This window comes from Arachis stenosperma, chromosome 1 (genome assembly GCF_014773155.1).
Source record: "Arachis stenosperma cultivar V10309 chromosome 1, arast.V10309.gnm1.PFL2, whole genome shotgun sequence".
Classification (NCBI taxonomy): domain Eukaryota; kingdom Viridiplantae; phylum Streptophyta; class Magnoliopsida; order Fabales; family Fabaceae; genus Arachis; species Arachis stenosperma.
Genome location: NC_080377.1, coordinates 73,291,420 through 73,363,508, shown reverse-complemented (window position 1 = coordinate 73,363,508; position 72,089 = coordinate 73,291,420). Strand labels below are relative to the sequence as shown.

At 38.2% G+C, this 72,089-nt stretch overlaps 2 protein-coding genes across 2 annotated transcripts; one reads left to right on the top strand and one right to left on the bottom strand.

The window, feature by feature from the left end:
- The first annotated feature begins 42,115 nt into the window (after positions 1-42,115).
- Positions 42,116-45,354, top strand: LOC130941390 (uncharacterized). The gene is made up of 5 exons (XM_057869876.1): positions 42,116-42,255; positions 42,600-43,615; positions 43,715-43,872; positions 44,109-44,240; positions 44,420-45,354. The coding sequence occupies exons 2-5, from the start codon at positions 43,519-43,521 to the stop codon at positions 45,173-45,175; spliced, it is 1,143 nt and encodes a 380-aa protein (XP_057725859.1). The 5' UTR covers positions 42,116-42,255; positions 42,600-43,518; the 3' UTR covers positions 45,176-45,354.
- A 393-nt stretch (positions 45,355-45,747) lies between these two features.
- LOC130981069 (putative alpha-L-fucosidase 1) lies at positions 45,748-47,119 on the bottom strand. Its single transcript, XM_057904706.1, has 3 exons — positions 47,090-47,119; positions 46,213-46,523; positions 45,748-46,125 (listed from the first exon to the last, which is right to left on the bottom strand). Exons 1-3 carry the CDS (start codon positions 47,117-47,119, stop codon positions 45,789-45,791), a joined length of 678 nt encoding a protein of 225 aa, XP_057760689.1. The 3' UTR covers positions 45,748-45,788.
- Between the last annotated feature and the right edge of the window lie 24,970 nt (positions 47,120-72,089).

The window sequence follows — 72,089 nt, the reverse complement described above, 5'->3', positions numbered from 1 at the left end:
AATCCATTTTCTACAAACTTTATATCAATTTAAAGCTCTCAAAGCCATCTTTAATTTAAAACAAATGAAGGCTTCTTATTTCAAAACAACAAAAGCACTTTTTCACTCTTTCATATACTAGGGGATTTCACTTGGAAAAGAGAATGTTCCATAGTAATGGACTCGGGTGCATAACCATAACTATGGGTTCCAATGTACGAGATCATGTAGTACTTACCAATGAGGCCCTATTGATTATCATTCAATTTCAAGCTTTGATGCTCGAGTTATGGTATGTCAAAGTTCACCAAAAACTAGTTTTTACCAAGCTTTAAATATTGCAGAATTTAGTTTTTGGCACCAAACTTTGAACAGTCATAACTTTCTCTACAAAAATTTATTTTCTACAAACTTTATATTAATTTAAATCTCTCAAAGCCATCTTTAATTTAAAATAAAGTTCATTCAATTTTAAACTTTGAGGCTCAAGTTATGATCTATTAAAATTCACCAAAAACTAGTTTTTACCAAAAACAACAAGGTCCTCAACTTTCCAAAATTCACAACCAAAACCAATTCAAAACCAAACCAAACTTCAATTCACATTAATTTCTATCCTTTCTGTCACAATTCACCACTCTTACCAAATCTTTCACTCACATTATACACTTCTCAACCCCAATCATCAAATATATCGTTTTAGAATCATTTCTCAACCAACACAATCATACATCATCATTCTATAGTTATCAATCATAGTAATCAACCTTAATCATTCACAATATCAATATTCAATACTATTCATTAACCTCAACAACGTTATTCATCGAAATCATCAAGTCATCAATTCATCATACATCATCAATCAACCAAGTTCAACAACCAATTCAATCTAACCTATCATATGGGTCACTAGCCTAAGTATCCAAAAATATTATATATTTGATAAAACACTATTTTATAGTTTATCTTGTGCTCAATTGAGTGGTTTTTATCAAATCTTTGCACACTTATTCATACTAATTGCATGGTTTTACATTTTTCTTCCTAATTCTATGCTATGATTGAAAATATGCTTCTTTGGCCTTAAATTGCTATGTTTAATCCCTTCTTATTACCATTCGATGCCTTGATATGTATGTTAAGTGATTTCAGGGTTTACAGGACAGGAATGGCTTAGAGGATGGAGAGGAAGCATACAAAAGTGGAAGGAATACAAGAAATTGAAGGAATTACTAAAGCTGTCCAACCTGACCTCTTCGTACTTAACTGACCATAACTTGAGATATAGAGGTCCAAATGAGGCGGTTTTAGTTGCAGTGGAAAGCTAACATCTAGGGCTTCGAAATGATATATAATTTGCTATAGTTGCCACGCTGTTAGGTGATGTGCACGCGTACGCATGACCTGGAGAAAATTCAATCCACGCGTACGCGTGGACGACGCGTACGCGTGACAGTGCCGCGTGCTGGACGTATCAGAAATCGCTGGGGGCGATTTCTAGGCTATTTTTGACCCAGTTTTCGGCCCAGAAAACACAGATTAGAGGCTACAGAGTGGGAGAATTCACATCATACATTCATTATTCACAATTTTAGGTTTTAAATGTAGTTTTCTAGAGAGAGGGGCTCTCTCCTCTCTCTTAGGTTTTAGGATTTAGGATTTCTTCTTCTTCTCAATTCCAGGTTCAATGTTCCCTTAATTTAGTTTCTCTTCTACTTTTATTTATTCTAGCATTCCAGTTTATCTATTTCCCTTATTGATTACTTTATGTTGCTATTTGGTTTATGAATTCCATGTCAGAATTGATTTTCTTATTTAATGCAAATTGAGGTATTTCATATTTATAATTTTAATCTAGCTTTTTACATTCTTAGCTTTGGTTGAGTAATTGGTGACACTTAAGTTATCAAACTCTTTTGTTGATTGATAATTGGAATTTGCTGGTTGATTTGGATCCCTCTAAAGCTAGTCTTTCCTCAGGAGTTGACTAGGATTTGAGGAATCAAATTAATTAGTCCACTTGACTTTTCTTTATTTAGTAAGGGTTAACTAAATGGGAGCTATAAACAATTCTCATCACAATTGATAAGAATAACTAGGATAGGATTTCCAGTTCTCATACCTTGCCAAGAGTTTTTCTAGTTATTAATTTACTTTCTTGCCATTTAATTTCCCTGTTCAACCTTTCAAAAATCCCAAAAAGATAATCTTTCATAACCAATAATAAATACACCTCCTTGCAATTCCTTGAGAGATGACCCGAGGTTCAAATACTTCAGTTATAAATTTTATTGGGTTTTGTAACTTGTGACAACCAAACTTTTGTGCGAAAGGATTCTTTGTTGGTTTAGAAACTATACTTTCAGCGAGGATTTATTTGTGAACATCTTTACCGACAGAAAACCCGTTCGTCAAAAATGGCACCGTTGCCAGGGAATTGCAAACGTGTGTCTTATTATTGGTTATTGTAAATATTTGCTTTTTGCTTATTTATTTGTTTTTTGTTTTTGTTTTTAATTTTTATTAGCTACGATGAATTCTCACCCCTGTCACTTTGAGTTTGGTTCCAATGTTGTTGTAAGGAATGGAAGCTATAATGAGAACAGGTATCAAGGTTGGAAGAATCATAGATGGGAGGAGCCACAAGGATTTGATCAACCCTCTTGGCAACAACCCCCTCTAATGCGCTATAACCAACAACCATTATATGATGCATACCAAGACAATAGTTATGGTGGACCTTTTCGTGACAACCAACCTCCACCAAATTACTATGGTCAAGAGCCATTCCAGGGTGCATATCAAGATGATGAATATGGTGGACCCCCTTGTAGTTACCAACAAGCCCCACCATATGCTTATGAATCCCCTCCTCAACATAACTTTGAACCACCATACCAACAAGCCCCTTTACACCATTCACCTCCATATGACCCTAACCCATATCCACCATACCAACCACCCTATGAGCCGTATAAACCATACATAGAGCCACCCCAATCCCAACACAATTACTCTCAAAAACCAACATCTCAATATACACCATCTCCATATCCTTATCAAGAAGAACCACCTCCGTATTATGAGCCATTTCTCCCAACAAATGAACCCTCCTATCCACCCCCAACCTCCATTGGATAACAACACACTTATCTCTAATCTTATTGGTCTCACCTCTAAAATCCAAAATCTTATATCCCGTAGAGACCAACCCTCCACCTCCAATATTCAACCCTCAAACTCTAGTGCGCTTCCTTTTCAACCACATAATAATCTTCCCATTCCATCACCACCCTCCATGGAAGAGCACCCACATCCATCAATCCAAGAGTAAGATGATCCCAGCTATGCTATTGACAAGGAACAAGAGAAAAGGGATCGTCTTCGCGAATTCATACTTCATAAGAAGCTAGAGGAGGCCCTACAGGTGGAGGTAGTGGAGACCCTTGAAGTCGAAGGAGTGGTTGAAGAATTAGTGAAGGAAGACATCAAGGAGGAGTATGATTTTGTCTTAGAGCAAGAGGAGGTCCAAAATGTGGAGGTAGGAGAGACCCTTGCAGATGAAGGAGTAGTTGAAGGGAGTTATCATGGAAAGGAAATCATCAAGGAGGAGTACGATTTTATACTAAAACAACTGGACAAAGCAGCAATTATTGAAGAAGAAGAAGTGGGTGCAGACGTAGGAGATGCTGAACCTCCATGGGAAAGTCCAATCATAGAGCCTCCTTCCAAGGTGTTTGATGTTGATGTTGAGGAGGGTGTACAACCTCCAAGGCATATCATGGTTGAAGACTTTGAGGAGGTTGATCAAGAGATGGAGATTAATGAAGAAGAGGCACAACCTCCCATGCCCTTGGTAAGTAATAAAAAAGAGTTTGAATTGAAAGAAAGCTACAAAGAGGAAGAGGTTGAAACTGAAGAAGTATGCAAAGAGGTGGAAGTTGTCAAAGAAGAGCACAACGGAATTGAGCTTGAAATCACCTTGCAAAAGCTGTTGGAGACCTCTCCCCAAAGCCATTACCATCCAATACAACATTCAAGTGGGTAAAATTCTTATCTTTGACCTTCACTTTCCCACTTGAATATGGTTTACTTGAGACAGATGGTCAGCTTAGAGCTCTTTGTGGGTTTAAGAGTAAGAGGGAGATGGTTAGTGGTTGGTAACACAATCCTAGGTTCGTTGTGGTTGGGAGCCCAAAATCTAAATGGAAGGGTTGGTATAGAGCTCGAATGAATGGGTCTAGGAAGCTGTTTGGATGTCTTAGTGAGAATTTCAATTGTGTGCCACCTGGTTGGAACAATGATGATCAAGGCAAAGACGGGTATAAGAGCAAGGTTTGGGACCCCGGAATTCACTCCAACAATCAACACCCCCGGAGCCTTGTCACTTGCTCTAACTTGTTCGAAGGCTTTATGTGCCTAGTTTGGGATCCTGGAGGCTATTGGAATTGCAAACATTGGTGGAGATTCTGGGATGAGTTCAAGCACAAGCCGCCATGACAAGGAGCTCACCAAATGTCCAACTTAAGGACTTTAACTAAAAGTGCTAGGTGGGAGACAATCCACCATGGTATAATCGTTCCTTTTTTATTCTTAGTCTTATTTTATTTTATTTTTTATTAGTGACATTCATAATTTTTGCATCAGCATCTGCATGCTGCATTCTGCATACTTCATAAAAAAATAAAAAAAAAATAAAAAAGGGGGCAAACCACGCGTGCGCACAGCCCACGCGTGGGCGTCGATAGCATTTCGCTCCCCCATCCAACGAACAGAAAGTTGTGATAGAATCATGTGGCTGGTGTGCTCTGCGCACAATTTGATCCACGCGTATGATGAGCGGATAATTTATACGCTTTTTGGCATTGTTTTTAGGTAGTTTTTAGTATATTCTAGCTACTTTTTAGTATGTTTTTATTAGTTTTCATGCAAAATTCATATTTCTGGACTTTACTATGAGTTTGTGTGTTTTTCTATGATTTCAGGTATTTTCTGGCTGAAATTGAGGGATCTGAGCAAAAATCTGATTCAGGCTGAAAAAGGACTACTGATGCTGTTGGATTCTGACCTCCCTGCACTCGAAATAAATTTTCTGGAGCTATAGGAGTCCAATTAGTGCGTTCTTAATTGCGATGAAATGTAGACATCCAGGGCTTTCCAGCAATATATAATAGTCCATACTTTGCTCGAAGATAAGCGATGTAAACTGGCGTTTAACGCCAGTTCCATGTTCCATTTTGGCGTTAAACGCCAGAAACAGGGTACAAGTTGGAGTTAAACGCCCAAAACAGGTTACAACCTGGCGTTTAACTCCAGAAACAGCCCAGGCACGTGAAAAGCTCAAGTCTCAGCCCCAGCACATACCAAGTGGGCCCTGGAAGTGGATTTCTGCACCATCTATCTTAGTTTACTCATTTTCTATAAACCTAGGTTACAAGTTTAGTATTTAAACAACTTTTAGAGATTTATTCTATATCTCATGACATTTTAGATCTGAACTTTGTACTCCTTGACGGCATGAGTCTCTAAACTCCATTGTTGGGGGTGAGGAGCTCTGCTGTGTCTCGGTGAATTAATGCAACTATTTCTGTTTTTCATTCAAACACGCTTGTTTCTATCTAAGATATTCATTCGCACTTCAATATGATGAATGTGATGATCCGTGACACTCATCACCATTCTCAACCTATGAACACGTGCCTGACAATCACCTCCGTTCTACATCAGATTGAATGAGTATCTCTTGGATTACTTAATCAGAGTCTTCGTGGTATAAGCTAGAATCCATTGGCGGCCATTCTTGAGAATCCGGAAAGTCTAAACCTTGTCTGTGGTATTCCGAGTAGGATTCAGGGATTGAATGACTGTGACGAGCTTCAAACTCGCGAGTGAGGGGCGTAGTGACAGACGCAAAAGGATCAATGTATCCTATTCCGACATGATCAAGAACCGACAGATGATTAGCCGTGCGGTGACAGCGCACCTGGACCATTTTCACTGAGAAGACAGATGGTAGCCATTGACAACGGTGATCCACCAACACACAGCTTGCCATAGGAGGAACCTTGCGTGCGTGAAGAAGAAGACAGAGGGAAAGCAGAGATTCAGAAGATAAAGCATCTCCAAAGCTCCAACACATTCTCCATTATTGCATAATAATTACTCTTTTCATGCTCTTTCACTTTTTACCATTGAAACTAAAGAACCCTATTGGTATCCTGACTAAGAATAATAAGATAACCATAGCTTGCTTCAAGCCGGTAAATCTCTGTGGGATCGACCCTTACTCACGTAAGGTATTACTTGGACGACCCAGTGCATTTACTGGTTAGTTGTGCGAAATTACATAGTGTGAGTGTAATTTTCGTGCACCAAGTTTTTGGCGCCGTTGTCGGGGATTGTTTGAGTTTGAACAACTGACGGTGAATCTTGTTGCTTATATTAGGAAAATTTTGTCTTTTAGGTCAAAGTCTTTTATTTTCTTATCAAAAATTTTTCAAAAATTTTATTTTTTCTTTATTAATTTTTAGTTTTTCTGTGAGTTTAGTGTCATGTTCTAAGTTTGGTGTCAATTGCATGCTTTTTGTCTTTCAATTTTCGAATTGCATGTTCTTTGTTCATCCTTGATCCTCAAGTTGTTCTTGTCTATTTTCCTTGTTTGATCTTTGGTTCGTCTTGTTTTGTGTCTTTTCTTGTTTTTCTTGTGCATGTTCAAATCTTTAGTTTTCAAAAAAATTTATTTATTAAATACCTTATTAAAACACGTTAAATTTATAGCTCAATTGGCTAGAGTGTTGTGCTTACGTTCTTTGTAATTGGCTATCTTCCTTTCAAAACTTTTTCAAAAATAATTTCTCTTTGATTAAATCCTATATCAATTTTTAAGTTTGGTGTTCTCTTGTTAATTTCCTTTAGTTTTCAAAAATTTTATTGTGGTTTTCTACAAATTTTAAGTTTGGTGTTCTATCTTCATGTTCTTGTTGTTCTTGTGAGTCTTTAAAGTGTTCTTGAGTCTTCTTTGTGTTTTGATCTTAAAACTTTTAAGTTTGGTGTTCCTTGGTGTTTTTCCTCCAAAATTTTCGAAAATAAGGAGCATTGGATCTAAAAATTTTAAGTCTTGTGTCTTTTGTGTGTTCTTCTCTTTCATAATAAAAATTCAAAAAATCAAAAAAATATCTTTTCCTTTAATTTCTCATAATTTTTGAATTTCTTGGGTTGACTTGGTCAAAATTTTTCAAATCATATCTTTTTAAGATTTTTTTTAAAATCGTATCTTTTTCAAAAATACCCTAACCACTTTTTCTCTCCTCACTTTTTCGAAAATCTTCATAAAATATTTTCAAATCTTTTTTTTATTTTTTATTTTGGTTTTCATTTTAGTTTATTTTATTATTTAAAAAAAATTTAAATATAATAAAATAAATAAAATAAATCCTCATCATCTCCCTTACTCCATCATGGATCTAAGTGGAATGAACAGTCCAGAAGGACTCTGGGGTCATATGCTAACCCCACTACTGCTTCATATGGGAGTAGTATTTGTATACCCTCCATCGGAGTTAGTAGTTTTGAGTTGAATCCTTAGCTCATTATCATGGTGCAGCAAAGTTGCCAGTATTCCGGTCTTCCACAGGAAGAACCTACAGAGTTTCTGGCACAGTTTTTACAAATTGCTGACACGGTACATGATAAGGAAGTAGATCAGGATGTCTACAGATTATTACTGTTTCCATTTGCTGTAAAAGACCAAGCTAAGAGGTGGTTAAATAACTAACCTAAGGCTAGCATAAGGACATGGAAACAGCTGTCAGAAAAATTTATGAATCAATATTTTCCTCCAAAACGGATGACACAGCTAAGGCTGAGCATCCAAGGCTTTCAACAAGGAGATAATGAATCTCTTTATGATGCCTGGGAGAGATACAAAGAGATGCTAAGAAAATGCCCCTCTGAAATGTTTTCAGAATGGGTTCAGTTAGACATCTTCTATTATGGACTTATAGAGAAAGCTCAAATGTCTTTAGACCACTCAGCTGGTGGATCTATACATATGAGAAAGACAATTGAAGAAGCTTAAGAGCTCATTGACGTAGTTGCTAGAAATCAGCATCTGTACCTAAGCAGTGAACCTTCCATGAAAGAAAAGGCTAAAATAGTAGCTGTTGAACTCAGTCCTGCAGAACAAGTTGCTGAATTCAATTAGCAATTAGATTTTCTAACAAAATAGCTAGCCGAATTCAAGGAGATACTACAAGACACAAGAATGGCTAATATGAATATGGAAGTACAGTTGAAGCAAATAGAACAGCAGTTATCAAACCAAATAACAGAAGAGTGCCAAGCAATTAAATTAAGAAGTGGGAAAACATTAAATACCTCACTTCAAGGCAGCAGGAATCCAAGAATTGAAAAAATTGCTACTCAAAATCCCTCTGAAGACAATAAGATCCCAGAGAGGAATAATTCTGGCGCCCAAACGCCAGAAAAGGGTGGAGAGCTGGCGTTAAATGCCCAACCCATGCTCAGTTCTAGCGTTCAAACGCCACAAACAGGCAAGGAGTTGGCGTTAAACGCCCAATGGAAGCTCAGTTCTGGCGTTCAAACGCCAGAAACAGGTAAGGAGTTAGCGTCCAGCGCCAATCCAGCTTCCAACTCTGGCATTCAAACGCCAGTGAGGGATCAGACACATACAAGTGCTGATAGCAATCCCTCTAAAAAGCTTTCTCAAACCACATCTGTAGGCAATAAACCTGCAACAACTAAGGTTGAGGAATACAAAGCCAAAATGCCTTATCCTCAGAAACTCCGCCAAGCGGAACAGGATAAGAAATTTGCCCGCTTTGCAGACTATCTCAGGACCCTTGAAATAAATATTCCGTTTGCAGAGGCACTTGAGCAAATACCCTCTTATGCTAAGTTCATGAAAGAGATCTTAAGTCATAAGAAGGATTGGAGAGAAACTGAAAAACTTTACCTCACTGAAGAATGCAGTGCAGTCATTCTGAAAAGCTTACCAAAGAATCTTAAAGATCCCGGAAGTTTCATGATACCATGCACATTAGAGGGTTAATGATTGGATTTTTGATGGTTTAGAATTCACAAATGAATTCTCGTTGCAAGTATAGTTTCTAAACCAATCACTAATTCTTTCATACAAAAAGTTGTTTGTTACTAAAACAAACCCCTAAAATTTATAAACTGAAGTATTCAAACCTCGGGTCGTTCTCCCTAGGAATTACAATAAAGTGTCTTGTTATTGGTTAGAAATGTGTTTTGGGGTTTTGGATAAGAAGCATGAAAGTAAATGGCAATGAAAATAAACTAACAACTATAAAAGGCTCTTGGAAAGGTATGAAAATTAGAAGTCCTATCCTAGTTATCCTTCTCAATTGTGATGAGAATTGTTCATTGCTACCACTTAGTTAACCCTTACTAAATAAAGGAAAGTCAAGTGGATGAATTGACTTGAGCCACAAGTCCTAGCCAACTCCCAAGGAAAGACTAGCTTTAGTGCACTCCAAACCAATTAGCAATCTCTCCAATTACCAATCAACAAAGGAATTAGATAACTCAAGTATCACTAATTACTCTACCTAGGCCAAGAGGAACAAAATCTACACTATATCTAGAAGAGGCATTTCAACAAACACATAAAAGGCAATAAAAGTAAACAACATAAATTGCAAGAATTAAAGAGAGATCTAACTACAAAGACAAGAGATCAACAATAGAAAAGCAAAGAAGAACAATTATTATGAATTACCTCTTATTGAATTGAAAGAAAATGGAAGGAACAATAGTAGATCTACAACAAAGTATAAGAACAATATAAAGGAAATTACAACAAAGGAGTAGAAGAATGATGAATGTAACAACAAAGAATTGAGAAGTAGAAGTAGAAGAGAACATGAATTAAAACCTAGATCTAAGAACTAAACCTAATCCTAATCCTAATTCTAGAGAGAAGTGAGAGCTTCTCTCTCTAGAAACTACTTCTAAAACTAAACTATGACTAATGGTAACTAACCTATGTTTCCCTCTTCACTCCTTGGGTTAAATAGCATCAGAAATGAGTTGGATTGGGCCCACAAGGCTTTAGAATTCGCTGGCCACGTTTTGCTTTAAGTGAACCAGGTGGCAGCAACGGCGTGTGCGCGTACTATGCGCGTGCGCGCCACCATACGTGTAGCAACTATGACAAATATTATATCGTTTCGAAGCCCCGGATGTTAGCTTTCTAACCCAACTGGAACCGCATCATTTGGACCTCTGTAGCTCAAGTTATGGTCATTTAAGTGCAAAGAGGTTGGCTTGACAGCTTTCTGCTTCTTTCATTTCTTCATGAGTTCTCCAACTTTTCATGCTTTCTTTCTTCATTCCCTTGATCCAATCTTTGCCTCCTAAATGTTAAATCACTTAACAAACATATCAAGGCATCTAATGGAATCAAGGTGAATTAAATTTAGCTATTTTAAGTCCTAAAAAGCATGTTTTCACTCTTAAGCACAATTAAAGGAGAAGTTACAAAACCATGCTATTTCAATGGATAAATGTGGGTAAAAGGTTATAAAATCTCCTAAATCTAGCACAAGATAAACCCTACAAATGGGGTTTATCAAGGGTACCCTGAAAAAGTTTACCTCACTGAAGAATGCAGTGCAGTCATTCTGAAAAGCTTACTAGAGAAGCTTAAAGATCCCGGAAGCTTCATGATACCATGCACATTAGAGGGTACCTGTACCAAGAAAGCTCTATGTGATCTTGGAGCAAGTATCAACATAATACCTGCATCCACTATCAGAAAGCTTGGTTTGACTGAAGAAGTCAAACCAACCCAGATATGTCTCCAACTTGCTGATGGCTCCATTAAATACCCATCAGGCGTGATTGAAGACATGATTGTCACTACAAGAAAATAAGCTTTCTGCCACGCTTTAAAAGCGTGCCAAAAAGTGCGAAAAAGCGTGCCGATAGCTTTTCACCACACTTTTTGAGCTATCGGTACGCTTTTGAAAGGGTCACATCTGCCAGCGTGCCGGTTGCTCTATCGCCACGCTTTTGTAGATCTATCGGCACGCTTTTTTTGTTGGCACGCTTTTATTTCTTGTCACGCTTAAAAGCGTGGCCATAGGTCTTAACTTATAGGTACGCTTAAAAAGCGTACCGAAAAGTACACATATCGCAATGCTTTTGGAAGCGTGCCCAGTGAGGTGGTTTTGGCTACACTTCAAAAACGTACCGATATGGGAAGATATGGCTACGCTATTTAAGCGTGCCAATAGGGGAAGATATGGCTACACTTTTTAAGCGTGCCGGTAGAAGAAGATATGGCTACGAGAAGATATAGCCACACTTAAAAAGCGTGCCAATAGCCGAAAATATTACTATAAATTGGATCAAAATACTTATGGCTATACTTGCCTATAAATCTTCCTAATTAAATATTGCAAAATTAATATATAATTTTAAATCATAGTTTGAATTATTAATTTAAACAAAGAAAAATTTTTTATATAATTTTAAATTAACCAATCCAACATACATAAACTTTCATCATATTTGTTAACAAAAAAATAAAATTTATTATTTAAAAAATACAACATACACATCATCAAAGTTGCAATAAAAGAAAAAGTCAAAATTTGTGATTTGAAGAACAAGAAAACTATTCTTGTGTGAAGACCAAAGCAGCTTTGGCTCATTTACACCTTTCACAAGTTCTGATGAGTGACTCCACACCTTCCTCATCAATGACCAAAACCACTGTTTCAGTTGCCTCCTTAGCTAAAGCTTGATCCTCCTATAATATAAAATAAATAAAATTAGATTATGCATTCAAAGAACAACTTCTGCTCCACTAATAAAAGAAATTCTCTTTACAAGTCATTATCAATTAATGGCATATACCAGAATTACTTAAGAGTTAGCATTATAACATAAAGCTTAATCTCAAGTGTCATTTCTTTACCACCTATGTTGCTCAACTAGTATATGCCATGGGAACTACCAAAATTCTAGTATTTTTCGACAATTTATTTCTGTTGAAACTTTGTCAGAGAAATACTGACAGAACGTGTGGTTAGAAGAATATTTTTACATTCCTAGGAATTTTACACCAAAAATCTTACATCAGAATGATCTTACAATATAAGATTCCCAAGAATATGAAAACTTTTCATGAACTACACACCTCTTGACAGTTGACAGTAATGTTTTTATTGTAAATGGGTAGGGGATAAATTCAATCTATTATAGTCTGTAAACTCATATTATTCATGTTTCACAAACGTTTAGAAAAAAGAAAAAATACTCAATGAAGATGGTTCAAACGAATTATAATTACAGGGTTAATTTCTGACCTCAAGAGCTTTTTCTTCATCGTACATAAATTTTGGAAGTTTCTTCATGATTTCTGTACTGTCAGCTGCAGCCAGTGCCCTGCTTATCTGGACAGTTCATAACACACAAGCCAAAGATAAATATTTATATGCCTCTAAACTCATTACACAGTCATTTTTAAGTTAAAAACATCATATAAAATACTGCTCAACAGCAATTCATAAAAGGTTCATGTAAAAACATATATATGACCATAGCAGTTTTATGACACCGAAGGGAGTCAACATATAGAGTCAATTCAGTACAAATGTGCTGATAGAAAACGAAGAAATCACACTGAATTTAATGCATGTATAGTTAAGTTGCTGGGATCACATCTGATTCGAGTAATACATAAATTGGATTAAAGTAAAAGGGACTGCAGTGTGTTCTTTTTCCTGACTAAATTTAGCAGAATGTATATATATATATGGATAATGGGGATACTGTTCTTTTTTTCCGGTAGTTATAGTGAGAAACTTATAAATGATAAAAAGCTGAGAAAAAAGAACTAAAATTCAAGTAAGAAAAGAAAAGTACCAGAGATGCAATGATGGTTGCTCCTCCTTCAAGGAAGAGAGTGAGGTGGCTAATAAGGTTTAAACTTCCAGTTAGCCATTTGCCAAAAGGAACATATTGTTGAGCACCACCCTTATCAGTGAATGACATGAGATAGCATATAGCATTTTGGAATGCAATTGTGTTCAAAGTTTTTCCATCTCCAACTGCCCCAAATTCCAAGATAAAAACACTGTGAGGCCTAGCATTGTTCCATGCTTTCTGCTCACATGGCCTAAGACTATATTCTTCCCCCTTGCTTTCCAGTACAGTGCTCAATGCTACAAGCAAAAGCACAGCCACCTAAAAAGAAGAGAGCCATAAAACAAAAAGGAGAGTAGAGTTTTAAAGTGCACTCTTAACTTCACTAGAATGCTGGAACTAGAAGGAGGCAATATGTCCCCTAAAACAGAGAAAACACTACCAAATTGACACATTCACAAACAGTATTGAATCATTGCACAACTTTTAAAAAGAGAGAGAGTATCTTCAATAGCAAAACAAAATATTCCTTTTCAGCTTCCGCTTGGAATAGGAATGCAATTATTATTATTAAACATGCTAACCCCCTTCATAATTCTCAAAAGCCAGGTAACTAGAAAAGTGCTTCTGAAACGTTATAATAGCTTATTCCATAAAGATATAATTATTGCAAGGAGGGAAAAAGAAAAATAGTGACTATCCTTCAATCTTCCCATCCATTAGCTTCTTGGGTTCAAACCAACTTTTTTTTCTCAGTTACTAAACATGTTTATGGTTATGGTTCGACTCCAAGGCATAGAATACTCAACAATACTTTACACTCAGACCAGTGTGCACACAGGGTTATTTTTTGGGGTTAGCTGTGTTAAGTGTCCAACACAAATAACTCAATCTAATTAATTCAGCAAATGTACACAGGAAATAGAAATAGAGACAAAATGCTCAACAATCTATTCCATTTAATACAAATAGTAAAGCTACCAAAGAGAATCACTTTTGGTTGATTCCATTAAAGCAATGTCCAAGAATCTTACCCCAGGGCTCTATTGCACTGAATTTATGTCCATATCATGGGACTTTTCCTTCTTCAGCAGCAACTTGCACAGAGGACCATCCACCTATGTCATATACAAACAGTAAATTAGGGTCAAATTTACATTGAAGCACACATAATAGCAATAAGAAATAACACAAATAGTGAACACAGACTCAAACTCAAAATAGTTAACATCAAATTCCATTGAAGAACACATAATAGCAGCATTGCATTGAGATGCTCCTCAAAATAGTGAACATCAATCTGCACTGCATTGCTCACACACATTTAATCAAACACATGGTGGGCAGTAACAGTGGCAGTGACAGAGTCTAAATAAAGAAACGAAAGAAACCTCAAGGGTTGAGGGCCGAGTGAGGGATAGGCAGCGATAGACAGCGCCGATTGAGGGAGGACACGCCGAAGGACTAACGCCGACGGAGCAGCGCCGACGGGGCAGCGCCGATGGAAGGTTGCGAGATGAAGTAGGCCAAAGCTACGCACAGCAAAATGGCGCCACCAAAGCCAACGGTGCGAGGGATGAGCGACTGGTTGGGGAACAAATAGAAGATTAATAGCAAATTAAACACAGCAAAACCAATTTAATAACAGAACCTGAACAAATAGAAGATTAACAGAGAGAAGAGAGGTCTAGAAGATTTAAAAAATAGAGTAGTTAAAAGAAGAATTTCACAAACCCAGGAATCAGGAAGAACGACAGCGGCGTTCACGGGACGGGGAGGACAGCAACGTTCACGGGACGGGGAGGACAGCGATGGTCACAGGATGGGAGAGTAGGACACAGACGCAGACATTCACAGGATAGAGACGACACGACGAGGAACACACTCCAGAAGTGCGAGTCTGCGATGGCGTGTGCGAAGGGGATTCTGTGCGATGGCGGTTCTGGGAGTGAAGAGAGTGATGGAAGAGAATTAAGAAAGGCAGATAAGAGAGCGAGAGAAGAGACTTAGGGTGTTAGGGTTCCAGTAAGGGGAGGGTGATTTTACATTTAGGGTTCGACAGAGAGAGGGTTAGAGGAAAGGCATGGGTGCGAAGGTCTGGGTTAGAGGAAAGGCATGGGTGATGAACCATAAAGATGGAGATGTTGTTTGAGGATGATGACGGCGTGGGTAATTTTTAGGAATTTTTTTGTGAGTGAATCACTTTTAGGGTTAAAATTAGTGTGTGATGTTGTTTGGGTTAAAATTGAAAGCTAAGAAAAAAATGTTAAGTGTGGAAAAAAATTGGGTGGGAAACTAAATTTTTGGGGAGGGAACTCTATCGGTACGTTTTTTGTGGGGTGCCAAAATATATAAAATATGGGCACGCTTTACAAGCGTGCTGGTTGCCCTCTATGGCCACGCTTTTTAAGCGTGACAAAAAAAAAAGGTGGCCAAGTTTTTAATTAGTGGGCACCCTCGTAAAAGCGTTCCCCTTGCCCTCTATTGCCACGCTTTTCAAGCGTGGCAGTAAAAAAGCGTGACCAATTTTAATGTAAGTGGGCACCCTCGTAAAAGCGTGCCGATTTCCCTCTATGGCCACGCTTTTCAAGCGTGGCGAAAAAAAGCGTGGCCAAATCACAATTCAGTAGCCACCCTCGCAAAAGCGTGGCCATAGGCCACTTTTGGGTACGCTTTAAAAGCGTGGCAAGAAAAAAGTGTACCGACAGGCCTTTTTTCTTGTAGTGTGTCAAGGTTAGGCCATTTGCCTTTCTCACTGACTTTGTGGTGCTAGAAATGGAGGAGCACAAGAGTGTAACTCTCATTCTAGGAAGACCTTTCCTAGTAACTGGACGAATCCTTATTGACGTCTAAAAAGGGGAATTAACCCTGAGAGTCAATGAAGATGAGTTTAAGTTGAATGTTGTCAAAGCTATGCAGCATCCAGACACCCCAAAAGACTGCACGAGCATTGATATTATTGACTCTCTGGTGGAAGAGGTCAATATGACTGAGAGTCTCGAATCAGAGCTAGAGGATATCTTTAAAAATGTTCAGCCTAATCTGGAGGAACTAGAGAGAATAACAGAACGTCTGAAAATCCCTCAGGAAGAGGAGAAACCTCCTAAACCCGACCTCAAACCATTACCACCATCCCTGAAATATGCATTTTTGGGAGAAGGTGATACTTTTCCTGTAATCATAAGCTCTACCTTAGAGCCACAGGAAGAGGAAGCATTAATTCAAATGCTGAGGACACACAAGACAGCTCTTGGGTGGTCCATCAGTGATCTTAGGGGCATTAGCCCAGCCAGATGCATGCACAAGATCCTATTGGAGGATGACGCTAAGCCAGTGGTTCAACCACAGAGGCGGCTGAATCCAGCCATGAAGGAAGTGGTGCAGAAGGAGGTCACTAAATTACTAGAGGCTGGGATTATTTATCCTATTTCTGATAGCCCCTGGGTGAGCCCTGTCCAAGTCGTCCCTAAGAAGGGTGGCATGACAGTGGTTCATAATGAAAAAAAATGAACTGGTTCCTACAAGAACAGTTACAGGGTGGCGTATGTGTATTGATTACAGAAGGCTCAATACAGCTACCAGAAAGGATCATTTTCCTTTACCATTCATAGACCAGATGCTAGAAAGACTAGCAGGTCATGAATACTACTGCTTCCTGGATGGATATTTAGGTTATAATCAAATTGCAGTAGATTCCCAGGATCAAGAAAAAACAGCATTCACATGTCCATCTAGAGTATTTGCATACAAAAGGATGCCATTTGGTCTGTGCAATGCACCTGCAACCTTTCAAAGGTGCATGCTCTCTATTTTCTCTGATATGGTGGAAAAATTTCTGGAAGTCTTCATGGATGACTTTTCAGTATTTGGAGACTCATTCAGCTCCTGTCTTGACCATCTAGCACTTGTTCTAAAGAGGTGCCAAGAGACTAACCTGGTTTTAAACTGGGAGAAATGTCACTTTATGGTGACTAAAGGAATTGTCCTTGGGCACAAAATTTCGAACAAGGGAATAGAGGTGGATCAAGCTAAGGTGGAGGTAATTGAAAAATTACCACCACCTGCCAATGTTAAGACAATCAGAAGCTTTCTGGGGCATACAGGATTCTATAGAAGGTTTATAAAGAATTTTTCAAAAATTACAAAACCTCTGAGTAATTTGCTAGCTGCTGACACGCCATTTATCTTTGATAAGGAGTGTCTGCATGTGTTTGAGACTCTGAAAGCTAAGCTGGTCACAGCACCAGTCATCTCTGCACCAGACAGGACATTACCATTTGAATTAATGTGTGATGTCAGTGATCATGCCATTGGTGCAGTGTTGGGACAGAGGCATAACAAGCTTCTGCACGTCATTTATTATGCCAGTCGTGTTCTAAATGATGCGCAGAAGAACTACACAACCACAAAAAAGGAATTGCTTGCAGTGGTTTATGCCATTGATAAGTTCAGATCTTATTTAGTAGGATCAAAAGTGATTGTGTATACTGATCATGCTGCTCTTAAATATCTACTCACAAAGCAAGATTCAAAACCCAAGCTCATAAGATGGGTGTTGCTTCTGCAAGAGTTTGATATAGAAATAAGAGACAAAAAAGGGACAGAAAATCAAGTAACTGATCACCTGTCCCGGATAGAACCAGTAGCAGGAGCGTCCCTCCCTCCTACTGAGATCTCTGAAACCTTTCCAGATGAGCAATTGTTTGCTATTCAGGAAGCTCCGTGGTTTGCAGACATTGCAGACTAGATTAAAAGCTTAGTAATAGTCTAGCTAAAGACAGTAAAGAAGTGCTTGCTGGGAGGCAACCCAGTCATGAGTTTATTTTATTTGTAATTTTAATTCTAAATTAGATAATACATTTCAATGAATGATACAGAGAAATAAAGGTTCAGGACATAAAGCAGAGGAATCACAGAGAAAAGGACATCACTAGCGCAAAAGCGCCAGTAAGGAAGGTTTCTGGCGTTTAACGCCAGAAAGAAGCAGCAAGTGGGCGTTAAAAACCCAAAACAAGCAAGGACTGGGCGTTAAACGCCCAAAGGAAGCATCTCCTGGGCATTTAACGCCAGGATTGTGGGGAGGAGGTAATTTCATTTTCACTTCAAATTTTTTTCATTTTTCATGTTTCAGTTTATGATTTCTTACATAAACATGTTACAAATTCTCATCTTTCAACTTCAAAATGCAACAAAAATTCTTAATCCTAAAAATATTTCTTCATTCTTCTTCAATCTCTTTTCAAATCTTTTTCAAAACTATCTATCTTTTTGAATTCTTTTCACATCTTTTTAATTTCTTCTCAAATCTTTTTCAAATCCATCATATTATCTTTTTAAATTCAAAGTTATCTTTTTCAAAATCTCATCATATCTTTTGAATTTTCGAAATTGCCCCACCCTCTATTCTTCTCCTTATACTCCCTTCTTTCTTCTTTTGCTCGAGGATGAGCAAACCTTTTAAGTTTGGTGTGGAAAAAGCGTTGGAAAAAGCGTTGCTTTTTGTTTTTCCATAACCATTTATGGTACCTAAGGCCGGAGAAACCTCTAGAAAGAGGAAAGGGAAGGCAAAAGCTTCCACATCCGAGTCATGGGAGATGGAAAGATTCATCTCAAAGGTCCATCAAGACCACTTCTATGAAGTTATGGCCAAGAAAAAGGTGATCCCTATGCAATTCAGCTGGAATTGTCATAGAGAAAGACATCCTCATTAAAGAGGACAAGTCCATCACTAAGAAAAGGATGGAGCAAACAAGAGAGCCCACTCATGGACCTCAACAAGAGCATGAGGAATTCCCTCATCAAGAAATCCCTGAGATGCCTCAAGGGATACATTTTCCTCCACACAACTATTGGGAGCAACTAAGGATAGGAGTACCAAAATCACTAGGGATGGAGCAACAAAGGCAAGGAAGAGACATAGAGGAGCTCAAAAGCACCATTGGTTCTTCAAGAAGAAGACGCCACCCTCACTAAAGTGGATGATGCGTGAGCATCTTATCTATCTTTTCCTAGTGAATTTGCATCTAAATTGTTGAGTTTAATTTAGAATTAATTATATTTTAGCCACTATGGATGCTATTTTGAGTTTTGTGCAATTTTATTTATTTTAGGTAGCATTCGGAGGGATTTGATGAAGTTTCTGCAGAGAAAAAGAAGAAACCAAAGAGATGACCAGCGAAGACCGATGTGGACGTATGGCTCACGCGACCGCGCGGAATGGAGAAATCGCAATGACGCGATCGCGTGCTTGATGCGAACGCGTGGACTGGAATCTGCACAAATGACGCAAGCGCGTGGATGACGCGGACGCGTCATATGCGCGATCTGCAATAATTCAAAAAATGGTGGTTACGATTTCTGGGCTGTTTTTGACCCAGTTTTCAGCCCAGAAAATACATATTAGAAGCTGCAGAATGGACAAATCAAGTGGTCCCCACCCATAAACTGAAGATCTGTTAATTAATTCAATTTTAAATTCAAATCTTATCTTTTAGGAAAAGATATTATTTTTAGTTTTAGATAATTAGATTTTAGATTTATTAGGATTAGTTAAAAATAGAAACTCTGTACATTTAGACAGGGACCAGATTGCTACCAGAACCCTTATTTTTCTTCTCTGAACCATGAGCAACTAATCCTTCATTGTTAAGGTTAGGAGCTCTATCTATTTGTAATGGATTAATTCGTTTGATCTTTCTAATTTACTCATGTTTTGATTTATATTTCAATAATTATTTTCGCTCTTAATTTAATGAATATTGGGTGGAACGGAAGTATGACCCATGTTCTAATTGAGTTCTTGTAAAACTTGGAAAAGCTCTTTACTTGAACAATAGTTTGGAAACATATTATACTGAATTTTTAATTGTTTGTATTTAATGGGATACGTGACATATAATCCCTTTATTTGTGGATAATTAGGATTCTTTTGACATATAAACTAGAAATTGATCATCACCCCTAATTGGAATTAATTGACCAAGGAATTGGCAGTTAATGAATTGTAGAGGAGACTAGGAATGTCTAAGGAATTAGGGTCTAGTCACATATAGTTTGCCATGAAATTATATCTTGCATGATTAAATTAGTTAGTAATAAAAGTTAATCTGAAAAATAGATAACTCTGAAACCTTAACTGTTTTCTCCATATTTTATTCTCAATTTATTTATCTTCCTGTCTTTGATATTCTGAATTTACACTTAAACCTTTTGAACATCTCAAAACCCTTTTCTGCTTGCCTAACTAAGCTTATCACTCAATAACTGTTGCTTAATCCATCAATCCTCGTGGGATCGACCCTTACTCACGTAAGGTATTACTTGGTACGACCCGGTGCACTTGCCGGTTAGTAAGTGTAGGTTGTAAAATTCCGCATCAGTGGACTCATTCCTTAATCACCTTGTCTATTTATTTTTCTGTTTTCAGTATTGAGCTTTATGTTTGGCTATATTTTGTGTCTTCATTACATGATCATCATTGTCTAGTGTCTATGTCTTAAAGCTATGAATAACTCCATGAATCCTTCACCTCTCTTAAATGAAAAATGTTCTAAAAACAAAAGAACAAGAAGTACATGAGTTTCGAATTCATCCTTGAAATTAGTTTAATTATATTGATGTGGTGACAATACTTTTTGTTTTCTAAATGAATGCTTGAACAGTGCATATTTTTTATGTTGAATTTTATGAATGTTAAAATTGTTGGCTCTTGAAAGAATGATGAACAAGAGAAATGTTATTGATAATCTGAAAAATCATAAAATTGATTCTTGAAGCAAGAAAAAGCAGTGAATAACAAAAGCTTACGAAAAAAAAAAGAGAGAAAGAAAAAGAAAAAGCAAGCAGAAAAAGCCAATAGCCCTTAAAACCAAAAGGCAAGGGTAAAAAGGATCCAAGGCTTTGAGCATTAATGGATAGGAGGGCCCAAGAAAATAAATCCATGCCTAAGCGGCTAAATCAAGTTGTCCATAACCATGTGCTTGTGGCATGCAGGTCCAAGTGAAGAGCTTGAGACTGAGTGGTTAAAGTCGTGATCCAAAGCAAAAGAGTGTGCTCAAGAACTCTGGACACCTCTAATTGGGAACTTTAGCAAAGCTAAGTCACAATCTGAAAAGGTTCACCCAGTTATGTGTCTGTGGCATTTATGTATCCGGTGGTAATATTGGAAAACAAAGTGCTTAGGGCCACGGCCAAGACTCATAAAGTAGCTGTGTTCAAGAATCAACATACTAAACTAGGAGAATCAATAACACTACCTGAATTCTGAGTTCCTATAGATGCCAATCATTCTAAACTTCAAAGGATAAAGTGAGATGCTAAAACTGTTCAGAAGCAAAAAGTTACTAGTCCCGCTCATCTAATTAGAACTAAGCTTCATTGATATTTTGGAATTTATAGTATATTCTCTTCTTTTTATCCTATTTGATTTTCAGTTGCTTGGGGACAAGCAACAATTTAAGTTTGGTGTTGTGATGAGCGGATAACTTATACGCTTTTTGGCATTGTTTTTAGGTATTTTTAGTAGGTTCTAGCTACTTTTTAGTATGTTTTTATTAGTTTTCATGCAAAATTTATATTTCTGGACTTTACTATGAGTTTGTGTGTTTTTCTGTGATTTCAGATATTATCTGGCTGAAATTGAGGGATCTGAGCAAAAATCTTATTCAGGCTGAACAAGGACTGCTGATGCTGTTGGATTCTGACCTCCCTACACTCGAAATAAATTTTCTGGAGCTACAAGAGTCCAATTGGCGCGCTCTCAATTGCAATGGAAAGTAGACATCCAGCGCTTTCCAGCAATATATAATAGTCCATACTTTGCTCAAAAATAAGTAACGTAAACTGGCGTTTAACGCCAGTTCCACATTTCATTCTGGCGTTAAACGCCAGAAATAGGTTACAAGTTGGAGTTAAACACCCAAAACAGGTTACAACCTGGCGTTTAACTCCAAAAACAGCCCAGGCATGTGAAAAGCTCAAGTCTCAGCCCCAGCACACACCAAGTGGGCTCCGGAAGTGGATTTCTGCACTATCTATCTTAGTTTACTCTTTTTCTGTAAACCTAGCTTTAGTTTAGTATTTAAAAAACTTTTAGAGATTTATTCTGTATCTCATGACATTTTAGATCTAAACTTTGTACTCCTTGACGGCATGAGTCTCTAAACTCCATTGTTGGGGGTGAGGAGCTCTGCTGTGTCTCGATGAATTAATGTAACTATTTCTGTTTTCATTCAAACACGCTTGTTTCTATCTAAGATATTCATTCGCACTTCAATATGATGAATGTGATGATCTGTGACACTCATCACCATTCTCAACCTATGAACGCATGCCTGACAACCACCTCCGTTCTACATTAGATTGAATGAGTATCTCTTGGATTCCTTAATCAGAGTCTTCGTGGTATAAGCTAGAATCCATTGGCGGCCATTCTTGAGAATCCGGAAAGTCTAAACCTTGTTTGTGGTGTTTCGAGTAGGATTCAGGGATTGAATGACTGTGACGAGCTTCAAACTTGCGAGTGTTGGGCATAGTGACAGAGGCAAAAGGATCAATGGATCCTATTCCGACATGATCGAGAACCGACAGATGATTAGTCGTGCGGTGACAGCGCACCTGGACCATTTTCACTGAGAGGACGGATGGTAGCCATTGACAACGGTGATCCACCAACACACAGCTTGCCCTAGGAGGAACCTTGCGTACGTGAAGAAGAAGACAGAGGAAAAGCAGAGATTCAGAAGATAAAGCATCTCCAAAGCTCCAACACATTCTCCATTACTACGTAACAATTACTCTTTTCATGCTCTTTCACTTTTAACCATTGAAACTAAAGAACCCTATTGGTATCCTGACTAAGAATAATAAGATAACCATAGCTTGCTTCAAGCCGGCAATCTCCGTGGGATCGACCCTTACTCACGTAAGGTATTACTTGGACGACCCAGTGCACTTGCTGGTTAGTTATGCGGAATTACATAGTGTGAGTGTAATTTTCGTGCACCAACGTACGCGTCTATGACGCGTGCGCGTCATCTGCCACAAGGGAAATCCACGCGTACGCATCAAGCACGCGCACGCGTGGATAGGGAAATCGGCGTAAATAGCATGTTGGACAGAAAGTTGTTCTGCCCCCACGCTGGAACTGTGCTAGAGGCACAAGGTCATCCACACGTACGCATCCCTGACGCGTGCGTGTCCTTTTGCTTCCAAGACCACCCACGCGTATGCGTCACATGGTTAATACAGTTTTCATGCGCACGTGTGCCCTGCGTGCGCGCGACGCGTTCCGTTTCTCGTTCCCTTCTCCTTTCTTCTCTCCTTTCCCCTTCTTTTCTTCCCCCCCCCCCCCCCTCGCCCTATCTACTCTTTCTCCCATTCTTTATTGCATTTATTTATTTCATGTTACAGTAGTTATCTATGGTTTCTTCTCATGTATTTTTATGTTGGTGTTGGAATTTTATTTGGGTACTATTTTATTATTCTGAACCTGTGGACATTATAAGGATTGATTTGACAATTAACATTTAAGTTTGGCTCTCATATACATCTGGACTCATTCTTTTCATTCTTATTCTCGCATTGCACTCCACATGTATTTGGGATTATCATTCATAATTGTCATCATAGCAAGTGCTCTTTAGTTTGGCACATTTATTACCTGATGCTTCAGTTATGCTTCTCATGCCTGTTACTTACATGTCTTTCTTTCTTCTTTAGACATGGGTACCAAGAAAGGAAAAGAGAAGGCCACTGACAAGACACCGGCACGGAACGGAACCAAGAGACCTCCAGCTAAGGCGCCTCCATCTACAAGCATCAGTTGGAGCAACCCGTCCACTTGCACATCTTCACATGCACCGAGGACGGTGCAATCTTTAAGTGTGGGGAGGTCGATACCAACTTCCATGGTTAGTTACCTTCTTTTCAACATCAATAATTTATTTTCCGTGTTAGTTGTTGCATTTGCATGTTTGTTTGCATGTATGTCTTGCTTGGTTAAAGTAATGAGTTTCTTTTCAAGACCCTTTTTATAGTATTTCACTAATTTAAATTGAAAATTTGTGTTAAACTTGTTTGAAGACTATATTTGGAACATAAATTATAGCAAAGAACGCAGAACGTGTGAGACTTGAGCTTAACTACATGGTTACACTATTTAACCGTAATATTTGATTCTTGTGTGTTTTCTTCTCTTTGACTGCAATCTTTGCTTTGTTCCATTCTATATGTCTATTGTTTATTGTATTTACATGCTTACATATGATTGAGGCCATCATTTGTTATTAGCTCACTTATCCCAAATAGCCTACCCTTTCAATTACCTTTGTTTGCCACCTTGAGCCTTTTAATCTCCGTTTGTTCTATATTTTACCACATCACTAGCCTTAAGTGGAAAAATAATTAATTACCCCAAATGAATCTTTGGTTAGATTAAGTTAGAGATTGTGTATCAACTAAATGTGGGAAAACTGTGGGAACATGGGTTAATAGGGAATGTGTTATGTTTCTACTTTGACAAAATATTGGGAATTTGGGTACCTACTCATGTGAGACCAGAAAAATTAAAAATCCATGTGCATTGATATATTATGTTTATTTTTATATTTTTAATCATCAAAAAAAAGAAAAAGAAAAAGAAAGAGAGAAAAAATATATATATATATATAATATAAATAAATAAATAGGGGATAAAATTATCCCCAATGCTATGTTTAATAAAAGATCAATGCATATGTGATAAAAATTAAAGAAAAGTTAATGCATGAGTATGTGATGCAAAAGTGGGAATTATGGGTAGCTAGGCATGAATTTAGAGTTACATAGAGTGTGTGTATGTTAGGTGAAAGCTTAGGCTAGTCAAAGATTCATATTTTATCTCACTTGGTCATACATATATCATCACCCTTACCTTAGCCCCATTACAACCTTGAAAATACCTCATAATGTTTGCATTGGTGATGAGCGGATAATTTATACGCTTTTTGGCATTGTTTTTAGTATGTTTTTAGTATCTTTTAGTTAGTTTTTAGTATATTTTTATTAGTTTTTAGTTAAAATTCACTTTTCTGGACTTTACTATGAGTTCGTGTGTTTTTCTGTGATTTCAGGTATTTTCTGACTGAAATTGAAGGTTCTGAGCAAAAATCTGATTCAGAGACTGAAAAGGACTGCAGATGCTGTTGGATTCTGACCTCCCTGCACTCGAAGTGGATTTTCTGGCGCTACAGAAGCCCAATTGGCGCGCTCTCAACGGCGTTGGAAAGTAGACATCCTGGGCTTTCCAGCAATATATGATAGTCCATACTTTGCCCAAGATTTGATGGCCCAAATCGGCGTAGCAATTCGGCCTCAGAAATTCCAGCGTTAAACGCCGGAACTGGCATAAAACTTGGAGTTAAACGCCCAAACTGGCATGGAAGCTGGCGTTTAACTCCAGAAAAGGTCTCTACACGAAAATGCTTCATTGCTCAGTCCAAGCACACACCAAGTGGGCCCGGAAGTGGATTTTTCTGTCATTTACTCATTTCTGTAAACCTTAGGATACTAGTTTACTATTAATAGGACCTTTTGACATTGTTCCTGTATCTCATGACATTTTTACACGTTTCTTTGTGTACATTCCACGGCATGAGTCTCTAAACCCCATGGTTGGGGGTGAGGAGCTCTGCTGTGTCTTGATGGATTAATGCAATTACTACTGTTTCTTATTCAATCATGCTTGCTTCGATTCTAAGATATCACTTGTTCTTAACCCGGATGAATGTGATGATCCGTGACACTCATCATCATTCTCAAACTATGAACATGTGCCTGACAACCACCTCTGTTCTATTTTAGATTGAGTAGATATCTCTTGGATTCCTTAACCAGAATCTTCGTGGTATAAGCTAGAACTGATGGCGGCATTCAAGAGAATCCGGAAGGTCTAAACCTTGTCTGTGGTATTCTGAGTAGGATTCAATGACTGAATGACTGTGACGTGCTTCAAACTCCTGAAGGCGGGGCGTTAGTGACAGACGCAAAAGAATCACTGGATTCTATTCCGGCCTGATCGAGAACCGACAGATGGATAGCCGTGCCGTGACAGGGTGCGTTGAACATTTCCAATGAGAGGATGGGAGGTAGCCACTGACAACGGTGAAACCCTACATACAGCTTGCCATGGAAGGAGCCTTGCGTGTTTGATGAAGAAGACAGTAGAAAGCAGAGATTCAGAAGATGGAGCATCTCCAAAACCTCAACCTATTCTCCATTACTGCAATACAAGTAACCATTTCATGTTCTTTTGCTTTTTACAATCAATCCTGATAATTTCTGATATCCTGACTAAGATTTACAAGATAACCATAGCTTGCTTCAAGCCGACAATCTCCGTGGGATCGACCCTTGCTCATGCAAGGTATTACTTGGACGACCCAGTGCACTTGCTGGTTAGTTGTGCGGGATTGCAAAAGTGTGATTGCAATTTCGTGCACCAAGTTTTTGGCGCCGTTGCCGGGGATTGTTCGAGTTTGGACAACTGACGGCTTATCTTGTTGCTTAGATTAGGACTGTTTATTTTTGTTGGTTTAGAGTCTTTTAGTTGAGTCTAGTTTCATATTTTAAGTTTGGTGTCTTTTGCATGCTTTTATTTTTCTCTTAATTTTTGTTTTTGCATGTTCTCAGTCCCTTTTTGATTCATAAAAATTCTAAGTTTGGTGTCCTCTTTGTGTTTTTCCTTTAAAATTTTCAAAAATTAGTGTTTGATTTTCTAAAAATTTTAAGTTTGGTGTCTTTTTGTGTTTTTCTCTTTCCTCTTTTCAAAATCAATCTTTTTCATAAAAATTTTTCAATCATATCTTTTTAATTGCTGTTTCAAATCTTTTTTTACTAATTGACTCAGTTCTCAATTTGCTTTGATCTTATTTTCCTTTTGATTTTCGAATTTTTTATTTTATTTTCCTTTTGTTTTATTTTATTTTATTTTTTTTCGGTTATTTCAAAAAAAAAAAAAGAAGAAAACAAACAAAATTTATTTCTTTGCAATCATTATCATTTCCCTTTTGTCCATTATGGACTTAAGTGGAATTAATCAGTCCAAAAAGACTCTGGGGTCATATGCTAACCCCATTACAGCTGCATATGGGAGTAGCATCTGCACACCTCCCATCAAAGCAAGCAGCTTTGAGCTAAATCCTCAACTCATTGTCATAGTGCAGCAAAATTGCCAGTATTCCGGTCTTCCACAGGAAGAACCTACTGAGTTTCTGGCACAGTTCTTACAAATTGCTGACACAGTACATGATAAAGAGTTGGATCAGGATGTCTATAGACTATTACTATTTCCATTTGCTGTAAAAGATCAAGCTAAAAGGTGGTTGAATAACCAGCCTACAGCAAGCATAAAGACATGGAAACAGTTGTCAGACAAATTCCTAAATCATTTCTACCCTCCAAAGAGAATGACACAGCTAAAGCTGGACATCCAAGGCTTTAAACAAGAGGATAATGAATCCCTTTATAATGCCTGGGAGAGGTACAGAGGTATGCTTAGAAAATGCCCCTCTGAAATGTTTTCAGAGTGGGTACAGTTAGACATCTTCTACTATGGGCTCACAGAAAAAGCTCAGATGTCTTTAGACCACTCAACTGGTGGATCTATACACATGAGGAAGACAATTGAAGAAGCTCAAGAGCTCATAGACACTGTTGCTAGAAACCAATACTTATATTCTAGCAATGAGTTCGTTCCAAAAGAGGAAGTCATGGCATTAATCACTGATCCTAATCCTCAAGAACAGATGAATGAGCTTAATCAACAATTACTCCTGATGACAGAACAGTTAGCAGAATTTAAAGAGATGCTCTATGAAACTAAAGTTGCTAACAAGAGCATAGAACTACAGTTGAATCAGGCAAAACAGCAAATATCTAAACAGATAACAGAGGAGTGTCAAGCAGTTCAACTAAGGAGTGGGAAGACACTGAACACCACTGCTCAAAAGAGCAAAAAGCCAAACAGGGAACAAATGACAGAGGATAACCAAACCACTGTTCAAAATCCCTCTGAGGACAGTAAGAGCCCGGAGAGGAATGTCATTGGCGTTCAAACGCCAGAAAGGGAAGGAAAGTTGGCGTTAAACGCCCATTCCTTGCCCAGTTCTGGCGTTCAAACGCCAGAAAAGGAAGAGAAGTTGGCGTTTAACGCCCAAACTTCAACCATTCCTGGCGTTCAAACGCCAAGGGAGGATCAGACACCTGAGAGTGCTGACAGTAATCCCTCTAAAAAGGCTTCTTCAACCACTTCTGTAAGGAATAAACCTGCAGCATCTAAGGTTGAAGAATATCAAGCCAAGATGCCTTATCCTCAGAAACTCCGCAAAGCGGAACAGGATAAGCAATTTGCCCGCTTTGCAGACTATCTAAGGACTCTTGAAATAAAGATTCCGTTTGCAGAGGCACTTGAGCAAATACCTTCTTATGCTAAGTTCATGAAGGAAATCTTAAGTCATAAGAAGGATTGGAGAGAAACTGAAAAAGTGTTTCTCACTGAAGAATGCAGTGCAGTCATTCTGAAAAGCTTACCAGAAAAGCTTCAAGATCCTGGAAGCTTTCTGATACCATGCACATTAGAAGGCACTTGCACCAAGACAGCTCTATGTGATCTTGGAGCAAGCATCAATCTAATACCTGCATCCACCATCAGGAAGCTTGGGTTGACTGGAGAAGTCAAACCAACCAGGATATGCCTCCAACTTGCTGATGGCTCCATTAAACACCCATCAGGCATAATAGAGGACATGATTGTCAAGGTTGGGCCATTTGCCTTTCCAACTGACTTTGTGGTGCTGGAAATGGAGGAGCACAAGAGTGCAACTCTCATTCTAGGAAGACCTTTCCTAGCAACTGGACGAACTCTCATTGATGTACAAAGAGGGGAAGTAACCCTGAGAGTCAATGAGGATGAGTTCAAGTTAAATGCTGTAAAAGCTATGCAGCATCCAGACACACCAAATGACTGCATGGGCACTGACATTATTGACTCTCTGGTAGAAGAGATCAATATGGCTGAAAGCCTAGAATCAGAGCTTGAGGACATCTTCAAGGATGCTCAACCTGATCAAGAAGAACTAGAGGAAGCAAAGGAATTTTCGAAAATTCCTCAGGAGGAGGATAAACCTCCCAAACCTGAACTCAAACCTTTACCACCATCCCTGAAGTACGCATTTCTGGGAGAGGGTGACACTTTTCCAGTGATTATAAGCTCTGCTTTAAATCCACAGGAAGAGGAAGCACTGATTCAAGTGCTAAGGACACACAAGACAGCTCTTGGGTGGTCCATAAGTGATCTCAAGGGCATTAGCCTAGCTAGATGCATGCACAAGATCCTGTTGTAGGATAATGCCAAACCAGTGGTCCAACCACAGAGGAGGCTAAATCCTGCCATGAAGGAGGTGGTGCAGAAAGAGGTCACTAAATTACTAGAGGCTGGGATTATTTATCCTATTTCTGATAGCCCCTGGGTGAGCCCTGTCCAAGTTGTTCCCAAAAGGGAGGCATGACAGTGGTTCATAATGAAAAAAATGAACTGGTTCCTACAAGGACAGTCACAGGGTGGCGCATGTGTATTGACTACAGAAGGCTCAACACAGCCACCAGAAAGGATCATTTTCCTTTACCATTCATAGACCAAATGCTAGAAAGACTAGCTGGTCATGATTACTACTGCTTTTTGGATGGCTATTCAGGCTACAACCAAATTGCAGTAGATCCTCAGGACCAAGAGAAGACAGCATTCACTTGCTCTTCTGGCGTGTTTGCCTACAGAAGGATGCCTTTTGGTCTGTGCAATGCACCTGCAACCTTTCAGAGGTGCATGCTCTCTATCTTCTCAGATATGGTAGAGAAATTTCTGGAAGTCTTCATGGATGACTTTTCAGTGTATGGAGACTCATTTAGCTCCTGTCTTAATCACCTAGCACTTGTCTTGAAAAGGTGCCAAGAGACTAACCTGGTTTTAAACTGGGAGAAATGTCACTTTATGGTGACTGAAGGAATTGTCCTTGGGCACAAAATTTCAAGCAGGGGAATAGAGGTGGATAAGGCAAAGGTAGAGGTAATTGAGAAATTACCACCACCTGCCAATGTTAAGGCAATCAGAAGCTTTCTGGGGCATGCAGGATTTTACAGAAGGTTCATAAAGGATTTTTCGAAAATTGCAAAACCTTTAAGTAACCTGCTAGCTGCTGACACACCATTTGTGTTTGACACACAGTGTCTGCAAGCATTTGAGACCCTGAAAGCTAAACTGGTCACAGCACCAGTCATCTCTGCACCAGATTGGGCATTACCATTTGAATTGATGTGTGATGCCAGCGATCATGCCATTGGTGCAGTGTTGGGACAGAGGCATAACAAACTTCTGCATGTCATTTACTATGCTAGCCGTGTTCTAAATGATGCACAGAAGAATTACACAACCACAGAAAAAGAATTACTTGCAGTGGTTTATGCCATTGACAAGTTTAGATCCTACCTAGTGGGATCAAAGGTGATTGTGTACACTGACCATGCTGCTCTTAAATACTTACTCACAAAGCAGGATTCAAAACCCAGGCTTATAAGATGGGTGTTGCTTCTGCAAGAGTTTGATATAGAAATAAGAGACAGAAAAGGGACAGAGAACCAAGTAGCTGATCATCTGTCCCGAATAGAACCAGTAGCTGGGGCGTCCCTCCCTTCTACTGAGATCTCTGAGACTTTCCCAGATGAGCAACTCTTTGCCATTCAGGAAGCTCCATGGTTCGCAGATATTGCAAACTATAAAGCTGTGAGGTTCATACCCAAGGAGTACAACAGAGTGCAAAGAAAGAAATTAATTTCAGATGCCAAGTACTACCTCTGGGATGAACCATATCTCTTTAAGAGATGTGCTGACGGAGTGATCCGCAGATGTGTACCCAGAGAAGAAGCACAAAGGATCCTATGGCATTGCCATGGATCACAGTATGGAGGGCATTTTGGAAGTGAGCGAACAGCCACTAAAGTCCTCCAGTGTGGCTTCTACTGGCCTACTCTCTATAAAGACTCCCGAGAGTTTGTGCGTAACTGTGACAGTTGCCAAATAGCTGGTAACCTGCCTCACGGATATGCCATGCCTCAACAAGGGATATTAGAAATAGAATTGTTTGATGTATGGGGGATTGACTTCATGGGGCCATTCCCACCATCATACTCAAACACTTACATTCTGGTGGCGGTAGACTATGTATCTAAGTGGGTAGAAGCAATTGCTACACCCACTAATGATACCAAGACCGTGCTCAAATTTCTCCAGAAACACATCTTCAGCAGATTTGGTGTTCCCAGAGTACTAATCAGTGATGGGGGCTCTCATTTCTGCAACAAACAGCTATACTCTGCTATGGTTAGATATGGAATCAGCCATAAAGTGGCAACTGCGTATCATCCACAGACAAATGGGCAAGCTGAAGTCTCTAACAGAGAGCTAAAAAGAATCCTAGAACGGACTGTGATAGCCCGAAGAAGGGATTGGGCAAAGAGCTTGGATGATGCTCTGTGGGCATACAGAACAGCATTCAAGACTCCTATAGGAACTTCTCCATACCAACTGGTGTATGGGAAGGCCTGTCATTTGCCTGTGGAACTGGAACATAAAGCCTACTGGGCAACCAGATTCCTAAACATGGATGCACAGTTAGCTGGAGAAAAGAGATTACTTCAGCTAAATGAGCTAGAGGAGTTCAGACTCAATGCCTTTGAAAATGCAAAAATTTATAAGGAAAAGGCAAAGAAATGGCATGACAAGAAATTGTCAACCAGAGTCTTTGAGCCAGGACAAAAAGTTCTGCTCTTCAACTCCAGGCTCAAATTGTTCCCAGGAAAACTCAAATCCCGGTGGAGGGGTCCGTATGTGATCACAGGAGTGTCACCATATGGATATGTTGAGCTTCAAGATATTGATTCTGACAAAAAGTTCATTGTTAATGGACAGAGAATCAAGCATTATCTTGAGAGCAATTTTGAGCAGGAATGCTCAAAACTGAGACTTGAGTGATTCTCAGTAAAGGTCCAGCTAAAGACAGTAAAGAAGCGCTTGCTGGGAGGCAACCCAGTCATTAGGAAGTTATATGATTAGTTCTTACAGAGGCAAGCATCAAAAATGAAGGAATTCACAGAGTTACAGAAGGATTCAGCTCAAAAAGCAGAGAAAATGAGCTTACTGGCGAAAAAATGCCAGTAAGGGGCATTTTGGGCGTTAAACGCCAGAATGGGTACCATTCTGGGCGTTTAACGCCAGGAATGGTGCCATTTTGGGCGTTAAACGCCAGAATGGGCACCATTCTGGGCGTTTAACGCCAGGTGTGCAGCATCCTGGGCGTTCAGAAAAACGCCCAGTGACAAAGGATTTCTGGCGTTTAACGCCAGCCAGGGCACCTGGCTGGGCGTTAAACGCCCAAAAGGGGCAACAAATGGGCGTTAAACGCCAGAATGGGTGCCATTCTGGGCGTTTAACGCCAGCAAGGTGGGGGGGCCACAATTTTGTTTTCAAATCAAATTTTTTCAAACTTTCCTTTTCTCACCCATACTTTTCTACAAAATCACACTTCAATCATTCATCATTCACTTTCAAATCTTCAAAAATCAAAACCATTCTTCAAATTTATTTCAAATCAATTACAAACATTGTTCAAAAATTTTACCCTTTTCTCAATTTCTTTCCATATCTTCTCAAATATCCTTTCAAATTTCTCTCTTTTTTTCGAAAACTCCCCTCCCCACCTTATAAATACACGTTTGGCTCCCTCATTTCACCACACCATTCGAATTTCCTCTTCCTCCCCCTCTCTTCTCTCTTTTCTTTTGCTTGAGGACAAGCAAACCTCTAAGTTTGGTGTGCTTTTCCGTGATCACTAAAGCCAAGATTCATCAATATCATGGCTCCTAAGGGAAAACAAACCAATTTAAGAGGCAAGAAAGAGAATAATCCAAAGAATCTTTGGAATCAAGAGAAGTTCTTAACTAAAGAACATGAAGACCATTATCACAAAATAATGGGTCTGAGGTCAGTGATCCCGGAAGTTAAATTTGATCTGAAAGAAGATGAATATCCGGGGATCCAAGAGCAAATTCGAAACAGAGGATGGGAAGTTCTAACCAATCCTGAGACAAAGGTTGGAAGGAACATGGTTCAGGAATTCTACTTAAATCTGTGGCTGACAGATAAGCAGAGAATGACTGGAACCGCTTACCATACCTACAGAACTATGGTCAGAGGGAAAGTTATGTACTTTCATCTGGACAAAATAAGAGAAATCTTCAAGTTGCCTCAACTGCAAGATGATCCTGACTCCTTTAATAGGAGGATGGTGAGAGTAGATAAAGGGTTGGATCAAGTTCTAGAGGGCATATGCCTCCCTGGAACTAAGTGGATAACCAATTCTAAGGGTGTCCCTAACCAACTCAAGAGGGGAGACCTCAAACCAATTGCAAGAGGTTGGCTAGACTTTATTGGGCGTTCCATATTGCCCACTAGCAACCGTTCTGAGGTTACAATCAAGAGAGCAGTGATGATTCATTGCATTATGCTTGGAAAAGAAGTGGAGGTCCATCATGTGATTGCTTGTGAGATTTACACAATTGCAAATAAAAATTCCACTGAAGCCAAACTGGCTTACCCAAGCTTAATCTCCTTGCTCTGTAAAGAGGCTGGGGTGAAGATGGGAGTAGATGAATTCATACCCATTGAACATCCAATCACCAAGAAGTCAATGGAAGGACAAATGCAAGAAAACTCTATCAAAAGGAGGGTGCAGGAGTTCCTCCCTGAATTTCCTGAAATTGGCTACTGGGCCAGCCTAGAAGCATCTATCACCAAGTTGCAAGAAATTATGGAGCAACTTAGGGAAGAACAGCAGAATCAGAACTGCATGCTCTGCAAATTGCTGAAGGAACAAGAGAAGCAGGGGCGTGAAATCCAAGAGATGAAACGCCAAAAGCTCTCCTCTCAAGCTGAGGGAGCATCCACTTCTCAAAATCAAGGTTGTTGAGTCCTAACTCTGTGAAAACCTCTATCATTAGGAGCCTATTCTTTTTTGTTTTTTTTGTTTTTCTATTTTTAGTTTCATCTTATATTTATTTCCTGAGTCTTGTTCTTAATTCATAATTAATAAAATTTAAAGTTTATGCCTTAAAAGCTATGAATGTCCTATGAATCCATCACCTCTCTTAAAAGAAAAATGCTTAATCACAAAAGAACAAGAAGTACAGGATTTCAAAATTTATCTCTGAAACTAGTTGAATTAGTTTGATGTGGTGACAATACTTTTTGTTTTCTGAATGAATGCTTGAACAGTGCATATGTCTTTTGAATTTGTTGTTTTAAGAATGTTAAAATTGTTGGCTCTTGAAAGAATGAGGAGAAAGAGAACTGTTATTGAGGATCTGAAAAATCATCAAAATTGATTCTTGAAGCAAGAAAAAGCAGTGAAAAAAAAATTTCGAAAAAAAAGAGAAGAGAAAAAGAAAAAGAAAGAAATAAAGTTGTGAACCAAGGCAAAAAGAGTGTGCTTAAGAACCCTGGACACCTCTAATTGGGGACTCTAGCAAAGCTGAGTCACAATCTAAAAAGGTTCACCCAATTATGTGTCTGTGGCATGTATGTATCCGGTGGTAATACTGGAAGACAGAGTGCTTTGGGCCACAGCCAAGACTCATACACTAGCTATGTTCAAGAATCATTATACTTAACTAGGAGAATCAATAACACTATCTGAGTTCTGAGTTCTCATAGATGCCAATCATTCTGAACTTCAAAGGATAGAGTGAGATGCCAAAACTGTTCGGAGGCAAAAAGCTACTAGTCCCGCTCATCTAATTGGAACTATGTTTCTTTGATATTTTGGAGTCTATAGTATATTCTCTTCTTTTTATCCTATTTTGATTTTCAGTTGCTTGGGGACAAGCAACAATTTAAGTTTGGTGTTGTGATGAGCGGATAATTTATACGCTTTTTGGCATTGTTTTTAGTATGTTTTTAGTATCTTTTAGTTAGTTTTTAGTATATTTTTATTAGTTTTTAGTTAAAATTCACTTTTCTGGACTTTACTATGAGTTTGTGTGTTTTTCTGTGATTTCAGGTATTTTCTGACTGAAATTGAAGGTTCTGAGCAAAAATCTGATTCAGAGACTGAAAAGGACTGCAGATGCTGTTGGATTCTGACCTCCCTGCACTCGAAGTGGATTTTCTGGAGCTACAGAAGCCCAATTGGCGCGCTCTTAACGGCGTTGGAAAGTAGACATCCTGGGCTTTCCAGCAATATATGATAGTCCATACTTTGCCCAAGATTTGATGGCCCAAATCGGCGTAGCAATTCGGCCTCAGAAATTCCAGCGTTAAACGCCGGAACTGGCATAAAACTTGGAGTTAAACGCCCAAACTGGCATGGAAGCTGGCGTTTAACTCCAGAAAAGGTCTCTACACGAAAATGCTTAATTGCTCAGCCCAAGCACACACCAAGTGGGCCCGGAAGTGGATTTTTCTGTCATTTACTCATTTCTGTAAACCTTAGGATACTAGTTTACTATTAATAGGACCTTTTGACATTGTTCCTGTATCTCATGACATTTTTACACGTTTCTTTGTGTACATTCCACGGCATGAGTCTCTAAACCCCATGGTTGGGGGTGAGGAGCTCTGCTGTGTCTTGATGAATTAATGCAATTACTACTGTTTCTTATTCAATCATGCTTGCTTCGATTCTAAGATATCACTTGTTCTTAACCCGGATGAATGTGATGATCCGTGACACTCATCATCATTCTCAACTATGAACATGTGCCTGACAACCACCTCTGTTCTATTTTAGATTGAGTAGATATCTCTTGGATTCCTTAACCAGAATCTTCGTGGTATAAGCTAGAACTGATGGCGGCATTCAAGAGAATCCGGAAGGTCTAAACCTTGTCTGTGGTATTCTGAGTAGGATTCAATGACTAAATGACTGTGACGTGCTTCAAACTCCTGAAGGCGGGGCGTTAGTGACAGACGCAAAAGAATCACTGGATTCTATTCCGGCCTGATCGAGAACCGACAGATGGATAGCCGTGCCGTGACAGGGTGCGTTGAACATTTCCAATGAGAGGATGGGAGGTAGCCACTGACAACGGTGAAACCCTACATACAGCTTGCCATGGAAGGAGCCTTGCGTGTTTGATGAAGAAGACAGTAAGAAAGCAGAGATTCAGAAGATGGAGCATCTCCAAAACCTCAACCTATTCTCCATTACTGCAATACAAGTAACCATTTCATGTTCTTTTGCTTTTTACAATCAATCCTGATAATTTCTGATATCCTGACTAAGATTTACAAGATAACCATAGCTTGCTTCAAGCCGACAATCTCCGTGGGATCGACCCTTGCTCACGCAAGGTATTACTTGGACGACCCAGTGCACTTGCTGGTTAGTTGTGCGGGATTGCAAAAGTGTGATTGCAATTTCGTGCACCAATTGGTATACTAAATTTTTGTTGATTGGTTAGATGAAGAACAAAGTTTTAGAAAGCATGACTAGGGAAGATGTGAGTGAATTAACCCTAGACACTTGAGAGAGTTAGAGTGATATACACTACTAGTAAGGATTCAATGCTTGATTCTATGTTCCCTGCTTTTTATGAGCTATCTTCTTACAAGTTTACTTGACTTTACTGTATGATTTGAATTAGTGGAATCTGATTTATATTTGTCTTGGAGAACTTGTTTATTTTCAACCAAGTATGCAGAACCATCTTAGCATATAGTTGCATTCATATATAGGTTGCATTTCATGAGTCTTACTTCCCCCATTCATTCATTTTGTCTCCTTGAGCTTAGCATGAGGACATGCTAATGTTTAAGTGTGGGGAGATTAATAAATCACTATTTTATGGTTTATCTTGTGCTCAATTGAGTGGTTTTTATCAAGTCTTTGCACACTTATTCATACTAGTTGCATGGTTTTACATTTTCCTTCCTAATTCTGTGCTATGATTGAAAACATGCTTCTTTGGCCTTAAATTGCTATGTTTAATCCCATCTTATTACCATTTGATGCCTTGATATGTGTGTTAAGTGATTTCAGAGTTTACAGGGCAGGAATGACTTAGAGGATGGAGAGGAAGCATGCAAAAGTGGAAGAAATACAAGAAATAGAAGGAATTGCTAAAGTTGTCCAGCCTGACCTCTTCATACTTAACTGACCATAACTTGAGCTACAGAGGTTCAAATGAGGCGGTTCTAGTTGTGTTGGAAAGCTAACATCCGTGGCTTCGAAATGATATATAATTTGACATAGTTGTCACGCTGTTAGGCGATGTGAACGCATGGATCACGCGTACGCGTGACCTGGAGAAAATTCAATCCACGCGTACGCGTGACAGTGCCACATGCTGGATGTATCAGAAATTATTGGGGCAATTTTTGGGCTGTTTTCGACCCAGTTTTCGGTCTAGAAAACACAGATTAGAGGCTACAGAGTGGGGGAATTCACATCATACATTCATTATTCACAATTTTAGGTTTTAGATGTAGTTTTCTAGAGAGAGAGGCTCTCTCTTCTCTTTTAGGGTTTAGGATTTAGGATTTCTTCTTCTTCTCAATTCCAAGTTCAATGTTCCCTTAATTTAGTTTCTCTTCTACTTTTATTTATTCTAGTATTCTAGTTTATCTATTTCCCTTATTGATTACTTTATGTTGCTATTTGGTTTATGAATTCCATGTTAGAATTGATTTTCTTATTTAATGTAAATTGAGGTATTTCATATTTATGATTTTAATCTAGCTTTTACATTCTTAGCTTTGGTTGAGTAAATGGTGACACTTGAGTTATCAAACTCCTTTGTTGATTAATAATTGAAATTTACTGGTTGATTTGGATCCCTCTAAAGCTAGTCTTTTCTCAAGAGTTGACTAGGATTTGAGAAATCAAATTGATTAGTCCACTTGACTTTCCTTTATTTAGTAAGGGTTAACTAAGTGGGAGCAATAAACAATTATCATCACAATTGATAAGGATAACTATGATAGGATTTCTAGTTCTCATACCTTGCCAAGAGTTTTTCTAGTTATTAATTTACTTTCTTGCCATTTAATTTCCCTGTTCAACCTTTCAAAAATCCCAAAAAGATAATCTTCCATAACCAATAATAAATACACCTCCCTATAATTTCTTGAGAGACGACTCGAGGTTCAAATACTTCGGTTATAAATTTTATTGAGTTTTGTTACTTGTGACAACCAAACTTTTGTACGAAAGGATTCTTTGTTGGTTTAGAAACTATACTTTCAACAAGGATTTATTTGTGAATATCTTTACCGACAAAAAATCCGTTTGTCAATATTACGTAAAGAAAATCGAAACCATATCTTGGCCAATTTCCAATATGCCCAAAATCCCAAAATGTAGTCCAACTCAAGCCTCTAATCACCAACAATCAATCCAAAGCTCCAAATAAATGCCAACAATTACAACTTCAAGCTATATATACACATAATTTATAACCAATCAACTTAGAGTTCATCATAATCACAATTTCACAAGGTAAAGAGTTTTTTTTTACCTTTTTCGATGGCTTTTGGGGCACAGACCACCAATTGCCGAACCTTAAGTACCACCTAAACAATTAAAAATAAAAAATATATTCAAAACTAAAACCCACAAATTTGAAATTCTTAGGGCTGTAGGAAGGGAAGAAAATCTCAAAATCTTACCTATAAGAGTTAGATGAGAGTAACGGGCTCGACAAGAGCTTTGCGTAGCCGCTAACGGCACACGAATCGGAGTACCGTAGCTCGAGTTATGGCCACCGGAAGTTGTATGTGAATAGTAACACTTCTCTCTTCTCCTCTCAATTCATGCAGCTACTCAAACCCTCATGTGTGGGGAATGGATTTTCTCAATTTTTTTTTAACACTTGAAGAAGTAAAGTGTGATCTCTCATCATTAGTTTCATAAGTGAAACCAAGAATAAATATGAGAGAAAGAACAATGAAGGGTTAAAAATCATACTTTACACTCTCAATTTTTTTAACAATTGAGAGGATCCATTCCCCTTATGTGTGTGTGTTTGTGGCTGAAAGGATTCATTTATAAGTGTTATATATGTTGGACTTAGGCTCAACTTGGGCTCAATCTAACCTATTAGCGTTTTTTGCCCGTTTGACCCAACTTTGGGCCAAACCTTTAAAATTAGCGTTCGATTTTCAACTTTAATTTATTTTTTAAAATTTTCTACTGTTTTTATTATTCTCGCATAGTACCGGACATATTTAAGTCGATACTGCCGATAAATTTATCGATACTTATTTTTACACAATTTTTTTAAAAAAAATTACATTTTCCAACTTAAAAAAATCTACTAAATCCAATTATCATGTTTATATTTTTTAATTAATATTCTAAATTTTTAAAACCTATTTTAAGACCATTAATTTAATTCAATTAAACGGCTAATTAATCACGATTCTTACATGTTTAGTTTATATATGCATTTTACTTTCATTGCAATGAATTGTGTATTTACGGTTGAAACTCAAGTAAAAACTAAAATTGATGTTTATTGCAAATAAAAGAAAGAAGAAAATAAAACTTTTATTTCAATCAAATGGACAATAATTTATTATATAATCGGACTATTTTGATAATAAAGTTTTTCCAATAATTTTTTATAAATTATAAAAAGTTATATTATGGTTAATTAGTTAGGTTAAATGAAGGATTAAAATTAACCATGATAAACTAACTCATTTTAACTAATAATAATTTGACATGTAATAAGAAATAATTTATCTTTTACAATTAATAAGATTGAATAAAATTTACCTTTTTTCGAATCAATTATTTAGATGTCACCAATTTGCTATCGTGGCACTTTATATAATTTTTTGTAGTGTAAGGTACATAAAATTGTGGAAACCGGAATATGAAAATGCGGGACATCTAATTTCATTCTTCGGTCTCTATTTAATCTATTATATTTATTATATATTTTATGTATTATATATTATTAATTTTTATAATCAAAATATTATATATATTTTTTTATTATAATTAAAATTTTTCTTTTAATTAAAGAGTTCTATTTATTTTTTTACTAATTTTATAACCATAATATGTCATATATTACTCATTTTTTATAATTAAAATCAAATTTTTTTTTCTAAAATTAAAAATTTTTTTTCTTTTTTCTACTAATTTTGCAACTAAAATGTAGTACATGTCATTTTCTCATTGCAATTGAAATCAAACATTTTCCTTCAAAATTAAAGAATTCTCTTCTCTTCCTTTTCTCTTTATCTATCCCTCTTATTCTTTTAACTATTCTATCTCTTTTGTATATCATTATCAATGACTAATTACAAATTTGACAATTAAAATGTGCAACATGACATTCTTTAATTAAAATTAAAATTAAAATATAGCTATATTATATATTATATTATATTATATATTACTATCTAATTTAATAGCAAAATGTGTCACATGTCACTCTTATTAAACTTGAGAAAAAATATTTTTCTCCAAAATTAATAAATTCGCTTCGTAAATTCGCTCATCTACCCCTCCTCTCTTTTTTCTATTTTTCTCTACCATTCTCACTTTATATATAATTTATTATTTATTTATATATTATTATCTAATTTAATAACCAAATGTCTCACATGACATTCTCTTATTAAAATTGAGAGGAAATATTTTTCTCAAAAATTAATAAACTCCTTTTCTAAATTCTCTCATCTATCTCTCTCCCTTTTTTTTAATTTTTCTCTACTCTTCTCACTCTATATATAATTTATATTTTATATTTTATATTAGTAATTTGAGAAATTAAAATGTGTCATCCGATATTTTTTATTATTTTAAAATAATTTTTTTTTCAAAATTAACAAACTTCTTCTCTCAGTCTTCATCTTTATCTTTTTCTCTCTTTTTTTCTCATTCTCTATTTTTTCTATCTTTTTATTCTACAAAAAATAAAATTAACAAAATTATATAATTCAAATAAAAAATATTATTATTATATATATATTTTTTAGTTTTTTATTTAATTTTAAATTTTTCCTGCTTATCTTTCTAATCTATATTTTTATTTCTCTTCTTTCAAATATTTATTAAATATAATTTGGAGAGAATACTAATATTATGATTAAAAGTTAAAATCAAGATTTAATTGTTTAAAAGAAATTGATTTTTGAGTTAATTTTATAACTATCAATATAATTTTTTTATGCTAATATTTTTTTATATTTTTATATACATAGAGAAAAAGAATATTATTTTTACATAGCAAGTATAAAAGTTAATTATTTCTATTTGTGCAACAGGCTTAACACCTAATCAAAAGTATACAAATTAAATCGTTTCAAATTTTGGATAACGAATATTAAAATTATATTAGTAATAAATTAAACTCTTTGACATGAAAATAATAACTAAAAGTCTTATTGTTTGATTTTTTATCTACGGTGGCTTTAGTTTTCTTAGTCGACAGAGACTTTTATCCTCTATGATTTTTGGTGTTTACTACGATACGATGATAAATTCATACGTACCGATACGTTTGAAATATGGACAAGTAGTAACAAGCCATGTGGAATTTATTTTCCACGTCAGCATTTATTTTTTTTTAAATATATATTATATCACCATTTTTACTAATATATCCTTTTAATTAAATAAAAATAAAAATATATTTTTTTATTTAATTTTATAAAAAGTCTTAAACATTCTTACTTTATTTGATTAGACAAAAATACCTTTTTAAATCAATCAAATTTTAGAATTCAATTAATCCTAATTTTATAGTTTCAATTAATTTAAACAACAAAACAAAAATATATTAAAAAAAACAAAAATCAATGGTTCTTCGTCTTTTCTAATTTCCTTAATCATTCATCCCCCTCTGAAGCAGACCAAAATGACAAAATCCTAACAATAATTGACTGCATTAATCTCGATAGCTAGCCACCCACAAAATTTAAAGAACGGAGAAGGACGGCTAAACCACTGAACTGGTCAAACGCTGCGTCTTTCTGGAAGTTCTTTAAATGCCCCTTGGCCCTCCATCGTCGAACCCTGTCCAGCCGTCGTCGTCCAACGCCTCTCCCTTTCTGGCGCCTCTCCCAATGTGTCTGGTTTTGTCACTCAACAAACTTATTCCCATATGGCCAACAAGAGTAAAATAAATGAAAGGCAGATATTGAGTAAAAACCATAAAGGTATTGAAGAGATGTGGTTCTTTAGAGGATTCAAGTTACTGGACTGAGAGAATTTTTGTATAAAGAAGGCAAGCTGATCTCTGTCAGTTTTGGAGCAGGTAAACATCAATTCCTCGCTGTTCATTTTGTGCATGTTGCTTTGTGAAGAATTAGGTAAACTGGTTTATGTATTTGATTACACTTAATGTTAGTCAACTAAAGGGCCTTGTAGCAAAATGTATTGAAAACTTGCTTTTGGGTTCGTCATAAAGTTAACAGTGATTTTTAATCCAGTTATGCAGCTTTTTATTTGCTTTCATAAGTAGCTTTCTTTTTTGTTTAATGTGTTGATATTGTTGTTATTATTATGGTAGGTTGTTTATGTGTCTCCATCCTGTTTTTGTTGTTTGTATTGACAATTAGTTACCATTTATTTAATGATAGAGGATGCAATATTGTGCAGCTCCAACTGTGCAGCTAATGTTTAGTTCTCAAATGACGAAATCCACGGCTGAGAAGTTCACAGGTCACATTTTACAAGCATTTGAATCTGTCCTCGGAACATCTGTAACGATAGAAATTAGATGCGAGTCAACTAGAGATGCAGGCTCAGCTGTTCAACTTCCTCTTACATTGTCTGCTACTGATGATAGTTCGTCACACATTAGAGAATTAAGTGGTGTTGGTGTCGGTGTCGCTCAAGCTCATCCAAGGGGTGAAATCATAGAAGAAGCAGCTTCTCCAGCAGAGCACAAGAATGATGCACAGCAAGTTGATGCTCATGCAACATCTTACAGAAGTGTAGAAGGTTCAAGTATAGGGCAAGCATCAGCTTCCCAAAGAAATCCAATAGTTAAGTCTCACTTGGACTGCAAAAAGCTTAGGGAAAACTCCTACGAGTGCTTTATCTATGTCGAATGAAGTATATCTGTGTTGGTCTGGAAAACTCCTTTGCCTTTCAACATCTTAAGAAATTAGAAATATATGGATGTGAAAAGGTTGAGGTAATCTTTCCTGTTTCTGCTCTGCGATACCTACCCGAATTGGAGCGACTAGAGATAACAGAATGCCAAGCCTTAAAGCAAATCATTGAAGAGGATGTGGAGAGTAAAAGGTGGTCGAATCGTTTTCATCCGCAGCCATGCTTCCCGAAACTAGCTGCACTTTTTGTCAACAATTGTCACAACTTAAAACGTCTGTTTTGAGTGTCTGCATCAAATGATCTTCCCAATCTAAAGTTGCTCATCATATGGGGTGCCAGTGAGCTGGAAGCACTGATCAGTGACAAGAAAAGAAAGGCGAAAATTGAGCTACCAAAGCTTAAGCTTGCAGTGCTAACCTATCTATCCAGTCTTTGCCAAGAGATTGAATTGCCCAGTCTAATGCTTCGTGTTGTCCATGATTGTCCAAAACTCTCTTTGACTTCATCATTTCCTACGCTTGAGGAGTTTGAAGGAAAACTTTCTGAATTGAACAAAGGTAAGTATTCTTCTCCAATACATACTTTTTTATGCATTTTTTTTTGCCACCAAGAGGTTCATTATCTGATAGAGCCCTGATATAATTTCTTTTTGGAAGATTTGAAAATTGATGAGTTTTATAGGTGGAAGTTAGTTAAGATGGTAGGTGAAATTATTAAATCAGATAGCAGAGTTGAGGATCCTACTAAGGAAGTCACTACATACTTTCCAGTTGGCGCTGAAGATGAAACCAGAAGCACTATGGAAATTCATCAGGTATGCAATGAAACACAAGTTGAAGTGAATAATTGATGTGAAATGATATCAAGAAAGATTAACATATTTAATGTAAATTGTGATGCTAACTGTAACTGACCTTGTAAGTGAATGATTGATGTAAAAATGATATCAAGAAACATTGAACATATTATTTTAATGTAAATTGTGATGCTATGTAACTGACCTTGTTTCATATATTTGCGTTGCGTTGCGTTTGTTTTGGTTTTGTATAGAGTATTAGGAGAGACATTGGAGAAGGAGCTACTTCACATAATGGCAAGACAGTAACCCTCTCAAATCATTTACAATCAGCTAGATCAAAGTCAGACCAGTCAGTTAATTCTCGGCATAAATCATATTCACATGTAAGTTCATTTTATGCAATTTTGATGTTGAATATTCTTGTTCAACTTGTTTCGATTTATTATTTATCAAATTTTTAGTGAATATATTGATGCAATAATACGTAAGTTGCTTCCTAGCAAATTGATGAGACTAACGCTGATGCTTTTTTCTGTTACTCTTTTCTTCTTATTCTTCACAGCCAACAAATAAAAATAATGAGCATCGTCCTGTAATTGTTAGAGATTCCAAGTATGATATTCCCATCAGTTTAGTCCAAATAGGGGAGGAAGACAATAATGACCCAAAATTTGCACCTTTTGTTTCTGTTCTCGCAGAAAAACATCCTGTCACCGATGATAATTTGGTGGAGAAGGTCGTTGCCGATGTAGAAGAATCTCTAAAGATGCCTCTGAAGGACATAGCTAGTTCTGAGGCTAACTGTCTTCGCCTTCTAACTGCTCTTAAATTCTTGTCTCACCTTCCTTTAGAAGATGAAACCCTATCAAGTGGACTTAAAACAGTCATAGACTCCTTACACCAAGAATTTCCAAGCATTCTATGGTCCTTTAAACAAGCCTTTGCTGCCACGCATAGATTTGCAGTGCTTGAAGAAAAGAAGAGATGCATTATGGAAGAGCTGAGTCATCAAAACGAGAAAGCCTATGAGATGCAAGAAACTGTGAAGGAAGGAATCATAAGGCTGGGGAAAGAAATAGAAGACTGTGAAGCTGAACCGTCATCTCTTGAAGAGGAAAAGAAGCAATGCATTTTCAAAAGTACAAGGGTGAAAAAGGAATCTGAGAGTGTGAGGAGAGACATTCCCCAAATGGTGTGGAATATCAAAGAAAAGCTAAGCAGCAATTATTTGAGGTCAATTATAAATGGTCAGCTTTGTGTAGTCAATTTCAGCTTAACCACATGGTTGCCAGAAGACCCTCTTAAGGATTCTTCATGATCATTTATTTCTGCTTTTATTTTCTTTGTGAATTTTCCAAATGTATATTCCTCCTTTATTACTGTACTTAGTATCATTTTTTTTTATAACTACTGATTTGGTGTAATGCTTGTTGTTTGAAGTCAAGTACACTTCCCAATGGTTTGAATAATCCAAAACTTTCACTTGTAATGGTCTTCCACCTGTTAAAAATGAATGTCTTCTTTTTCAAGAAGAAACACTTGCATAGTGCCAGAAATTTTGTTGCTTCTAACACAGTTAATAATGTCTTTGTATGCATAATAACTCCATTACAGCACCACGAATAATTGCAGAAATTAAACTCAAGAACCGGTTCACAAAGGATAGAACCAATACAGCTAATTCTTAGAAAATTTTGTAGTAGTGAAGTTCATTAGCAGCAAAGATTTTCTTTTGTCAGCCAGCAACTTCAAAGACATGATTTTGCAAATTTTAGTCATTATTTTGCTCATCAAATTTAAGCAAACCATAGTGCTTGCTTAAGGTGTGTTTCTCGAGTTAAGCTTTCCATTAACATTGTATGCACCTATATAAACCAATAGCACTCATGATTCATGAAATACTTTGAACTTGTTTCAAATCTCTAGAAAGCCTACAATAATCTGAACAAAAATGTTTGCAAAGAAAATACAATATGGATCTTCTGAAGAAGCACATTTATAGCGAAATTGTTGGAGAATATGGATCTTCTGAGTTCAGTGAACTCTTGAAGAACTTGGATATCCTCGGGTGAAATGAGACCCGACGAGTTTGGAGGCACATTGAGTAGCAAGTGACAATTTCGACCAACCGACTTATAGTATATTTCAAGCAGATTGATTGCAAACTTTGGAAGTTCTGAAAGATGGCAAAACCAACCAGGTCTGATTGAGACATCACAGAGGGCAGGTATCCACTCATGACCAGCCGGATCTCCCTCGGCCGCATATCTGTTAGAAACAAAGAAAACATTGAACAATCTGAGACAAGGCATAACAAAGCATAGAGCTTAAAGCGTAGGAATTTAAGTAACCCACCGAGGATCATTGTAAATGCCACCAATTGGAGTGAGTGGAGTTGTAAATAGACCAACAAGTAGAGGCAACAAGACCAAGTTCATTCCAACCCACCTAGTGTCAGGACGAGCATCAGAAAATATAATGGCGGCGGGCTGAAGCTGGTGAATGAGATGGACGGTGGTGGAACAGAGCTGCACGATAACGACGGAGGCTTCGAAGCTCGTTTCGGCGACGGCGGCGGGAGATGGACGGAGGTGAGGGAGTGAGATCGATGACGGATAAAGAAAGGAGGGGCTCGAGGGTGATGGGAGGGATGGGTTCGCGTTTAGCTGTTATGTGGAGCTAAGGTTGCTGGGTTGGGTAATTGGCTAGAGCATCCCAGCAAAACCTTCAGAGAGAGACAGAGAAAGAGGATAAGAAGAGGAGAGAAGAAGATGAAGAAGACTGAAACCTTCAGAGCCATGAACCAAAAGGTTTTTGAATCCACATAAAGAATAATTTTGGTTTTTTGTTTTTTTAATATGTTTAACATAGATGAAGAACAATTTTGATTTTTTGTTTTTTTAATATGTTTTTGTTTTATTGTTTCAATTATTTGAAATTATAAAATTAGGATTAATTGAATTCTAAAATTTAATTAATTTAAAATGGTGTTTTTGTCTAATTAAATAAATGAAGGATATTTAAGTCTTTTTATAAAGGGTAGTGCTAGGGAGTCAATGGCCTAAGCGTACAATGTGTACAATGTACTAAATCTTTGGTCCATAAATAAAATGAACATCACTCATACTATCCAGAATAATCATCCGGATACCAGGGATAATAAACATCTCATACCTTTCGGATCTAGAACTCTAATACCATATCATGAATCCACTCATCCCAAAAGCGTAACCTGACAGGACAATGTAACATTAATGGTCATATCTCTAATACTTCCTAAACCTCTATTGTATACATTGTACGCTTAGACTATTGGCTTTCTATACTTTTCTTTTTATAAAATTAAATAAATAAATATTTTTTATTTTTATTTAATTAAAAGGGTGTTTTAGTAAAAGTGGTGATATATTATATATTTTAAAAAAATAAAATTAAATGCTGATGTGAAAAATAAATTCTACATGTCTTATTGTTATTTATCTATATTTTAAACATATCGGTATGTATAAATTTATCATCGTACCATACCAAACACCATAATTTTTTTGTAAAAGTAATTTAATTTTATAATATTTTATGTCATAATATATAATGTCAAGATAAAATCAACGCAACTTTAAAAAATTTATATTTTCGTAATGTAATTATGAGTAAAAATATTAGTTCTATATAATTCTAAAATGAGTATTGAGTACTATATTATCATAAAGATTAGCGTTCATAAACGAAATAAATGGCACTCATATGTAAGTAAACTATGTAAATTTATATATATACCAGAATGAAAATGTAAGGAGGAAAAGGTTGATATTGTATTCAAAATAGAAAATGCCTAAAATTGTGGAAACATGGAACTTGTAAATGCGAAGCAAGTAAGCCTCCTATGTTAATTTCATATTGAACTTGCACCTCATGCAGAGTCGTGTAGTGTGAAACTAGTGCCAAAGGGTCTTAGCTTAAATTCACTTTTAGTCATTCTGCCAGTGAGTTTATCTTGTTAGTTCCTTTTATATGTATTATCTTTGGTAGTTGCTTTGCTATCTATATATAGCAATTAAAATCCTCAATGTATTGGTAGAACAATCAAGATTATGTTTAGAAAGGAGACTAACACTAAAAAATAAAGACTGAATTAATTTTTTTATTGTGTTTAGTGTAAAATGTATTGGATTGAGGTATGTCTTAATCTTATTTTTTGTTTAAGATAAATATAAAAATTAAAAAATAAATTTGGATTTTAAAAAGTTAAATGAAAGTTGTTCATACTTTGACTCAACGCTAAGGCCTAAGTCCATGTAGCGAGATCCAACCCACTACTTTGACTCCTCAATATACCGACCTCCTCTTTAGAGGTCGGTGCTCCCCACGACTTGCTCTAAAGAAGTCGGAAGCAGAGATTAGCTGGCAGATAATAACTGCCCCTAAAATCTCTCAATCCACTTCTAGAAGCTCTATCGTAACCTCCCTAAGATAAAGGGACGGTTATCCACCCTAAAAGGTGGAACTACTCCAACGGTGGTTATTGGTTCACCACTATAAATATACTGACATCCCTCAGGTATCTCTAAGTCCCAATACTCTCTAGACCTGTTCACACCCTTGCTAACTTAGGCATCGGAGTGTCTTTGCAGGTACCACCCCCCATTCTCCCACACTCACAAGTCGGAAGGAGTCTCTAAAGGCGTTAACCCGCCCAAAGGCTTCCTCCCTCATATGATTGGGCCAACCTAACGAGTCCAGCCCATTACCTCCGGTTACCCAACGTAACATTGGCGCCGTTGCCGGGGACCCGAGGGATCAACCCATAATGGCGGACAACTCACCAGAAGATGGTCATACAGCGTCTGATTCTGAGTAAGAAAATCCAAATATCGGAAACAATGATGCAGACCTAACCCTTCATCAAGGAACCAGCGACCAACATATATAAGGCACCTCTGGGCTCAAAAACCCAAAGGTAAACTCCTCGGAAGGACGAGAATCCGAAAAGGAAGGGCCACCCCATGCGGCCGAACTAATGGGGCTGGTCCACGGCCACCAAGGTCATCTGGAGCAACTAGAACAGGAACTAGAACGACAGCGAGAGGCAGAACGGAACCTCCGGGAGGAAATAGAACAACGAAAAGAGTTGGAAGAAAAACTCACAAAACTTGAATCCTCCCTTAAAAGTCGGAACTCCCGCGGCGACCGAGAAGAGTCGCCCCTGGGAGGAGAGGACCTGTTCAGCGATGACATAATGAGGGCGAAGGTTCCAAGAAACTTCAAAAGCCCTGATATGAACCTCTATGATAGAACCACAGACCCGAAGCATCATTTAAGCAATTTTAAAAGTCGGATGTATCTGGCTTATGCTTCTGATGCAACACGTTGCAAGGCTTTTCCGACCACCCTGTCGAAAGTGGCGATGAAATGGTTCAATAGCCTCCCTCCAAGGTCGGTTACCAGCTTTGAGGACCTCTCAAGAAAATTTCTAATGCGATTCTCCATCCAGAAGGATAAAGTAAAACACGCACCAAGCCTCCTGGGAGTTAAACAGGAGGTCGGGGAACCTCTGCGTGATTACATGGAAAGGTTCAACAAAGCGTGTTTGGAAATTCAAGATCTGCCCACAGAGGCAGTTATCATGGGATTAGTAAATAGACTTAGAGAAGACCCCTTCTCTCAGTCCATATCAAAAAGGCACCCGACCTCTTTGAGCGATGTACAGGAGAGAGCGGAAAAGTACATCAACATGGAGGAAAATGCCAAACTACGGGAACCCAGCTGGCGACTGGGGCCCCCTCACTCAGCAAAAGAAAAAGAAAAGGAGCCAAAGAAAAAAGAGGAGGTCGGCCCCGACAGACCTAGGAGATATCACTCCTACACTCCTCTGAAAGTCACCCTAGTAGATGTGTACAGAGAAATCTGCAACACTGAAAGATTGCCGCCTCCCAGACCCATTAAAAATAAAAAAGAGGGGAGTCGCAACGACTACTGCGAATACCATAAGATATATGGTCACCCAACAAATGATTGCTACGACCTCAAAAATGTGATAGAAAGGTTGGCCAGGGAAGGCCGACTTGATAGATATCTCACGAATAGGTCGGACAATCATGGAAAAAGAAAGCGAGATGATGAAGACAGAAGAGACCCGCTGCCACAAACTCCCGAGAGACACATACATATGATCTCTGGAGGATTCGCGGGAGGGGGACTCACCAAATAATCTCGCAAAAGACACCTGAAGCGAGTTTATCAAGTAGGAAACGATTCTCCCAACCTCCCAACCATCTCGTTCACCAAAGAGGACGGGCAGGGGATCGTACCCGGGAATGACAACCCGGTGGTGATAACCATGATCTTGGCAAATGCCAACCTCCACAATACTTTTTAAGCCTGCATTCGACAAGTTAGGGTTGGATGAAAGGGAGCTAAAAGCTTACTCGGACACCCTATATGGATTAGGAGACATGCCAATAAAGCCATTGGGATACATCCCCCTGCACACAACCTTCGAAAAGGGGGAAAATTCTAAAACTCTGAGCATTGACTTCATCATCATTGATGTCGGATCGGCGTATAACTCCTTAATCGGCAGGACTACGTTAAATCGGCTCGGAGCAGTGGTGTCAACTCCTCACCTTTGCATGAAATTCCCAACACCTAAGGGAATAGCGACGGTATGAGGAGACCAAAAATTGGCAAGAAAGTACTACAACGAAAGCTTAAACCTCCGAGGAAAGAGCAAGAAAGTCCACACTATAGAACTCGGGGGAATCAAAGCAAGGGAAGAACTGCAACCACAACCGGGTGGAAGAACCAAAGAGGTTCAAATCGGAAAAGAGGAAGAAAAAAGAACCAACATAGGGGCCATCCTAGACGAAGGTCTGAAACAAAGACTAATAAAGCTCCTACAGCAAAATTCTGACCTCTTCGCTTGGAAAGCTTCCGACATGCCAGGGATAGACCCCCGACTCATGTCCCACAAGCTTTCGGTACACCCCGGATCACGAACCGTACAGCAGCGCAGGCGTAAGCTCGGTGCAGAACGAGCTCAGGTGGTGGAAGAGCAAGTACAATCCCTCTTGGAAGCCAACTTCATCCGAGAGGTCAAATACCCGGCATGGCTAGCAAATGTAGTGCTAGTTAAAAAGCAAAACGGCAAGTGGAGGATGTGCGTCGACTATACCGACCTGAATAAAGCATGCCCCAAAGACCCGTATCCACTCCCCAGTATTGACACCCTAGTAGATGCAAGCTTAGGGTATCAATACTTGTCGTTTATGGATGCTTACTCGGGATACAACCAAATCCTGATGTACAAGCCAGATGAGAAAAAAACTTCATTCATCACACTTAGAGCAAATTACTGCTACGTGGTGATGCCATTTGGGTTAAAAATACCAGGGCCACGTATCAAAGGTTGATGAATAAAGTGTTCGCCCCCCACCTTGGGAACTTAATGGAGGTCTACGTAGATGACATGCTGGTAAAAACTAAGGAGGAAGCAGACCTCCTGACAGACCTCTCGCAAGTTTTAGACACCGTAAGGTCGCATGGGATGAGACTAAATCCCACAAAATGCACCTTCGCGGTGGAGGCAGGAAAGTTTCTAGGGTTTATGCTTACACAAAGGGGAATCGAAGCAAACCCCGATAAATGTAAAGCTATATTGGAAATGAAAAGCCCGACTTGCCTGAAGGAGGTTCAGCAATTAAATGGAAGGCTTGCCACCCTTTTCAGGTTCCTGGCGGGATCGGCACTAAGATCCCTTCCACTATTTTCCCTATTAAGAAAAGGATGCCAGTTCGAATGGACTCCGGAGTGCGAAGAAGCTTTCCTAGAGTTCAAAAAGTTCTTGAGCCAGCCTCCAATCCTGACCTGACCCGTAGTCGGGGAAGAGCTCGTTCTATACTTGTCAGTAGCAGACAAAGCTATAGCATCAGCTCTAGTATGGGAAGATGAAGCCGAGCAGCATCCTGTATACTTCACCAGCAAAGGTCTACAGGGTCCAGAACTAAAGTATCAAAAACTTGAAAAGTTTGCATACTCCTTAGTAGTGGCCTCACGCCGATTACGGCCGTATTTCCAAGCACACACGATAAAAGTCCGAACGAACCAGCTCATAAAGCAGGTCCTTCAGAAGACGGACATTGCGGGGAGAAGGGTTCAGTGGAAAATCGAGCTCTCCGAGTTCGACTTGAAATACGAAGCCAGAACGGCAATAAAAGCTCAATGCCTCACCGACTTCCTTGTAGAATACGCGGGAGACCAAAAGGAAAAATTCACTACATGGAAGTTATATGTAGATGGGTCCTCCAATAAAGCTGGAAGCGGGGCAGGCATAATATTGGTCAGCGAAGGGGGAACGCAAATAAAAGTTTCCCTCAAGTTCGAGTTCCCAACCTCCAACAATCAGGCTGAATATGAAGCCTTGATTGCAGGGTTAAAACTGGCAGAAGAAGTCGGTGCGACCAAAGTAATAATATTCAGCGACTCTCAGGTGGTGACCTCCCAAATAAACGGAGAATATCAGGCCAAAGATCCTAACATGAAAAAATACTTGGACAAAACCTTGGAGCACCTTAGGCACTTCGAAGAGACCGAGGTAAAGCATATAACTCGGGATCTCAACAGCAGGGCAGACGCCCTCTCCTAGCAAGTACCAAACTAGGAGGAAACAACAGAAGCCTGATCCAAGAAACTCTCCCTGAACCCTCCGTGGACAAAACGGAGGTTGCTCAAGATGTCTTTGAAATCACCGGGTTAGACCTCGGATGGATGAAGCCCTTTGTCGAATACCTGAAATTTGACATCCTCCCCAAAGAGGAAAAAGAGGCCAAGAAAATCCGGAGGGAAGCACAAAACTACACGCTGGTGAAAAATATCCTCTACAAAAGGGGGATATCAACACCATTACTAAAGTGCGTCCCGACCTCAAAGACAACCGAGGTGCTAGAAGAGGTACACAATGGGATCTGCGGAAATCACCTTGGAGCAAGGTCGTTAACTAAGAAGGTAATCTGAGCTGGATTCTACTGGCCGACCTTACAAAAAGACTCCATGAAATTTGTGAAAAAGTGCCAGCCATGCCAAATGTACGCAAACTTCCATGTAGCCCCTCCCGAGGAACTCATTAGCATAACTTCCCCATGACCCTTCGCAAAATGGGGATTGGACTTACTAGGACCATTCCCACAAGCGCCGGGGCAAGTAAAATATCTAATAGTGGGAGTGGATAGAAGCAGAACCATTGGCCACCATCACCGCTCAGAGAAGTCGGAAATTCCTCTACAAGAACATTATCACCAGGTATGGGGTACTTGATGAGCGGATAATTTATACGCTTTTTGGCATTGTTTTTAGTATGTTTTCAGTATGTTTTAGTTAGTTTTTATTATATTTTTATTAGTTTTTATTTGAAATTCACTTTTCTGGACTTTACTATGAGTTTGTGTGTTCAGGTATTTTCTGGCTGAAATTGAGGGACCTGAGCAAAAATCTGATTCAGAGGCTCAAAAGGACTGCAGATGCTGTTGGATTCTGACCTCCCTGCATCCGAAGTAAATTTTCTGGAGCTACAGAAGCCCAATTGGTGCGCTCTTAATTGCGTTGGAAAGTAGACATCCTGGGCTTTCCCGCAATGTATAATAGTCCATACTTTTCCCGAGATTTGATGGCCCAAACAGGCATTCCAAGTCAGCTCAAGAATTCTGGCGTTAAACACCGGAACTGGCACAAGAATGGGAGTTAAACGCCCAAACTAGCACAAAAGCTGGCGTTTAACTCCAAGAAAAATCTCTACACATAAAAGCTTTAATGCTCAGCCCAAGCACACAACAAGTGGGCCCGGAAGTGGATTTTTATGTCATTTACTCATCTTTGTAAACCCTAAGCTACTAGTTCTCTATAATTAGGACCTTTTGCTATTGTATTTTCATCTTTGGATCAATCTTGGGATCTTGGTTCTTCTGGTTCCCTCTCTGGGGCCGAAGCCAATGATCACCATTATCACTTATATATTTTCAACGGTGGAGTTTTTACACACCATAGATTAAGGTGTGGAGCTCTGCTGTACCTCGAGTATTAATGCAATTACTATTGTTCTTCTATTCAATTCAGCTCATTCTTGTTCTAAGATATTCATTTGCACCCAAGAACATGATGAATGTGATGATTATGTGACGCTCATCATCATTCTCACTTATGAACGCGTGCCTAACAACCACATCCGTTCTACAAGCAAACAAGGCTTGAATGTTTATCTCTTGGATTCCTTAATCAGAATCTTCGTGGTATAAGCTAGAATTGATGGCGGCATTCAAGAGAATCCGGAAGGTCTAAACCTTGTCTGTGGTATTCTGAGTAGGATTTAAGGATTGAATGACTGTGACAAGCTTCAAACTCGCGATTGTGGGGCGTTAGTGACAGACGCAAAAGAATCACTGGATTCTATTCCGACATGATCGAGAACCGACAGATGAATAGCCATGCTGTGACAGAGCGCGTTGAACATTTTCACTGAGAGGACGGGACTGTAGCCATTGACAACGGTGATGCCCAACATACAGCTTGCCATGGAAAGGAGTAAGAAGGATTGGATGAAGACAGTAGGAAAGCAGAGAGACGGAAAGGACAAAGCATCTCCATACGCTTATCTGAAATCCTCACCAATGAATTACATAAGTATCTCTATCTTTACTTTATGTTTTATTCATTAATCCTCCATAACCATTTGAATTCGACTGACTGATATTTACAAGATGACCATAGCTTGCTTCATACCAACAATCTCCGTGGGATCGACCCTTACTCGCGTAAGGTTTATTACTTGGACGACCCAGTACACTTGCTGGTTAGTTGTGCGAAGTTGTGATAAAGAGCTGAGATTGCAATTGAGCGTACCATGTTGATGGCGCCATTGATGATCACAATTTCGTGCACCAAGTTTTTGGTGCCGTTGCCGGGAATTGTTTGAGTTTGGACAACTGACGGTTCATCTTGTTGCTTAGATTAGGTATTTTTCTTCAAAATTTTTCAGAATGAATTATAGAGTTTCAAGGTGATGTTCCTATCATCACCAAAGCTGATTGATTCTCATCAATTTAGCTCTTGAATGTAATGTCCTGCTGAAGCTTGGCTAGCCATGTCTAATCTTATTAGACTACGACTTTAGACTAATATTGCATGATTCTTGGAATTCTTATTAAAAGTTTTGATCCTCTTTATTTTCTTTTTCCACATAATTTTCGAAAAATCCAAAAAAATTACAAAATCATAAAAACCAAAAATATTTCTTGTTTGAGTCTAGTATCTCATTTTCAGTTTGGTGTCCATTGCATGTTTCTGTTCTTCTTGTATTTTTCGAATTCAGTCATGTGTCTTCATTGATCTTCAAGTTGTTCTTGATGATTTTCTTACTCTGATCTTTAAATTCTCTTGTCTTGAGTGTTTTGTTGTGTCTCATATGCATTCTCAATTTGTTAGTATCAATAGTATACAAACTTCTAAGTTTGGTGTCTTGCATGCATTGTTTATTTGATTTTAGTTGCATTTTGATTATTCCTCATCATAAAAAAAATTCAAAAAATTTTTTTATTTGTGTCTTTTCAAGTCAATAATACAGAGAATTGAAGATTCAGAACATTCAGCAGAGGAATTACACAGAAAAAGCTGGGCGTTCAAAACGCCCAATGAAGAAAGAAAACTGGCGTTTAAACGCCAGCCAGGATACCTGGCTGGGCGTTTAACGCCCAAAAGGGTAGCATTTTGGGCGTTAAACGCCAGAATGGATACCATTCTGGGCGTTTAACGCCAGGATGGCAAAAGAGGGAAGATTTTGTTTTTAATGCAAATTTTTTTCAAGTTTTCATAATTTTTCAAAATCAAATCTTTTTCAAATCATATCTTTTCAATCATATATTTTCAAAATCAATTTCTTTCCACTTTCAAAAATACTTGCTAACAATTAATGATTTGATTCAACATTTCAGGTATGTTGCCTTTTCTGTTGAGAAAGGTTTAATGTCTGAATCATATCTTTTAAATTTCTTGTTAGCCAAGTCATTGATTTTAAAAATCAAATCTTTTTTAAATTGTTTTTCAATCATATCTTTTCAATCATATCTTTTTAAAACTATATCTTTTCAATCATATCTTTTCAATCACATCTTTTTCAAAATTAATTTTCAATCATATCTTTTTGATTTCTAATTTCAAAATCTTTTTCAAAAATCACTTAATTTCTTTCCCACTCTTAGTTTTTGAAAATCATCAATCAATTTTCAAAATTCTTTTAAAATCTTTTACTTTAATTTCAAAAAAAATTTCTTCCCCTCTTCTCGCATCCTTCTATTTAGGGACTAACACTCCTCCTCAATGCACAATTCGAACTCTATCTTTCTTGATAAGTTTGAATTCTTCCACCTCTTCCTTCTATTTTTCTTTTCCTCTGACACCTCAAGGAATCTCTATACTGTGACATAGAGGATTCCATATTTTCTTGTTCTCTTCTCTTTCATATGAGCAGGAGCAAAGACAAAAGCATTCTTGTTGAGGCTGACCCTGAACCTGAAAGGACCTTAAAGCGAAAGATAAGAGAAGCTAAAGCACAACTCTCTGTAGAGGACCTAACTGAAATCTTCAAAGAAGAAGAACCCATGGCAGCCGAAAACAACAACAATGCCAACAATGCAAGGAAGGTGCTTGGTGACTTTACTGCACCTACTCCCGACTTCTATGGGAGAAGCATCTCTATCCCTGCCATTGGAGCAAACAACTTTGAGCTTAAGCCTCAATTAGTTTCTCTAATGCAACAGAATTGCAAGTTCCATGGACTTCCATTGGAAGATCCTCATCAGTTTTTAGCTGAATTCTTGCAAATCTGTGACACTGTCAAGACCAATGGGGTTGACCCTGAGGTCTACAGACTTAATTTATTCCCTTTTGCTGTAAGAGACAGAACTAGGATATGGTTGGACTCACAACCCAAAGAAAGCCTGAATTCTTGGGAAAAGCTAGTCAATGCCTTCTTGGCAAAGTTCTTTCCACCTCAAAAATTGAGTAAGCTTAGAGTGGAAGTCCAAACCTTCAGACAGAAGGAATGTGAATCCCTCTATAAAGCTTGGGAAAGATACAAATAATTGATCAGAAAGTGTCCTTCTAACATGCTCTCTGAATGGAGCATCATAGGTATCTTCTATGATGGTCTATCTGAACTGTCCAAGATGTCATTGGAAGCTCTGCTGGAGGATCTCTTCATCTGAAGAAGACGCCTGCAGAAGCTCAAGAACTCATTGAAATGGTTGCAAATAACCAATTCATGTACACTTCTGAAAGGAATACTATGAACAATGGGACGAATCAGAAGAAAGGAGTTCTTGAGATTGATACTCTAAATGCCATATTGGCTCAGAACAAAGTATTAACTCAGCAAGTCAATATGATTTCTCAAAGTCTGTCTGGAATGCAAGATGCACCAGGCAGTACTAAGGATGCTTCATCTGAAGAAGAAGCTTATGATCCTGAGAACCCATCAATGGAAGAGGTGAATTACATGGGAGAACCCTATGGAAACACCTATAATTCTTCATGGAGAAATCATCCAAATCTCTCATGGAAGGATCAACAAAGACCTCAACAAGGTTTCAACAACAATAATGGTAGAAGAAACAGGTTTAGCAATGACAAACCTTTTCCATCATCTTCTCAGCAACAGACAGAGAATTCTAAGCAGAGCCACTCTGACTTAGCAACCATGTACTCTCTGATCTAATCAAAACCACTCAAAGTTTTATGACTGAAACAAGGTCCTCCATTAGAAACTTGGAGGCACAAGTGGGTCAGCTGAGTAAGAAAGTTACTGAACTCCCTCCTAGCACTCTTCCAAGCAATACAGAAAAGAATCCAAAAGGAGAGTGCAAGGCCATCAACATGGCCGAACTTGGAGAGGAGGAAGAGGCAGTGATCGCCACTGAGGAAGACCTCAATGGACGTCCACTGGCCTCCAATGAGTTCCCTAATGAGGAACTGTGGGAATCTGAGACTCACACTGAGACCATAGAGATTCCATTGGAATTACTTCTGCCATTCATGAGCTCTGATGAGTATTCTTTCTCTGAAGAGGATGAAGATGTCACTGAAGAGCAAGTTGCTAAGTACCTTGGAGCAATCATGAAGCTAAATGACAAGTTATTTGGTAATGAGACTTGGGAGGATGAACCCCCTTTGCTCACCAAAGAAGTGAATGACTTGACTAGGCAGAGATTACCTCAAAAGAGACAGGACCCTGGGAAGTTCTCAATACCTTGTACCATAGGCACCATGACCTTTGAGAAGGCTCTGTGTGACCTAGGGTCAAGCATAAACCTCATGCCTCTCTCTGTAATAGAGAAGCTAGGGATCTTTGAGGTGCAAGCTGCAAGAATCTCACTAGAGATGGCAGACAATTCAAAAAAACAAGCATATGGACTTGTAGAGGATGTTCTGGTAAAGGTTGAAGACCATTACATCCCTGCTGATTTCATAGTCCTAGAGACTGGGAAGTGCATGGATGAATCCATCATTCTTGGCAGACCCTTCCTAGCCACAACAAAGGCTGTGATTGATGTTGACAGAGGAGAATTGATCATTCAAGTGAATGAAGAATCCTTTGTGTTTAAGGCTCAAGGATACCCCTCTATAACCATGGAGAGGAAGCATGAAGAGCTTCTCTCAAAACAGAGTCAAACAGAGCCCCCACAGTCAAACTCTAAGTTTGGTGTTGGGAGGCCACAACCAACTTCTAAGTTTGGTGTTGAACCCCCACATTCAAACTCTAAGTTTGGTGTTGGGAAGTTCCAACATTGCTCTGAATATATGTAAGGCTCCATGAGAGCCCACTGTCAAGCTACTGACATTAAAGAAGCGCTTGTTGGGAGGCAACCCAATGTTATATTTATCTATTTTTCTTTGTTATTTTATGTTTTCTATAGGTTGATGATCATAGGAAGTCACAAAATCAATTAAAAAAGCAAAAACAAAATAAAAAATAGAAAGAAAAATAGCACACCCTGGAGGAAAACTTGCTGGCATTTAAACGCCAGTGAAGACAGCAAGATGGGCGTTTAATGCCCAGTCTGGCACCATTCTATGCGTTTAACGCCAGAAAGGGGCACCAGACTGGCGTTTAACGCCAGGAATGGGCAAGAAACTGGCGTTAAACGCCAGAAATGGGCAACAGCCCGACGTTTAACGCCAGGATTGGCAGAAGGAGCATTTTTTGTACGTCACTTGGTGCAGGGATGAGTTATCCTTGACACCTCAGGATCTGTGGACCCCACAAGATCCCCACCTACCCTACCACTCTCTCTCTTCTTCACCCATTCACCAATCACCTCAACACCTCTTTCCCAAAAACCCCTCACCTATCAAATCCCACCATTCTCTTCACCACTCACATCCATCCTTCATAAAACCCCACCTACCTCACCATTCAAATTCAAATCACTTTCCCTCCTAAACCCACCCATAATGGCCGAACCCTACCCCTCTCTCCACCCCTATATAAACTCATCTTCACTCCTTCATTTTCACACATCCTACACACTACTTCTCCCCCTTGGCTGAAAAACAAAGCCACCTACATCTCCTCTATTTCTTCTTTTTCTACTATCTTCTTTCTTCTGTTGCTTGAGGACGAGCAAACCTTCTAAGTTTGGTGTGGTAAAAGCATTGCTTTTTGTTTTTCCATAACCATTTATGGCATCTAAGGCCGGAGAAACCTCTAGAAAGAGGAAAGGAAAGGCAAAAGCTTCCACCTCCGAGTCATGGGAGATGGAGAGATTCATCTCAAGGGTGCATCAAGACCACTTCTATGAAGTTGTGGCCATGAAGAAGGTGATCCTCGAGGTCCCTTTCAAACTCAAAAAGAGTGAATATCCGGAGATCCGACATGAGATCCGAAGAAGAGGTTGGGAAGTTCTTACCAACCCCATTCAACAAGTCAAAATCTTAATGGTTCAAGAGTTCTATGCCAATGCATGGATCACCAAGAACCATGATCAAAGTCTGAACCCGAACCCAAAGAATTGGCTTACAATGGTTCGGGGGAAATGCTTAGATTTTAGTCCGGAAAATGCAAGGTTGGCATTCAACTTGCCCATGATGCAAGGAGATGAACACCCTTACACTAGAAGGGTCAACTTTGATCAAAGGTTGGACCAAGTCCTCATAGACATTTGTGAAGAGGGCGCTCAATGGAAGAGAGACTCAAGAGGGAAGCCGGTTCAACTGAGAAGGCATGACCTCAAGTCCGTGGCTAGGGGATGGTTGGAGTTTATCCAACGCTCAATCATTCCCACTAGCAACCAGTCCGAAGTTACTATAGACCGGGCTATCATGATTCATAGCATCATGATTGGAGAGGGAGTAGAAGTTCATGAGGTTATATCCCAAGAACTTTATAAGGTGGCAGACAAGTCCTCTACCTTGGCAAGGTTAGCCTTTCCTCATCTTATTTGTCACCTCTGTAATTCAGTTGGAGTTAACATAGAGGGAGACATCCTCATTGATGAGGACAAGCCCATCACTAAGAAGAGGATGGAGCAAACAAGAGATCCCACTCATCATGAAATCCCGGAGATGCCTCAAGGGATACAATTTCCTCCACAAAATTATTGGGAGCAAATCAACACCTCCCTAGGAGAATTGAGTTCCAACATGGGACAACTAAGGGTGGAGCACCAAGAACATTCCATCCTCCTCCATGAAATTAGAGAAGATCAAAGAATCATGAGAGAGGAGCAACAAAGGCAAGGAAGAGACATTGAGGAGCTCAAGCACTCCATAAGATCTTCAAGAGGAAGAACAAGCCGCCATCACTAAGGTGGACCCGTTCTTTAATCGCCTTGTTCTTTATTTCTCTGTTTTTCAAATTTTTATGCTTATGTTTATCTATATTTGTGTCTTATGATCATTAGTGTCTTAGTGTCTATGCCTTCAAGTTATGAATGTCCTATGAATCCATCACCTTTCTTAAATGAAAAATGTTCTTAATTGAAAAAAGAGAAGAATTGCATGAATTTCGAATTTTATAACAAATTAATTATCTTGATGTGGTGGCAATACTTTTGTTTTCTGAATGTATGCTTGAACAGTGCATATGTCTTTTGAATTTGTTGTTCATGAATGTTGGCTCTTGAAAGAATGATGGAAAAGGAGAAATGTTACTGAGGATCTGAAAAATCATCAAATTGATTCTTGAAGCAAGAAAAAGCAGTGAATTCCAAAAAAAAAAGAGAAAAAAGAAAAAGCAAGCAGAAAAAGCCAATAAGCCCTTTAAACTAAAAGGCAAGGGTAAAAATAAAAAGTATCCAAGGCTTTGAGCATCAGTGGATACGAGGGCCCACAGGAATAAAATCCTGGCCTAAGCGGCTAAACCAAGCTGTCCCTAACCATGTGCTTGTGGCATGAAGGTGTCAAGTGAAAACTTGAGACTGAGCGGTTAAAGTCGTGATCCGAAGCAAAAAGAGTGTGCTTAAGAACCCTGGACACCTCTAATTGGGGACTCTAGCAAAGCTGAGTCACAATCTGAAAAGGTTCACCCAGTTATGTGTCTGTGGCATGGATGTATCCGGTGGTAATACTGGAAAACATAGTGCTTTGGGCCACGGCCAAGACTCATAAAGTAGCTGTGTTCAAGAATCATCATACTTAACTAGGAGAATCAATAACACCATCCGGATTCTGAGTTCCTATAGAAGCCAATCATTCTGAACTTCAAAGGATAAAGTGAGATGCCAAAACTGTTTAGAGGCAAAAAGCTAAAAGCCCCGCTCATCTAATTAATACTGATCTTCATAGATGTTTTCGGAATTCATTGTACATTCTCTTCTTTTTATCCTATTTGATTTTCAGTTGCTTGGGGACAAGCAACAATTTAAGTTTGGTGTTGTGACGAGCGGATAATTTATACGCTTTTTGGCATTGTTTTTAGTATGTTTTTAGTATGTTTTAGTTAGTTTTTATTATATTTTTATTAGTTTTTATTTAAAATTCACTTTTCTGGACTTTACTATGAGTTTGTGTGTTTTTCTGTGATTTCAGGTATTTTCTGGCTGAAATTGAGGGACCTGAGCAAAAATCTGATTCAGAGGCTCAAAAGGACTGCAGATGCTGTTGGATTCTGACCTCCCTACACTCGAAGTAGATTTTCTGGAGCTACAGAAGCCAATTGGCGCGCTCTTAATTGCGTTGGAAAGTAGACATCCTGAGCTTTCCAGCAATGTATAATAGTCCATACTTTGCCCGAGATTTGATGGCCCAAACAGGCGTTCCAAGTCAGCTCAAGAATTTTGGCGTTAAACGCCGGAACTGGCACAAGAATGGGAGTTAAACGCCCAAACTGGCACAAAAGCTGGTGTTTAACTCCAAGAAAAATCTCTACACATAAAAGCTTCAATGCTCAGCCCAAGCACACAACAAGTGGGCCCGGAAGTGGATTTTTATGTCATTTACTCATCTTTGTAAACCCTAAGCTACTAGTTCTCTATAATTAGGACCTTTTGCTATTGTATTTTCATCTTCGGATCAATCTTGGGATCTTGGTTCTTTTGGTTCCCTCTCTGGGGCCAAAGCCAATGATCACCATTATCACTTATGTATTTTCAACGGTGGAGTTTCTACACACCATAGATTAAGGTGTGGAGCTCTGCTGTACCTCGAGTATTAATGCAATTACTATTGTTCTTCTATTCAATTCAGCTCATTCTTGTTCTAAGATATTCATTTGCACCCAAGAACATGATGAATGTGATGATTATGTGACACTCCTCATCATTCTCACTTATGAACGCGTGCCTGACAACCACTTCCGTTCTACAAGCAAACAAGGCTTGAATGTTTATCTCTTGGATTCCTTAATCAGAATCTTCGTTGTATAAGCTAGAATTGATGGCGGCATTCAAGAGAATCCGGAAGGTCTAAACCTTGTCTATGGTATTTTAAGTAGGATTCAAGGATTGAATGACTGTGACGAGCTTCAAACTCGCGATTGTGGGGCGTTAGTGACAGACGCAAAAGAATCACTGGATTCTATTCCGACATGATCGAGAACCGACAGATGAATAGCCGTGCTGTGACAGAGCGCGTTGAACATTTTCACTGAGAGGACGGGTGATAAACCCCATTTGTAGGGTTTATCTTGTATTGATTTTTAGGGATTTTATCACCTTTTACCCACATTTATTCAAGAAATAGCATGGTTTTCTATATTCTCCTTTAATTGTGCTTGAATGTGAAAACATGCTTTTTAGGTCTTAAAATAGCTAAATTTAATTCACCTTGATTCCATTAGATGTCTTGATATGTTTGTTAATTGATTTATGGTTTAGGAGGCAAAGATTGGATCAAGGGAATGAAGAAAGAAAGCATGAAAAGTTGGAGAACTTATGAAGAAATGAAAGAACCGGAAAGCTGTCAAGCCGACCTCTTTGCACTTAAATGACCATAACTTGAGCTACAGAAGTTCAAATGATGCAGCTTCAGTTGGGTTGGAAAGCTAACATCCGGGGCTTCAAAACGATATAAGATTTGCCATATTTGCATCGCGCATAGAGGCGTGCACGCGCACGGTACGTGGACGCACCGATGGTGGCACATGACCCACTTAATGCAACACGTGGCCAGCGATTTTAGAAGCCTTGTGGGCCCAATCCAACTCATTTCTGATACTATTTAAGCCAAGGATTGAAGGGGGAATCAACATACTTTACATACTTTTGATCATTAGTCATAGTTTAGTTTTGAAGTAGTTTCTAGAGAGAGAAGCTCTCTCTTCTCTCTAGAATTAGGATTAGGATTAGGTTTAGTTCTTAGATCTAGATTTTAATTCATCTTCTTCTACTTCTATCTTCTCAATTCCTTGTAGTTACATTCACCATTCTTCCATTGTTTTGTTGCAATTTCCTTTATATTGTTCTTATGTTTTGTTGTAGATCTACTATTGTTCATTCCATTTTCTTTCAATTCAATAAGAGGTAATTCATAATAATTGTTCTTCCTTGCTTTTCTATTGTTGATCTCTTGCCTTTGTAGTTAGATCTCTCTTTAATTCTTGCAATTTATGTTGTTTACTTTTATTGCCTTTTATGTGTTTGTTGAAATGCCTCTTCTAGATATAGTATAGATTTTGTTCCTTTTGGCCTAGGTAGAGTAATTAGTGACACTTGAGTTATCTAATTCCTTTGTTGATTGGTAATTGGAGAGATTGCTAATTGGTTTGGAGCGCACTAAAGCTAGTCTTTCCTTGGGAGTTGGCTAGGACTTGTGGCTCAAGTCAATTCATCCACTTGACTTTCCTTTATTTAGTAAGGGTTAACTAAGTGGTAGCAATGAACAATTCTCATCACAATTGAGAAGGATAACTAGGATAGGACTTCTAATTTTCATACCTTGCCAAGAGCCTTTTATAATTGTTAGTTTATTTTCATTGCCATTTACTTTTCATGCTTCTTATCCAAAACCCCAAAACACATTTCTAACCAATAACAAGACACTTTATTGTAAATCCTAGGGAGAACGACCCGAGGTTTAAATACTTCGGTTTATAGATTTTAGGGGTTTGTACTTGTGACAAACAAATTTTTGCATGAGAGGATTATTGTTGGTTTAGAGACTATACTTCAACGAGATTTCATTTGTGAAATTCTAAACCGTCAAAAATGTAATCATCAAAAATGGCGCCGTTGCCGGGGAGTTGCAATGGTGTTATGTTATTGGTTATTGTACATATGTGAATATTGTAAATAGCTTGTCTTTTGCTTGTTTACTAGATTTTGTTAGTTTTATTTTGTCTTTCCATAATGAATTCTCCCTATGGCTATGAGTTTGGTTCTAGTTTTGTTGTAGGAAATGTGCACCTCAATGATGACACTCATTATGGATGGAACCAACAAAGATGGGAGGAGCCTCATGGAATTGATCACTCCTATTGGCAACAACCTCCGGATACTTATAGGTATAATCCCCATCCTAATGCATGTCAATTTAACGGCTATGATGACTCTTTTTGTGACACTCAACAACCACCATCATATGCCTATGAATCTCATCCTCAACATGAACCTCAACCATTCTCACAAGCCTTTCATTACCAAACACCGCCCTATGATCCATATCCATCATATGACCAAACCCCCATACCATACTCTTATGACCATTATGAGCAAGAACCCTTAGAACTACCACAACCCTATCAAGATTACTCCCAAGAACCACCTCAATACACACAATCTCTACAACCTTACCAAGAAGAACCACCTTCCTATTATGAACCCTCTCTCCAAAATGATGAACCTTCCTACTCACCCCAAACCCCAATAGACGATCCTCTCACTTTGTTACTTCAAGGACAAGAAGCCATGAAGCGGGATACACTTGAGTTTGTGACCAATTTGACCAAGGCGGTGCATACTTTAGCCCACCAATGCTTGAATACTCAAGGTACTTCCGTGACCACATGTGAAAGTTCAAAAGAAGAGCAAAGCATGAAGGAGAAATTAGAAAATTCGGTGGAAAAGGAGGAGTCAAATTTTGTGTTGGAAAAATTAGAGGAGCCTATGATCATTGAAAAAAAGGAAGAAGTGGTTTAAGATTTAGGAGATGTTGAGAGTCCAAGGGAATGTAGCATCATGGAGCACTCTTCCAAGAAGCATGATATCGATGTTGAGGAGGGTGCGCAACCTCCAAGGCATATCATCGTTGGAGACTTGGAAGAAGCTTATCAAGAGATGGATTCAATCATGGATGAATTTCTCTCTACAATGGAATCCTCTCCCATTGGACATGAAGTTGAAATTATAGAAGAGTGTGCACAACCTCCCGTACCCTTGGTGAGCAATGAGAAAGAGAGCTACCAAGAGGAAAACGTTGGCATGGTGTATATTGAAATTGAAGAATATGAAGAGGTTGACCAAGAAATGGATTTATTCATCAATGAATTTCTATCCAAAATTGAATCACCTCCCATTAGGCAAGAAATCAAAGTTCTTGAAGACAACACCAAGCCATGTGATAAAAGGGGAAAGGTTGAAATCAAGGAAGCTCGCAAAGAGGTGGAAATACACAAAGAAGAGCACAAGGAAGTGGACCTTGCATTGTCTAAGTGTGGGGAAGCCTCCCTTCCCAAGTTACCATCCAATATGACATTTAAGTGGGTGAAATCTCTATCTCTAAGCTTTAATTTCTCACTTGAATATGGTTTGATTGAAACGGATGGACAACTTAGAGCTCTTTGTGGAATTAAAAGCAAGAATGAGTTGTGTAGTGGTTGCAAGTTAGGAATTAGGCTCATTAAGGTCAAAGCTTCAAGGTATAGGAACGATGATTGGAAGAATGCCACTTTACAAGGGTCTCGACGGAAGGCTTGGTATGTTAAAGAGAATTCTATATGTCAACCACCCGGAAAGAGAGAGTATGAAGACTAAATCGAAGACGGGTGCGAAAACAAGATATGGGATCCCGGTTCGCTATGTGAAGACCAACTATGGGGACTCATATCTTGGGTAGAACTTTGCCCAAGCTTGATGAAGATGGTTGGAAATTCTGTCAACCAATTGAGAAGCAAAGATCCTTGGAGATTCAAGGATGAGTACAAACATAAGCCACCATGACAATAAGCTCCTCAAAATCTCCAACTTAAGGACTTGAAATAAAGTGCTAGGTGGGAGACACCCCACCATGGTAAACTCTTTCCATCCTCTTTTAATTTTGTTTAATAAGTGATTTGAGTTGCCATTGTAGGTAGATTTTCATTTCATATTGATTTGTTTGTAAAGATTGGTTGTTAGTATATTGTATTCATTAGTAGTAGATGAATAAATCCTAAAATCAAATTGCATTTTTGTGAATTGTTTGATATTTGATTGAATAAAGAAGAGTTTTAGACATTATAGGGAGCTCTTGGGCATTTTTTTTTGCTTTTTGGGCAAAAAAAAAAAAGGCATCGGCGCGCTGGCACGCTGTGCGCGCGCGCGCGGATTGCACTTCTGCAACTTCTACTACAAAAACCAGAGAGTTGTGCGCGCTTTGTGCTAGCATTGTGCTGGGAGCACAACCTCATCCACGCGTAAGCGCACTGTGCGTGTGCACGGATTGTCCCTGCTGCATCCACGCGTAAGCGCGCTGTGCGCGCGCGCGCGGATTTGCACCCTGCTTTTCTCCTTCCTCCTTTCTCCTTCTTTCCTCTTCTCTTCTTCTTTCTTTCTATTTTTTTTTTCTTCTTCCTCTCTTAGAAATTTTTTTTTCTCTTTTAATATAAATGAAAAAAAATTTTTTTTAATAAAAAAATAATAATAATAATAAATAAATAAATAAATAAAATACTAAAAAAACAAAAAAACAAAAAAAAAATTCTCTCTTTTCCTCCATTTTCTTTTATTGCATTTGCTTATTTTCATTCATTGTATTTTAATTTTGTTTTTTCTACCTTGTTCTCATTTTATTTTCTAAGTTTTCCATTTTAATAATGGTGTTGAACTTTCCTACTCAATTGTTGAGACTTTCTTACATTATTTTGGTGCTTCTTGACTTGTTTGATATTGTTGGGTGATGAAAATTTTAAATCAATGCTTTCTCTTGTATGACTCTTGTGTCTTTGTGCATTGATATGACCTCATATTGTCTTTCATGACCCACTTCTTCTCATTTGAACTTGATGCCCAATACACTCTTCATGCTTTAACTTTACTCTTGCATCGAGCTTAATGATATACCTTAGCTTACATTGTTTTCTCACTCACATGCTTAGCTAACATGTAGTAGGGAATCATACTCTTATTTGGCATTAGCCCCCGCCTATGTTTTAATTGCCTTGATATCTTTGTTATAGGCTTCATTTTCTTTCTTTCTTTCTTTCCTTTTGGGTTGGCCACCAATACGGAAGGAAAGGAAAGTTTCTAAATGGGGCAACAAACAAGTCATCCGCACAACCTTTTGAAGGAGCTCATCAATTGTAGCAACCCGTCCACCTTGCTCTTCCTTGCATGCACCGAGGACGGTGCAATCTTCAAGTGTGGGGAGGTCATCCGACCGATCTCCATGGGTAACAATTTCCTTTTCAACACCAATGTTAGCTAGCTGTTGCATTTGCATGATAGGTTGCATGTTAGTTAGAATTTGTACATATTTTACTACCTTCTTCTTATTAGGACTACTTGGTTAGAGTGATGATTTCTTTCCCAAGAAACCGTTTTAGGGCAACCTACCAATTTGAAAATTTTTTGTGGAACTTGCTTGAAAGAATTTATTTTGGAACATGGTTTTTGAGCTAAGAACACAAGCTTGTGAGATTTGAGCCTAATGGCGTGGTTACATCTTATAACCACTTATTTTCCATTCTTGTGTGTATTATTCTCTCTCTATGATCGTGATCTTTGATTTGTTTGATTCTTTATGTCCATTATTTTGTGTATTCATGCATTTATATGATTGAGGCCATCATTTCATTTAGCTCACTTACCCAAATGACCTTACCTTTTATCTTCCTTTGTTAGCCAAATTTGAGCTTATGATTAACCCACTTTGTCCTTAATTTTAGCACATTACAAGCCTTAAAGCGAAAAAATAATAAATGTCCTTAATTTGGATCTTTGATCGGCTTAGGCTAGTATGTGTGAGTATCATTCAAGTGTGGGAACCTTGGGACATTGGGTGAAAAAAAGGGTAGTTTTGTATTATTAGTGTAAATATTGGGAATTGGGTACATACTCATGTATTGATCAAATGTAAAACCTTATGCATTGATGCTCTTGTATATAAAAAAAATGAGAAAAAGAAAAGAAAAAGAAAAAAAAACAATATGGAAAAGAAAAAAATATAGAAAAAAAAAAGAAAAAAGAAAAAGAAAGAAATAAAAAAGGGGACAAAATGCCCCAAAGTAAAGCTCAAATAAAAGTCAATGCATATGTGTTGTGAAATAAAAAGAGAATGCATGAGTATGTGAAAAAGTGAAGAATGGGTAGTTAGGTTAGAACTTAATTGTATAGGATGTCATAGGTTAGGTGGGAAGTCTAAGCCTATCAAAGATTCAAACTTCAAGCTCACTTGACCAAATATGCATCCTACCTTAACCCTAGCCCCATTACAACCTAAAGAAAAGACCTCATGATAATTGTATGCGTGCATTGAATAATTGTTGATTGATTAGATGAAAAATAAATCTTGGAAAGCATGATTAGGGGAGAATTGAGTGAATCAACCAAACACCGAGCGACTAGAGTGCAAACATTTCCGGTGAGGGTTCGATGCTCAATTCCGTGATTTCCAGCTTTCATAAGCTTTCTTCTTGCAAGTCTATTTGAACTTCAATTTTTATATTTGAATTGGTAGGATTCATGAATCGTTATATGATCTTGACCCTACTTGTGCATGTATGACTTGGAGGATTGATTTATTTTTAACCAAGTAGGTAAAACCATTTTGCATTTAGTTGCATCCATTTAGATAATTGCATATAGTTTAGGTTGCATATAGTTTATTTACATTGAATAAATGTTGATACCCGTTGTTTCTCTCTTGGCTTAAGCATGAGGACATGCTTGGTTTAAGTGTGGGGAGGTTGATAAACCCCATTTGTAGGGTTTATCTTGTATTGATTTTTGGGGATTTTATCACCTTTTACCCACATTTATTCAAGAAATAGCATGGTTTTGTATATTCTCCTTTAATTGTGCTTGAATGTGAAAACATGCTTTTTAGGTCTTAAAATAGCTAAATTTAATTCACCTTGATTCCATTAGATGCCTTGATATGTTTGTTAAGTGATTTAAGGTTTAGGAGGCAAAGATTGGATCAAGGGAATGAAGAAAGAAAGCATGAAAAGTTGGAGAACTCATGAAGAAATGAAAGAACCGGAAAGCTGTCAAGCCGACCTCTTCGCACTTAAATGACCATAACTTGCGCTACAGAGGTCCAAATGATGCGGTTTTAGTTGGGTTGGAAAGCTAACATCCGGGGCTTCGAACGATATAAGATTTGCCATATTTTCATCGCGCATAGGGGCGCGCACGCGCACGGTACGCGGACGCGCCGATGGTGGCACATGACCCACTTAATGCAACACGTGGCCAGCGATTTTAGAAGCCTTGTGGGCCCAATCCAACTCATTTCTGATGCTATTTAAGCCAAGGATTGAAGGGGGAATCAACATACTTTACATACTTTTGATCATTAGTCATACTTTAGTTTTGAAGTAGTTTTTAGAGAGAGAAGCTCTCTCTTCTCTCTAGAATTAGGATTAGGATTAGATTTAGTTCTTAGATCTAGATTTTAATTCATCTTCTTCTACTTCTATCTTCTCAATTCCTTGTAGTTACATTCACCATTCTTCCATTGTTTTGTTGCAATTTCCTTTATATTGTTCTTATGTTTTGTTGTAGATCTACTATTGTTCATTCCATTTTCTTTCAATTCAATAAGAGGTAATTCATAATAATTGTTCTTCCTTGCTTTTCTATTGTTGATCTCTTGCCTTTGTAGTTAGATCTCTCTTTAATTCTTGCAATTTATGTTGTTTACTTTTATTGCCTTTTATGTGTTTGTTGAAATGCCTCTTCTAGATATAGTATAGATTTTGTTCCTTTTGGCCTAGGTAGAGTAATTAGTGACACTTGAGTTATCTAATTCCTTTGTTGATTGGTAATTAGAGAGATTGCTAATTGGTTTGGAGTGCACTAAAGCTAGTCTTTCCTTGGGAGTTGGCTAGGACTTGTGGCTCAAGTCAATTCATCCACTTGACTTTCCTTTATTTAGTAAGGGTTAACTAAGTGGTAGCAATGAACAATTCTCATCACAATTGAGAAGGATAACTAGGATAGGACTTCTAATTTTCATACCTTGCCAAGAGCCTTTTATAGTTGTTAGTTTATTTTCACTGCCATTTACTTTTCATGCTTCTTATCCAAAACCCCAAAACACATTTCTAACCAATAACAAGACACTTTATTGTAAATCCTAGGGAGAACGACCTGAGATTTAAATACTTCGGTTTATAGATTTTAGGGGTTTGTACTTGTGACAAACAAATTTTTGCATGAGAGGATTATTGTTGGTTTAGAAACTATACTTCAACGAGATTTCATTTGTGAAATTCTAAACCGTCAAAAATCTAATCATCAACGGACTGTAGCCATTGACAACAGTGATGCCCAACATACAGCTTGCCATGGAAAGGAGTAAGAAGGATTGGATGAAGACAGTAGGAAAGCAGAGAGACGGAAGGGACAAATCATCTCCATACGCTTATTTGAAATCCTCACCAATGAATTACATAAGTATCTCTATCTTTACTTTATGTTTTATTCATTAATCCTCCATAACCATTTGAATTCGCCTGACTGAGATTTACAAGATGACCATAGCTTGCTTCATACCAACAATCTCCATGGGATCGACCCTTACTTGTGTAAGGTTTATTACTTGGACGACCCAGTACACTTGCTGGTTAGTTGTGCGAAGTTGTGATAAAGAGCTGAGATTGCAATTGAGCGTACCATGTTGATAGCGCCATTGATGATCACAATTTCGTGCACCAGTACTGATAAACCCTATTTTTAGGGTTTATCTTGTATTGAATTTAGAGTATTTTGATGACCTTTTGGTGGACGAAATTGTGATCCATGTTCTAACTATTTTGAGATGAAGTCTTCTATTATGGCACTGGTTGAATCCACAACTCCGTTCAACTAACCAGCAAGTGTACTGGGTCGTCCAAATAATAAACCTTACGTGAGTAAGGGTCGATCCCACAGAGATTGTTGGTATTAAGCAAGCTATGGTCACCTTGTAAATCTCAGTTAGGCAGATTAAAATTGTTTATGGGTTCGAAAATTAATAATAAAAGGAAATAATAAAAGGGATAGAACACTTATGCAGATTCATTGGTGGGAATTTCAGATAAGCATATGGAGGTACTGTAGGCCTCAAGGACGCCTGCTCTCCTACTGTTTCTACTCAATCCTTCTTACTCCTTTCCATGGCAAGCTTGTATAGGGGTTCACCATCAGCGGTGGCTACTTTCAATCCTCTCGGGAAAATGATCCTATGCGGTTGTCAATCGCACGGCTAATCGTCTGGAGGCATCACCCATGGTTGATGGCTACATCCCATCCTCGCAGTGAAAACTAATGCTCACGCACTCTGTCACAGTACGGCTAATCACTGGTTGGTTCCCGCTCCTACTGGAATAGAATCCCTTGATTCTTTTGCGTCTGTCA

Bases quoted from the DNA above. Each gene is read 5' to 3' on its own strand.
- LOC130941390 (XM_057869876.1), top strand. From the start codon at position 43,519: ATGCTTCGTGTTGTCCATGATTGTCCAAAACTCTCTTTGACTTCATCA. The intron at 43,616-43,714 runs GTAAGTATTCTT...TCTTTTTGGAAG, and splicing joins ACTTTCTGAATTGAACAAAG to ATTTGAAAATTGATGAGTTT. The intron at 43,873-44,108 runs GTATGCAATGAA...GGTTTTGTATAG, and splicing joins GCACTATGGAAATTCATCAG to AGTATTAGGAGAGACATTGG.
- LOC130981069 (XM_057904706.1), bottom strand. From the start codon at position 47,119: ATGACCATTAATGTTACATTGTCCTGTCAG. The intron at 46,524-47,089 runs GTTACGCTTTTG...TCCACATAACAG, and splicing joins ATGTTACATTGTCCTGTCAG to CTAAACGCGAACCCATCCCT. The intron at 46,126-46,212 runs GTGGGTTACTTA...TGTTTCTAACAG, and splicing joins GGCATTTACAATGATCCTCG to ATATGCGGCCGAGGGAGATC.